The sequence below is a fragment of the Vanessa cardui genome, chromosome 15 (genome assembly GCF_905220365.1).
Source record: "Vanessa cardui chromosome 15, ilVanCard2.1, whole genome shotgun sequence".
Classification (NCBI taxonomy): domain Eukaryota; kingdom Metazoa; phylum Arthropoda; class Insecta; order Lepidoptera; family Nymphalidae; genus Vanessa; species Vanessa cardui.
In genome coordinates this window covers 2,823,511-2,895,599 of record NC_061137.1, presented here as the reverse complement: position 1 = coordinate 2,895,599, position 72,089 = coordinate 2,823,511, and the positions used below count along the sequence as shown (strand labels likewise).

Below are 72,089 nucleotides of genomic sequence, written 5' to 3'. Positions count from 1 at the left end.
GGTGATTCTGTATAAATTTTCTCAATTTATCATCATCGTTTGCCATTAAAGTGTCAGGTTGGCCTTGGTTTGTTCTAGGCATGATTCGATTAAGATCTTCTCTGAGAAGAGCAAATTCTGTACTAAGATGAGCACAGATTGTTATGATAACAAACTCTGTGCCAATATAGTTAAAAACCATTGACACCACTTGAAAAAAAAAACTCTAGTCATTATTTCTATCAACCATTTAATTCCATTCTAGTATTTAACATCGGTATTGAATAATCAAATTTCATTTTTAGAATGGATCAAATAAAAACAAATGGAAATCTTGTCGATTGTGAAGCATTTTGATTTTCTTTATGGATTCTATTTCAATTTTTGAACTAGGAAAATTTCATTAGCAAGTAGCAAAAATATATACATATCTGTTATGGACCATGATTACACAGTGAGAGTAAGAAAACCTTCGTCAGTTTACAAATTAATTCCTTTATCAAGTCTTAAGCTCTTAGTACCTTTTGAATCTAAACATCAATTCATTGCGACGCAATGTGTCATTCTTGGTCGGTAAAGCAGGTTTTCGCTCATACTGAGCATACGAAAAAAGATCTTAAGGTGACGAATCTTTTCTTACCACGAGTGTATATAATATTAGGAAATATTGAAAAAATACTTAAATCGATAACACTTTTGATGGAATGAAGTCGATCGAGTTTTATAAATAATTTCTATCATCTAATGGGTGGAGAAAAAACTATTCGTTATTTTTTTTTAAATATCAGACAACATCACATACATTACTCTGATCCCAATATAAGTAGCTAAAGCACTTGTGCTATGGAAAATCAGAAATAACGACGGTACCACAAACGCCCAGACCCAAGACAACATAGAAAACAAATGATAATCTGCATGACTCGGCTGGGAATCGAACTCAGGACCTCAGAGTGGCGTTACCCATGAAAACCGGTGTACACACCACTCGACCACGTAGGTCGTCAGTTATTATAATTATAATGTCCGGATATTATTAATAATGCCATCACTAGTCAATCGACCTACAAGATATAGTTTTATCAGTGAGTATAACATTAAATCCATACTAACTTGCAAATGATTGGAATATATACACTGCAATATATCGAAACCAATTCTTCAAAGGATCAAAGGGATATACATATGCAAAGGGCAATGACAATTTAGTGTCTTGTTGCAGGACGAATTGTTTAAGCAGCGTCAATAATAGAGGTGCCAAAATATTCTGGCTCGTAGCAATCAAACTGCCCCAGTAAAATACTGTAAAGAAAATTTATTATTAAGAAACTCGTACATAAGCCCGTAAATTATTAGGAAACCCACTCATCAGTTATTCTACCGCCAAAATAACATTTGTCAGTATTGTTGTGTTCCGGTTATAAGGATGAGTGAGCCAGTGTAACTACAGGCACAAGGGACATAACATTTTAATTCCCAAGGTTGGTGGCACATTGACGATGCAAGGAATAGTTAATATTTCTTACTGCTTCATTGTCTATGGGTGATGGTGACCACTTACTATCAGGTGGCCCATATGCTCGTCCGCCAACCTATACCATAAAAAATACATAACATAGAAATTAACGTGTGTAGGATGAAAAGTCAGTATATTCATTGTCTTAGATCATAATGTGGACGCAAGTTGCGTCTCGTGTAATCAGTTAATGGCCAATTGCATTCGAAGGATGAGAGGCAGTAGACAAGACTGTTTGTTAACAATAGTCTTGAAATTAACATCACATTCCTATCGAGATTACACTTTACACTCCATATACTTACACTCCACATTTAATGAAGAAAATATATTGCGTACATTTAAATTCATTAATTTGCCCATTTGAAACAGTTACGCATTGCATGTGTCATTGTTTGATTTTAGTTTCCTACATTTTCCTTCAGTCTTTGTAACCTTATAATTTCATCTTATATTATTTATTTACTTTGTCAATATTCAATACCTGCATGAGAAAAGTTCAGTCTTCTTAGCAGTTGGGTTTTCTTCTTCAGCTGGATATCACTTAGATTTTCGGTCTTCCACATCTTTCCAAGATTTATTACCAAGCTAGCAACTTTATCCCTCTTCGGTATTATAACAGCTGCTTTTAAGAATCCTTAAAAAAATATTGAAATATCTAGTAGGAATTATTATTTAAAGAAACATTATATGTCGTATCCATTATAGCATTTGGTCATGAAAATATCATGATAATATAAAGAGTAAATAGTTATAGTTTCCATAAAATGAAACGAACATAATCTTTTATTTGAAAGGGACATTCAAATAAAGATGATATTTGCATGAGAGGCACGACGTAAGCCTTGTTAAGTCATTAGATGTAACAGCCGGATAAATTCTTTGGCAGAGTGCCACTGAAAAGAGCATACCTTGAGTTAAAATCAAGAAAACAGGAACCATGAAAGCCAGTTCAGATATTTTTATCTGACTTGTAAACACACGGCTAACATATATAGTTGTTGATACGTAATGTATTATAACGCACGGAACTATAAAGAAAGAACGCCAGTATTTTTGCAAAAATGGAACATTGTCATCGAAAAATCCGATATTGCATCTCTTTAGTAAATTGAAACATAGGAGTAGAGGTTTTGTGAATTCATACGGAAAATCTTCCATTTCACCCATTTTAGGACGCAGTCTCCGTTTGTATATGGAATAATACGCAGAGGAAACAATGCTTTCTTTTATTTGGGATTTCACGTTTTACATAATACATTTCAGAGATCCGTAACTATTTCGCTTGAATGAATTTGTGACCTGTATATATCTTTACTAATATTGTAAGTGCGAAAGTAACTGTGTTTGTCCGTCTACGTTCGGCCAAATTACTAAACTGAATTTGATTAAATTTAGTTTATATATTAGGTTTTATATATATAAAACGCTGCAATTACGCTAAAATTAGCGTTATGCTTTCTGTCCTATAGAACCTAAAAAAAAATTTATACGTGCCAAAATACCCAATAAGATCGTGTAAAGATCAAATTTGACAGGAAATTAAGAGAATTTCTCCTATGAATCGTAATTCTTAAATCTTTGGAGGCCTTTCTGTGTGATATTTATTCATTATAATTGAAAATATTTGGGTTTGGGTTTATAGACATTTATTTTCAAAAAAGACAAAAAGTCGCTTACATGAGAATACACATAATGAGTAAAGTAACAGTTGTTCTCGTCTTAAAATAACTACCCATTCAACGCATTAGCTTATTATTGTTTATATGATCATTTTTTCTTAATTATTTATTTCTTAATTATTCCCCTAAATAATTTTAAAAAAGCGTTTGATTATTCATTGGTTTTTACATGAACTTGCTTTGTTATATATATAGTATGGCTTCGCTCGTGTTTTAGTTTGTCAGGCAAAAAAGTAGCCTATATCCTTTCTTGAAGTTAAGTTTGCTTCATACCAAATTTCATTAAATTCGGTCCAGAAAGAGCGACGGACAGACAAACAGACAGAGTTACTTTCACATTTAGAATATTTGTCTACATTTATAATTAGTTTGTAAAAGCAATTATTCGAAAATATTTCGAAAAAAATCTATAAGCGAGTTCTTTATGAACGTTATATAAATTAAATAATGAGTACATAATATGGTATGACATGCAGAACCACAACGATAGACAACACACATTTGCTAATAAATAATACAAGGTAATTTGCATAAATCTGTCTGTTACTAGAATTTTGTGGGTGTATTTTCATTCAATATTTTTTACCTTTGCGCTAAATTACAAACCGATGGAGTCTTTGTGAATAACGAATGAAGAGATTAACGAGAGCCATCCTATAATAAAATGTATTGTGAAAATATTGCGAATATAAAAAATATTGAAGTATTAATCAAACTATAAGCTGTTACGTTGATTGTGGTTCGTTATAATATTCTATTCGAATTTTCTTTTATAAATACTTGAGTATTATGTTATTTTTTCATTATATAAAATTATTGTTGTATGAACTATTACATTTAATTTTTATGGTTGAGGTTTGTCCCTTCTGCACTGGTAAAATTGGCCTACCAGTTATTCATAAAGAATATTTGTTCCGTAGTAAGCGAATTATAGGCTCATCTTATCCCTCATGGTAAGAATATAGTAACAATATATATGGGATAGGTAGGATAGGATGATAGGTAGGCGGACGAGCATTTGGGCATCTGATTGTAAGTGGTCACCACCGCCTATAGGCAATCGCGCTGTCAGTCAATATGCCTATAACTATTACTAACATTTTATGTCCCTTGTGGCTGTTACTCTGGTTTAGTATGAGATCCACCCTTCAAACCGGAACACAACACTACTGGGTATTGCTAATTGGCAGTAGAAAATATTATGATAGCATAAATCTCTACCACCAAGGGTCTGTATCTAAGGATGAGGTGAACATAAGCTGTCATCTTTTCTCGTAAGCATGTTAAAATATAAAACTGTCGACCTTGTTTAATTATTATATATACAATTCACAATCTTAAACTCTTATAGTTCTACTAACCACAATAAAGGCATTTAAATAGAATATCTATAGTATTATTTAAAGGTCTGTAAAATGAATAATTTAGGACGATTTTAGTATTCAATGTAAAGCTGTGATAATGATTTTACGATTACGCGAATACAAAACGATGAGAATTGTAATCTTGATATCCGTGGATTTGAGCCGTTAAGATAGCAATGTCATTTTTAGGGATCCATAATTATTGTTAAACCATTTTTTGGTTTTAACATATGATATTTGAGTCATTATTTTTTCATGTTATGACACTTACCAATCATATGATCATAGGTTATGATGATCTAATGATGTAACAAAAACAAAGCCTCTTTCACTTATTAACGACATACATGTTAATTAATTATAACAACAACAACAGGCTGTAAATTTCCTACTGCTGGGCTACGGCCGCCTCTCCCTTTGAAGAGCAGGTTTGGAACATATTCCACTACGCTGTTCCAATGAGGTTTGTTGAATACACACTTAGCAGAATTTCTAAGAAACACATACAGGCCTCCTCAGGATTTCCTTCACCGCCGAGAACGAGATGAATCATAAAGAAAAATGAAACACATGAGTATTCAGTGGTGTTTGCCAGGGTTTGAACGCGCAATCATCGGTTAAAATGCACGCGTTATAACTGGGCCACCTCGCCTCATTAGTTTTAACCTAATTATAAAAAAATAACTGCACATTACAGTGTAACATTTTGTTGGATAATAAATTAAATCTATTTGAACCAAATGGCATTTACATCGAGAAAATAAACCAGAAGTTTCAATCTGTGATTTCAAAATGATAGAACCTTTTAAAGTTGATATGACAATTTGCATGTCACCAAAACAAGAGCAAACATATTATTATATTTATCTTTTTTTTGCTTTATTTAAGTGATATCCAAAAAGGGTTTAAATAATACAAATGTAAATATTTAACGTTAGTAATAAAACATACATATATAAATAAAGATGTGTATAGTAAAGTAAAGTAAAGTAACAGCCTGTAAATCACCCACTGCTGGGATAAGGCCTCCTCTTCCATTAAGGATGGTGGAATGCACATGTGCGAAATTTCAATGAAATTAGACACATGCAGGTTTCCTCACGATGTTTTCCTTCACCGCCGAGCACGAGATGAATTATGTATTCCACCAACCGGCATTGGAACATCGTGGTGAAATATGTTCCAAAACTTCTCCTCAAAGGGAGAGGAAGCCTTTAGCCCTGCAGTGGGAATTTACAGACTGTTGTTGTTGATATAGTGGTGCTTGCCTGGTTTTGAACCCGAAATTATCGGTTAAGATGCACGCGTTCTAACCACTGGTCCATCTCAGCTCTATTGAAAATACTATATACGTACACTATATAAGTATTTCGAATTTTCTTAAATCGCGATCATATTGTGTTCATAATATAAATAAAGCTATATACAGGATGTGAATATTTTCTTGATACATTTTTTTTTGTTACTTAGTAAACGAGGAATGAGTGTAAACTTGGTTTTACGACATACTTTACATTCTACTTGTGATAGGATACGACATTCTACGTTCTAGAGAACGTGATGTTTCAACGAAAATTGCTAAAAGGAGCCTCGAAAATATTTTTTGGTGTGCTTCGAATATAATTTTATTCTTTTGACAAACTTTTTATTGTAATATGTGAATATCAGGAATCTTTTTTGGCGAATGGACCACTTTGTGTTAAGTGACCAACCATAAAAGCTTAGTTGTTACTGTCTGTTTTACACTGGCTCACTCACCCTTGAAACCGGGACACAATCATAATAAATATTGCCGTTTGGTGGAAGAATATTTAATAATTGGGTATCCATGCAGACGGATGCATAAATACGTACAAGTTTGTTTATTTTACATCTTCGCCGATAATAATCATTGGAACTGTAATACCTAAACGTAAAACATGTCTTTAACTATGGAACCTAATGTTGCTTCACGGTTTGCCTGCACAGTCAAGTTAAGAAAATTTAGTACTGTTCGTCTGAAATTGAACCTAAAGATTCAATGGGCCAAATCAAATTTATATACAGAAATATTTTTACTCGTATATCAGATGATTAAATACTTTTGTAATTACTTAGATATGAGATTCTGTATAGCGCTAGTGAGATCATCCGCTGTTTTTTATGTTAAAGATTTAATAATTATGGGTCAAACTAAGAACTTATTTTTTTCGAGTCAGTTTTCCAAACGGGAAATAGCTTTAGCCAAACGGAAGATAATCGCGGACAATCATACCTACATATATACAAACAATCGAACTGAGAACCTCCTTTTTTTGAAGTCGGTTAAAAATGTGAGCTATCGAGAATGAGATTTCAGTTGGTGTTGTGTGTGTGTGTGTGTTGTATGAAAGTTTGTATATTGATTTTAACCTACCGTATATTGTTTTTTATCCAGCCATCGATTGTATATTCGTATCGTTGTATTATTTCGTAAATATGTATGGTGATCCCGAACCAAACAATCTAGCCGGCTCCCCGTTATATATAATGAGAAATACTTGCACAGTCATGACCGATATATGGATTGGAAGATTTTTATCAAATAATCGTAATTGTCTGCTAGTAGTATTTAATGGTCGTTAAGATCTGTTAACGTCCCTTTAATGGACAATGACTCTCATTCCAGTTACGTAATCAAATAATGGAATGTGTTCCAATCACAGAATAGGCATATGTACATACAAGTTTGTATTATACATTCACCATTGTGATGGATTACATTTTGAATTTTGGAAGATTTGTATTCGGTATTTGTTATTATGTACATTACCTTTACCTAGTAGCTTACCTTTACTTCTCTAAGGGGGAAAGATTTATAATCCATTTACGTAATAAGACAATGGAATGTATTTCAAAACAATTTTAACTGAGGGACGACGTTTTGGAAATTAAAATATTTTAAGCTGATTCGCCTCTCCGTATAAAGTTTACATTAATTAAAATTCGTATTACAAATATAACTTATTCAACGTTTGTAATTTATATAACTAATCTTTAAATACTTATTTGAGTTGTCTTTTTACTAACTGAAACCGAGATGTCTCAGTGGATAGAACGTGCGCATCTTAACACATGATTACGGATTCAAACCCAGACAAGAAATTCTGAAATTCGCATTTGTATCAGCCCACATTGGAGTAGCGAGCACCTAACCTTCTCCTCAAAGGGAGAGGAGGCCTTAGCCCAGTAGAGGGCGATTTACAGATTGCTACTGTGTTCACAAAACTATTTTATTTTCTATCTTGATGGTTTCGGAAAAATGGATAAATGAGAATTTGGTGTTATTTCTTTTAGATTTATTCCTTGATAGATTCCCCAAAATTGAATTAATTTAGATGATATATTTTTTATTTCACAGTTTTAAAACGAGAGTTAAATAAGATAAGTAAACATGTGTTTTTTATACTTTTATACAGTAAAAATATTTTAATAACTATTTCTTTTCGGGCTATAGATGACGGATGTATAGCCCCGAGGATGATGATGATGGACGTATAAAAATGCCATTAAAGGCAAAAGGATTCAAGGAAAGTATAATTGTTTTCAAGCCGTTTGTTAGACATTTTCGTCAATTGTAAATTGAATTGTGAAATTAGTTTTATTATATGATATGATATAGGTAAGCATAGGGGTCACCTGTTGGTAAGTGACAATTGTCCATACATATTGGCCCTGTAAAAATATTTACCATTCCTTGCATCCAATGTTTCACCAACATTAGAAACTAAAATATTATGTTCAATGGATCATTATAAAACTGACTTTAAAAACTAAGTAATAATAGCCCCCAATTGGGGGTGATCTTTGACCGGGACGGAATACCAGTTATTTAGTTTTAATTGTCTTATCTCAGGTGCGAGAAAAAAATCGCTTCATTTTATGACATACATATATAGTATATTTTTGGCTGGTGATGACTACTACCATCAGACCATCAGATGGCCTTAATTTCCGCTCCACCTATATATTTATCTTCTTCTTTTTATTTACTTTATTGCCAATTAACATAAGGAAGCGTTATACTACCTTTAGGCGAACTTTTTTTTTCTGTGGGTTTAATATTTTTTTGTTATTCTTGAAATTCAAATGGGATTTTTAATTACATTGTCATTTAATTTTAAATTTTCTTTTTATAATTCATTTCAAATATATGTCTCATAAAATGTTCCGTTTTTGTATTTGTAAGGCATTATCATGCACTCATGACATTAGTTTTATTTCCACGTTTTGTATTCCAATTGTTTCAAACATTATTGTCATTCGTTATGACGTTACCAATTAAATATATATAGTTTAGGAAATATTCGTCTATCACTACGCCATATGTTAGACGTGAGTGTATTCATTTATACGGAACTCAATCAGTGGAAGTCCGCTCGTATATCAATATATCCTCCGTAAGCCATAGCATATGCAAGCCGTGTATTAAATACATTTGCACACTCCGACGACTTTCTTGGTGACACAGATTATTAATATGATAGATAAAACAATTTTTGTACATAAAAAACTCTTTGGTTGTTAGTGTTTTCAACTTACGTTGCATAAATATTTAAACTATTTTGATACTAAATTTTCGTTTAAATTTTTTATCATTTTCACAAATAAATGGTAAGAAAACAGGTTTTTATTATCTGTTCGATATTGAAATCCCTGATCGAAATTTAAATTCATGTTCTTAAAAAATATATTTTTATTTAAAAAAAAAAGTTTTTATATCATAGAAATGCATGCATTAAACACGAAAGCCACATAAATGACATTGCACTAAAAATGTTACTTACAAGCGATATACATACATAGCGAGATCTTCTCAGGAGATATTTCTAATAATAAAAATAAACAAAGAGAAAATGGAAATGTTTTGTTTTGAAAACCTTAAAAGAAAATTGTTCGAGGCGTTGAAATGCTTAAGTTACATGGCCCGGTAATAACAAGTCTCGCTTTTGTTTTCGTATAACATTCGCAAAAAATTGTGACATGAAGGTCTTGCTGAGGTATTTTTTCTCTGCCCTTTAACGCCTTGACCTCTTTCAGCGTTTACCCATTTTGTTTATATGTTAAGCCTTTCCCTACATGCCTTCAACTTTATCAAAACAAATAACAATTTTTCTCGTTTGTAGAGACAAAGAGGTTTTTTTCGGGGTCGAAATGGTAATGTTTTTATCAAAACAACGAGTGACCATTATTTGTTTTTATATATGATAGGAAGAGAAAATGGGGTACCTGAGGATAAATGTTTGCATAGGCAGTAGCTTCGTGGAAATTTTGAAGCCGTAATTATATGTATGAACGTCATCTTTTTCTATGAATATCGCGTATTCGCTTTCGTGTAAATTCCCAGTTTTATCTTAACTATACAAGTGTGGTTTCGAATATATAATCTTGAATTTTGTCGAACCATGTTGGCGCGTCTGGGTATTTTATTTTTTCTCAACTAAAGGTAACTTTTGCAGTCACGGAAGCCTCTTCAATTCAAGTTACAACTACCATCGTGACTATAATCACTTTCGTGAATAAATTTTTTATAGTATAGATTGTATTCCTGTCAACCAGAGCAACTGAAAACTAAGTAACTCTCTACCAGCACACGCGTTCCTCTTATAAGCTAGGTGCCAAACGAGACGAGGCGTGAACAGCTCATTATTTCTGACTGTACTGGTCGTCTTCGCGTTTGGACTCCACTTGACTCATATGCCTAGCCGGATGGTTAAAAAAAACTAACTATCTTACGACATTGTCTGCCATGTATTATATTCGACAACCTTCTTTAACCTTTAGAAACGCGCTGAAAATTTGGCTAAACTTTGGTTGTCTGTAATTGCTTAGATTTTTTTCCGTTATGTAATACAATAAACGTTCTCATTCATTAATATCGATTTTGTACATTATACATGATTTACACTTTTTATATAAGCATTAAATTTGTTACACAAATTCTGTTTAAATATTTCTCTGTTCATTCATTAATCTGTACTCGAACTTCATTGAGTTGTGAGAGTAAATTTTGTTCAGGTGGAAACATCTTGAGTTCCTTATCATTTGATTGTAATAATTTGAATAGCTTTGAATAGCTTTGACTCCATACATAAATGACGATAATAACTATTTTCATATAGTAAGGTAACAAATGTACGTCTCGGTATATTATATGATACAGAACTGGAAAAATAGAATGGTTGAGAAAACAATTGTCATTAGATTTTTTTTATAATTATAATTTTTTTTTGGCGGTGAAGGTAACACATATAAAGGAAAAAAGCCTCTAGTCCTGATAAGCTTCAAACCTAGTTTAAAAGTAGAATTGGCGTTCCTCTAACAGTGGGCAATTTCGCAATAATCTGTGAAAATAATAAAATAAAAAAAAAAAATAAAAAAATAAAAATAACAAAAAAAAAACTTCTTAAGGAGAAGCATAACGGCTTAATGTATAAACACGCGACGGTATTTCATTAGACACATGAAAGTTACTTTAGTATCCGTTCCTTCCTCCCTCTTCATAAAATTAATTATGAACACAAATTAAACAAGTTTGGAACCTTCTATTACGAACCGAGTATTCTAGTCTATTTTGTTCAGAACCCTTTTTGTTTGTATTAATATGTTTGATGTGTTTGAATTAAGAACAATCGATAACTGTTAAAGTAATATGTGGCTGCTATTTAAAATAGTACCATTATATTGTTTAAAGTTAGGTATAGCATTCTTATATATATAAAAAAAAAATTTAAACGAACACTACGAAATCATATTCATGACACGTGAATCTTAACACTATATAATTTTCATGGGCAGAATCTGTGTTCATCATCATGTGCTTGTAAGGACAATATCACGAGGAAGCTATCAAGCATTAGATGGAAATTTCCACAGTGCATTTATGGATATTGGAGTAGAACAATGGGACACGTTAATTACGATATCTACAGCCAGTGTATAAATAATAAAAAAAAAATGATTAATTTGATCAAGAGAAAAAATGATTAAGACAATACTGAACAATATTAAGTTATTTACCTATAATTAATTACGAAAACTAAACTAGTGGTAACTAGTGCAGGTCATTCTTGCTGTGCGTACTAGTCGTCTTCGCGTTTGGACTCCATTTCCACTTACCATCAGGTGGAGTGGAGTCATATGCCTAACCGGACAATATAAAAAAAAAAATATGCTGCTGATGAGGCTCGCAAAATCAGCGATTCTCGTAAAGTCGTTTCATGTAACACGTTACTTTATTTTTTTATTATTTATTTTTAGAATAGCATAATTTTTGACGATCATCATCATCAATTGTTTTGGCTTCGAGAAATTCGATTAGACTCCAGTCAGACCCATGTCGACTAATGCTACCCATTAGTCGAAATGGGCCTCAATGAGTCATGTCATCTAGTCCAGAGTTAGAATGATAAAAATGGGTACGGTCGGCTTCAAGACTCTTCAACCTTGCTTACGTTCTCGAACTCTATTGATTTTGAAACTTTCATCCATCCAACTTCGAATATTCGAAATGGCGTCGAATAAAACTATTCGACATTTATATATATTTGACTTTTGAACTTATGATCGTGTTGGAAGAAAATTTTACATTTTGCATTATAATACTTTTGAAGTAAAGTAAAGTCGTATAGGATTATGTTGAGAAGATTATCACATTTAATACGCAAAACGGACAAAGAATTAAGTGGTAAATTAAAGTCAAAAATATGTATTGAATATAGAAGTATAACACTAAAATGTTGATTCTTAAGAATAAAATGTCATAATTGTTCAGTAACGTATTCCTCATACCTAAGAAGAAACGGAAACAAGAAAATAGTCTATTGAATGCTAAAATCTTAAATACATAATTAATCGTTATACATTACGATAATAAATTGTGAACTTTATTATAAAAGAGGTTTTCATTCAATCTACCGTACTGGACTTCGCCTATACCGGCGCTTCTTTACATAAACTTTTTTACACAAATTTTTGTCTGTTTGTTCCGGCTAATCTCTGGAACGGCTGGACCGATTTTGACGTGACATTCACTGGCAGATAACTATTATAATAAGGAGTACCTGACTTAGGCTAAAATATTTTTTTTTGTTAAATTCAAACGCGTACAAGGTCGCGGGCACAGCTATAATATTGTGATATATTATGTATTATTTATATACAAAAAAAATAACACGACGTGGAACGAAAATTTGAACCAGACCATTCCCACCAATGGAGACAATAAGACGCGTGTCATAGAAAAATATTTGCACTATTACTCCAAGTCTATATAATTTGGGATTACATACATTTGAGTAGTTTGCAAGAAAGTTGATATAATTACAGTATTTTAGCATTCAGTGAACTCTTGACTTCGTCGAGCCAAGTCAAATGTGTCGCACTGAGAAGGTACTAATATATGGTTGAAATTTTCTGCATTAATAAAATGGTTGGTGGCTAGTAGCCAACGCCAATGTTCCAACGTTGGATGCTAAATTAACTAATTATTTAGATTCTTTGTTAGTATTTTGAAATGTCGAAGTGAGGACGTTTTTAATTCTTTATATCAATTTTTTTTATGCCTGTGCAGTAAGTCTTCTACTTACCAACTTCTCTGTATGTAGTCATCTTACAAATAAAATTCTTTCCAGCCATATTGTCTTTCACATAATATCATATCATTGTGTATATTACGTAAAATACAAATTAACTATATATAACATTATAGTTAATTCTAATGCGAATATTGGGCGATGACTGTTAAAAAAATACGTGAATTTATTTTATGTGCCTATGGTGGGTTACTTTATTCAAGAAACAAGTCGCTTCCTTTACGGATTACTTGCGAGGCGAAATTCAAGAGGGTATTTTGCATAATTTCATTAATTGGTTAATGCTTTGACACACACACTCCACTGTAAACTTCTATAAAAGCATTTAAGCGTAGCGGTTGTTACTTTTTATATTATGTAAAACTTGTTCATTACATTTTTTATTAAATAATTCAGTTTTATGGTTTCGCTTAGCCGATAATATTGTTATTATCGGCTAAGCGAAACCGGGTTGTGAGGTTTATACCGCCAATGACATGATATGCTAATGAAAACACAGTATATCTTTAATTTAATTACATTACATACATATATAATTGTATTTAACTAATATGATTGTATTTTTTAAATGTTGAAAAAGAGTAACTACTGAATTTTTTGCCGGTCCTTCTCGGTAGAATCTACTTTCCGAACCGATGGTAGCTTCTTTTAATTGTTAAATGACGATTCAAAAGTGCTTGTAAAAGCCCACTTGAATAAAGTTTATTTTGATTTTGATTTTTTTTGGTGGTAGGGTTGCATGCAAGTTCGTTTGGGTGCAATCCACTCATTAGCTTTCTCATTAGCCGTCAAACAGCAAAACTTATTCATATTGTGTTCTAGTTTGAAGGAACTACAGGAAAAAAGTACATAGCTCTTAAGGTTCGTGGCATGTTGGTTTGAAATAAGGAATGGTTATTATTTCTTATAGCGCCAATCTTTATGGACAGAAGTGACGAATTACCTTCAGGAGGAACATTTGTATATTTGTCTGTCTATACTATAACAGAAATCCATACAAATTCTAAATTTGTCACATTTTTGAGAATTATATCATGTCCATCTTAGCCTCACTTTTCCTATCTTTCAGAACTTATCTTATCTTTCATCTAAAAATAATTGCAGTTCTTAACATTGGACGAACACTAGTATTTATTTACTTGCTTTGCGGAAAAATGTTTATGCAGGAGTATTAATACTTGTTTGAATTCAAACGCGTTGTAAATAAGAAAAGATCGCGGTGACTGATGCCTGTTTTCAAACCGTATTTCTCTTTATTTTATTACCAGCCTTTTAAGCATTCTGTATAGGAGAGAAAATTTTTAACCGGTATTTTATTACGGGTTGTGTACTTTACTTTTAACGTAATTAAAACGTTTTATTTTACTTTCGGATTGCACGATGAATCTTTAAAACGAGCTAGTTTTGGATTTATTTATATCGATACTTTATGTCCGATAGTCTTCACTACATAATATAAAACACAGTCTTTTACCGCTGTCTGTCCCTGTGTATGCTGAGGGCTTTGAAAATTACACAACTAATTTTAATGTTGTTTTTAATAGAAACATTGATTCAATAGGAAGGAAGGAGGAACCACAGTCAGTGTCTCTCTACTATATTTTAGAGGTTTCTAAAGGAATGGCCTTAATAAGCACGTTTTCTTGCGCTTACTTTGCAATACATTATACGTGTGAAGCCAGGCAGGTCACTAATTATAATAATTAAAATAAGATATAAACTTGGCGTATAAGAAGTAAAAAGTATAGTAATAGTTAAATCAGCCCAACGGCTGGGAAAAGGCCTCACAATTTTATCTCTTTGTATTCTTCGATCGCTGCGCACGAGATGAATTATAAATACAAATTCAACTCGATTCATTATGTGGTGCTTGCCTCGGGATTGAACTCAGAATCATCATTCAAAACCATACCCTTAAGATTCACGCCTTGTGACCATTGGGCCAAGTCTAGAGAAGTCGTGATACTTCATTTATTTTGTATAATAATATAAATATGTTCACGACAAAATTTGTTATTTTCGTGTCTTAGTAAATGTATGAAAGTAACAATTCAACAAAGGCAACTTTACCCTTTCCACTGGTGTTCAAATTATCCACTTGAACAGTTGTCTTATCCAATGGAACATTTGAATTTTAACATGTGACCGTCTTAAGTCGTATCCGGGCGAACGCCACTAACTTAATTGTAAGTTCACGCTGTGCTCGATTTTGTCTTTCACTGCATCTTTTAATAGAGGTTTCTCGGAGCCCTGTGCGAGATTTATTTATAGGATATAACGATAAAAGAAATAGTTTTGCTACGGCTATGAAGAAATATATTTTATTCTACGTTAAGATTCATAAAACGAATTAGTTTAAATTAAAAATATTAAATAAATATTGAACAACATCACATACATTATTCTGATCCCAATGTAAGCTTGTGCTATGGACCCAAAACAACATAGAAAATTAATAAATTTTCTACATCGATTCGGACGTGAATCGAACCCGGGACCTCGGAGTGGCATACCCATGAAAACCGACCCACGAACCGACTACACACTACTCGACCACGGAGGTCGTCAAAAAGAAAACTTGCTTGAGTAAATTTGTTTATAATGGATAGTTATTTAATTTGGTTAATTACTATTAATTATTAATAGTCAACACTGAAACTATCGTGATGTCTTCGTATTATTTCCTTGTATGTGTTTTACCGGTTATTATTATTATTTTTCTTATATTTTTTACATATACCATGTACAATAAATAAACATTTTACGCACAGTGTATTAGTGTGTTTCGATTTTTAATGTGAATGTGCCAAATTTCAATAAAAAGGATATGGAATCTTAGATTTTTTTCTTCCTTCTTGTGATTGCTTTTAATGGGATAATCTTCTTATCCATATAAAAATGAATTACTGTTCGTTAGTCTCGCTACACCTCGAAAACGGCTGGACCGATTTGGCTAATTTTGGTCTTGAATTATTTGTGGAAGTCCAGGGAAGGTTTAGAAAGTGAGTAAGTATGATGAAAATGCTAGGAATATAATAAAAACAACAACTTTGTTTTTCCTTAGAAATAAATTTATTAGAGAATAATCATTGATTTTATATGATTATCGAATGACAATAAAACATTGATGTTTAGAGCTCCATAAAGATCAAGTATCAATGTTCGGTATTGATATCATTATCAACACCATAATCATGTTTTTGCAACATGGGTAATCCCTACTTTGTCAAACATTTGATTAATAAATATTGCTTTACATTTAAATTTGAAACTATTGGACCAGATACATTACATGCATATGCGGCTGATCTCCCATTTAATCATGTTTAGCTTAAGCAGTTAAGATTTCGAGATTATAATAATAAGTAGCTAGTGCCCGAGACTCCGTTTGCGTGATATTAAGGCTCAAAAGTAGTAAAAAGTATAGACTACCATGACATTGTAGTTTAAGTAATTGACTAAGTGCGTAATGTGTATTACACGATATTACACGTACTACCGTCGGGGATTAATCATAGATTATTGTTATAAGCACCGTGTGTACATACATATGCATTTAGTAAAAAGCCGTAATTTTAATATAACAACAGACACTCCAATTTTATTATATGTTTAGATATACTTATGAGGAAATTATTGTTATAAATGAGTAGTAGAAAATCAGTGGATAATTTTGACCGTCAATCGTAGCTTGGGGCAATTTCTCTCATAACAGCAATTTGCATGTTGTCTAGAACTCAGAACGTAACTTAGATTACATCTCAGTTGGATATCTGACGAATCCTCGTGAGAGTTTATGATATGATCTCGGTTAAGAATAGGACTGTCTCTCTTATACATATACAAATATCGAGTTAATCACGCTATACCCAAAACATGCCAAGTATATGGATATGATATGAATGAATGAATAGATATGAATATGAGACAACATCACATACATTACTCTGATCCCAATGTAAGTAGCTAAAGCTCTTGTGTTATGGAAACCAGAAGTAACGACGGTACCACAAACACCCAGACCCAAGACAACATAGAAAACTAATGGTAATCTACATCGACTCGGCCGGGAATCGAACCCGGAACCTCAGAGTGGCGTACCCATGAAAACCGGTGTACCCACCACTCGACCACGGAGGTCGTAAATGTCAAATGGAAAAACTTTAGTAATAATAAACTGGTAAGAACCATAAATCAAAGTTAAAATTCAAGTTTTCATTGAATTATATGAGGAAAATTTTGTAATGCAGGTATAATCATCGACATATACCAACGCCTTGCAGGAGAAGTAGTACCACCACTAGTAGCAGTCTTTGACATGGATTGTAACAGTTTCAGAATAGTTATGCATTCACCCCATGCTGTAATCTCCTCCCCCTCTCTTCATCCACCTTGCTAAGAGATGAAGTTAAAGATCACCCCACCTGTCATTTTATTCAAAGCCATCTTTATTTGTAGCAAGGTACCCATCAAACGTCCACAAGTCTCGTCCTTTATTTTGATTACCCAATATCGTGGCTAACAAAATACATTTTGTTTAAATCCATGGCCTTGTTTGTGCATTCTTTGTTCTAATCGTAGAAATTCGATTTGCTGCAAAATGTTAGTCATTAGCCTTTGTGTCTGTATTGATACTGCATCACTTTAAATTCAGCGTAAAAATATCATATTATATATCCGAAAATAAAATTTCTAAAATGTTTACCCACTCAGGGTCATTCGATTTTTTGACTTTTTATGATCGTATTTCGTAGTGACTTTCAATATTTGGTCCTAAGGATAAATCTAACACTTTTTAAATTTTATACAAATAAATATAATCTCGAGCTGGTGAAAATCTTTTACCACATTTCTCCGATATATTCCAAACATTGGGACATTTACCGACTACTTCATATCGAGCCTTATTCTGTCTGAATATTTAAATTATCTATGCATAAAGTTTCAGCGTATACAGAATGTTATTCGAAACCGGTTAAAAATTCCACAACATACATTTTTGATTCGTACATATGTGGATATTGTGTCGGCTGAAGCTGTTATAAATTTACTCTTTCAACGTACGTTATAGAAAAGTTTTGAAGCATGAAATGGGTAACTGATTGGACGATCGATGTGATATTCAATATGTATGTTCGATAAGTTTGCTTTTAATTTTTACAATTCTCTCTACTTTTTATGTTTTCCTAGTACTTCAATGTATAAAATATATTTTTTGTTCCTTTCCTCTTGTTTCATTATATATATTCAAATATATAATGAAACAAGAGGGTCTAATTAGACAGAACTTAAGAATTTGTATAAATAGTTATTTATATATGTAGTTCGAGGAGATGGAAGAACGTGAAGGAATCTTGCCTTGCTGAGTACGCCAAGCATTTTAGATGACAGTTTGGCTTTCCCTTCCAAATGACCACAAAGCTGAACGAGGCTCGAAACATCAAAACCCAGCATCACCAAATCAGAGGCAGCAATAGAAAATTTTCGAGACGTGGCGACACGACAATGGTGACTTTTCAGCAGTTAGCTTGCGTCTTGTGTGGTTGAATTGGGCTAGGTATAGCCAGATCCAGTTCGAAACCTCACTTCTCCTAACAAGATTCGATTTCACACACTAGTTTGTTCCACTTTTCATCGACATATTCCTGGGGAATATTACCGCAGACAGTGTATAAGGTGCACAGTACTGTCGTATAGCTCGTCGCATAGCAGTGAATTTAATACAGCAGTGAACATAAAAACTCCTTACATGTAATGCTACTTTACGATTCTAATAAGTAGTCTAGGTTGTTCCATAATTCAACAAAAATACGTTTAACACAAGCCCAACCGTAAAAAGGCTCATAAATTTTCGGCTTATCGAAAAAAGCCGCTAAAGAGATAAATGACAATATCGCAATAAATTATCCACTTCATATTCCCTTTCAATTCTTTCAGAGGCATAAACCTCATTTTGTTGATCACACAAACAATTTTGCAAACTCAATTTATCACGAGCCTGTTCAACCGTGATATTTGTAAATGCCAATGTTTGCTTTTAATAAAAAGTTCCCTTTTAAAACAGTTTTTGTCTATTATGTGTGTATGTTTGATAGAGTTATTTTTAATTTATTTTCATATGAAATCGGTCAAGATTCACCGTTCGGATAGCACACGTTCTAATCTTGATTAAATTTTGCAGATTAATTTCGGATAAGTAAAAAATCTGAAATATTCATATGAGGATTCAATTTAGTAACAAAATTACTTTCAAAGAGATATATGAAAATTACTCAGATCAGATATGTATTACAGTAAATTTCATTAACTTATTTGCAAACTTCCATGTTGGATTACATAATGGAGCTTAGAAGTTGTTAACTTAGTTCGGTTATTGATGTGCGATCGAGTTATCAGTTTAACTTTAATATATTATGTTTATTTTGGTAATGGTTATCTGGCAGATGTAATTTAATGCGCGCCGTATAATCGTGTGTGTGTTTAATAAACAGTGAAAATTTAAATTGATAAATTGAAAATATTAAAATCAATATTATTTATTCGAGTACGCTCTTAAAAGCACTTTTGAGTTTTTCAATGTGCAGTGTTGAATTAAATAGCTATAGCTAAGCACTTGTGCTGTGGTAAATCAGAAGTAACGGCGGTACCGCAAACATCCAGACCCAAGACAACATAGAAAACTAATGAGCTTTTTTACATGGACTCGGCCGGGAATCAAACCCGTGTGACCCACGAACACCAGATAAATGTAAAGATACTACCGATTCTGAAAGTCGATTCTGCTAAGAAGACTCGGCAACTCACTCTCAGTTACTCTTTTCCGTCCAATTCAATTCAATCCAATTACAGAATCTATCAATAAAGTACAATTAAATTTAAAGACAGGTCCCTCTATCACAATAAGCCATTTTATGGTTTTTTTTTTTAACAAATAAAAGTACCAAAGTACACACTTTAAAAATTATGAGGGCCAAAGGCGTTTTGTTTAGACGTGGTCGCGCAGTTGACTACTCCAGATAAATGGCGGCGTTCAACATTTCCGCCAAACATCGATACTTTTCACCAGACTAGCTGTCAAATCTTGTTTCATGGTAATTGGAAAGATGGCGCTAGGGATGCGCCGTCTATGCTATATATAGCATTCCTAGAAATCCAAAAATATTAAATATACGTTTTTAATTAATGTTTAGAGTAATTTATATTGTTAACCAATGTTTTTTTGAGATCATTATTATCTTGCCTCTATCTAAATTTTATTTGGGGTCAGCGCAGCATATCTTCTTCTTCCATACTTCTTTGTTTGACGTCACCTCACAAGTAACATTATCTAGCTATATCGTCCTTCACACAAATTAATGTTTTTTTTTACATGAGCTTTAACTTTATTAATAGCCCAAGATAAAAATAACCGTGAAATCTTATTATAGAAAGGAATACCGTTCCCAAAAAAGAATCTACTAACTTTGGGAAGTCGGAAAAAAGTTTTCGAAGGAAAGTAGTATTTATATAATGATACTGACAATTTCAGTCATATAATAACTTTGTCATAATAGACGATGTGTTCGCTTGTATATGGAAAGAGAGATTAAAGGAGTGTGCGAAGCTACATACAAAGATATTGTCGAAGCCTTTTATTAACTAATCTCTTTTTCTATGGATAAAGTGTTGCTATTGTTACAGTTATTTTTTACACATTGTATAACTATAATTTAATTAATAATATGTTGATTGACTACTTTTAGAATATGTTGTAATGTAATATTTTAATTTTTCACGATTAAAGTTGGCCGAATGTTTGATACTGGCCGCTAAGAAAAAGAATGTCAAGAAATCGAACGCGACGACAGTGTTTTGTTATAAATCGAATTATTTTAATAATGAGAATTATAGGCCAGATTTGGATAAAAATATGGGATGTACTTATTTTCAAACACAGATTAATGGGTGAAATAATTGTGAAAATTAATGAATCTGGAATATCGTTGTTTAAACATGTGACCATCCCAAGACAATACATAATATTAAATAAATTAATTACTGTTCTTTTTCTCCGAGCAACATTTATCTTTACTGCCCAGGGCTGTTATTATGTGCTAAAATTTTCCCTAATTGTCTTTTTGTTGGTTTTCCTTCGTTAACTTTTAGTTTCACTTAGTTTTACTTTCGTTAACAAGTTCGTAAACTATATTTTTTGTTCATATTTCTGATCGAGTCTCGAAGTTATTTTGATACATATATGGTACAGCAGCCAACATAATAAAACGTTTCATTCGATTATGTACCTTATCCAAGGTTAAACATACAGAAAAAATATAAAATTTCCTTAAACGGATTTTCTTTCCTGTAAAGTACATCCGTGGTTTAAAAAAGGCTTTTTATTTAAAGTAACAGCCCGTAAATGTCCCATTGCGGTACAAAACCCTTCGTTCGCTTTAATGAAAAGGATTTCAGAACGCTCGAGTTTATTCCATCGCGATATTTTACAATCGGTTATCATATCTTCGTGATATTTTATGTTTTACAGACGAAATGAAATAACCAAATTTAAGATGTACTTGTACTTTAATTAAGTTCACTTTTGCAACCCATTTCACCTTCAGCCGCTATTTTAATGAAACTAACCGGTAATAAACCCGATAGTTGCTCTATAAGTTACCGCTTGAAGCAGAAAGAAGTTTTGTAATGTTTGTAATTATAAATTTAAATGTGTGTCTATAGCATTGTAGCTCCTAATTGATAACTTGGTGGTAGGGCTTTGTGCAAGCCCTGGGTAGGTACCACCCACTTATCGGATATTCTACCGCTAAACAACAGTACGCAGCATTGTTGTGTTCCGATTTGAATGAAGGGTGAGTGAGCCAGTGTAACTACAGGCTCAAAGGACATAGCATCATAATTTCCAAGGTTGGTGGCGCATTGATAATGAAAGGAATAGTTGAGTTTCTCACAGCGTCATTGTCTATGGGTGATGGTGACCACTCACCATCAGGTGGCCCATATGCTCGTCCGCCACCCTATTCCATAAAAAAAAAAGATAAACAGATTTGGATTTCGTTTTTATTTTTCTTTGACTTAACTTGATTGATAGTTTCATTAGCTATGATTTAGGCAATGTTTTTAGATGTCTGTTCTGATTTGTAACACTAAGTGAACTATCAGCGGGAACTGAAACAAGTGATATAAAAAATTGTGTTATAGTTATATAAGTGCATTTCTACTTTTTGGCGAATGTTGCGATGTTGCTTTTATAAATTTTATACATATTATTACTAGCTTAAATACTGCTATAACATAATCATCCGTAGTTACTCTTTGTACCAACGTACCTAGATAACCTACTTAGATACGTCTTCAGGTAGAAGTAGATAGGTATATAGCGGTAGGTACCTTCATATTCATATCAGATGTTGTATCGCCAAAAAGCACCAGGGACATAACATCTTAATTCCCAAGGTTGGTTGCGTATGGGTGATGTACTCGTACACGTAAGAAATAGATAATAGCGCCATTGTCAATGGACGGAGCTGTCCATTTGCTCGTCCGGAAAAAAAAACAAAATCAACACATTCTAAATTCAAAACAATACACAGACATATTGCATATCAAACTAGATTTTGTTTGACAGCTATTTTGAAGCGGACTACAATAAATTGTTATTCATGTCATGTCTGTATACGCATTTATAGAAATGGAATGTGAAAGTGATCAAAACTGTACTTATCAGTGATCATTTGTGTAAGATTTTTTAAAGGGGCTATTTGAACGTTTCGGAGGGATTTTAATTAAAAAAAACTTTGTATATACATTTAGTTCTGTAGGCATATGTATGTTTATATTGTGTGAGTATTCAGAATACGATCCTAGTGCTGATTATTTCCGAAGAAAGTGAGGAGAATAGTCGAAAGTACGGAAAAGGTACCGAAAATATAAAAAAAAAACCTTATCGTTGAAAGCATACAAAAAGAACGCAAGAAATACTTAGCATTTAAAAATTTTTTCAAAAGCATACAAACTCTTTATATCATCGCTATATTTTGTCATCTATAAATTTCATACTATTGAATTCGTACCTAAACATATAACCTAAAAAGAAGATCCTTATGTTGTAAAAATCTGTTTCTTTTTGCAAGAAGATCTTCTATTTAAACCTTAATATATTTATTTATAGTAAAATAAAGTCATAAGATATGAGTAGCCTTGTATGTATGACTTAAATAACACACAAAATTTTATAACGTCCTCTGTTAAGTATTAAAAGGAACCGACAACACACCATATAGAAACATTTAAATAAAAACTGACATGAAAATTAGGTCAGAATTCGAATATTCTAACGTCACGGTGATTTCTTGTACAGTCAGAGTAGGAAAACTGTCGTCAGTGTTCAAATTTATTCCTTTATCAAGTCCTAAACTTTTAGTACCTTTTGAATCTAAACATCAAATCATTGCGACGCAATATGTCATTGTCGATCGCTAATGCAGATTATCACTCATAATCGAGCACACGAAAATAGATCTTAAGGTGACGAACATTATCCTACCCCGACTGTACATTTGAATGATATCAAGTTGAAGACAAGTGTTATATGTCTTGTACTCCATGACACTTTAAAGTTACAAGTTTAATAGTTCTGTAACAGCTGTCGACAACACCGAATGCTCATAATTCACGAAACATTCTTGTTCGGAAATACAAACAAGTTGGATGATGGTGACATGTTGAATCGAATTATGGAAACTAGGAGTTAGTTTTGAAAATATGAACAAAGTTTATGCTAATTTTACGAACGTAAAGGTGTCGAAGATATTTTCAGGGTAATATTACGTTGGATATTTGAACACATTTCATATTATCGAATGATTTAATTGAAGACTGCTTCAGGCTAAAAATTTTCAATGATCATATTTTTTTAATTCGAAATAAGAATGCAGCCACTGCGATACTGTTATGAGTTATTAGAATATTCTTTCTATTAATTATACGTGGAATTCTGGGCCAGTTTTAGTCAACACATATGATTTTCCTTTTGATATTCCACCCCTATTTATCAATTGAATTCATAATATATTTTACATATAAAACATTGCATAACTCTCTTCAAATTAGTTATATTTGTCGTTTTAATATTTGCAAATGGATCAAGACTGATTTTCTTTAAATATGAATGGTTATATCATGGGTTATTAAAAGTCAAACAAACACACACCTATAATTTATTATAAAGGTAATAAAATAAAAGCTATTTACATTCATGCGCTAATAATGGCAATATATGAAGTCATTGTATCGTAACACGCAACGATTTCGCTCCTTTGCTTTCATTTGCTTGCTCTGGTCCAGCAATCACGACCCGAATGATTGCATTCCTGTCATGCATTTCACTATAAACACTATTCCTCACTCAAAATAATGCTAATAGATTTTCATTCATAGAAGAGGTAACACTTTTTTATTTTATATTAGAAAATCGTTTATTTTTTAATTGCTTCTCGAAGTGTGTTCGAAGATCTTTTAAATATTCTTCCCTCTTATTTTTACTAAATTTCACTAGACTAGAACACTACTCATGGTATTTGAATATTTACATTTTTACGGGACGTTTACAGGTAAGAACATTTGTGGATCCCCTAATTTAGGCTCAAATCGAATATTAACCTTAGTGTCTCCATCACCAACTTCTAGAAAACTATTCCAGTCTACCATCCAATAAAAACCATTTTTCTTTGGAGGAGGGAGCTCTGAATCCCCGGGTTCTACAGGTGCTGCTCCTCCAAAAGAATCTTCTAGATCTGCGAATGATGCACCTGTATCTGAATCAGATGGAATAGCATCTGGTGCACTGATTTCTGCATTCTTTGTATCGGTATCAACACTGGATAGTTCAGTAGTAGAAGTGGTTGTTGTAATTGATTCATCAGTTTCATTCGTTTGTCTTTTACTTTGATCAATGCCAACAACAACATCATCTTCTACTGGACTAGGGCCTTGATTTAGAGGAATAACTTTAAAAGCATCGTAATCTATTGGTTCATAATTGGGTTTGGGAGTATTTGACACTGCTTTGGTCTTTCTTGGTTTTGGTAAATCAAGTGGGAGAACAGTATGTTTTGTTTCAGATGACGAAGTGTCTAGTTCGAATGGATATTGTGGACGCAAGGGTTCATATAAAAAGTTTGTTTGACCAAATTTATGGTCATTATTGTTTAAATTAGATAAATCTGATGGTGAAATTAAATCATAAGTAAGAAGTAAATTCTCTGGTAATTGCACAGTTCCATCTACAATTTTTGGTGGCGGTAGAGGCTTAAATCCTTCCAAAGGCAACAAAAAGTTATCTTGGCCAGGAGTGCCTTTCAATCCATGAGAATCTAAAAATGCTTGCAACTCAGCTGGGAGGTCAAAATCGAGCGTGTTCTTAGGTTTCGCTGTTTTGAGTGCTTGAGAACTTTGATCTTTTGTTTTTGTTTTTATAGGTTTCGGAGTTACTTCCTCTGGTACTACTTGAAGCCGTGGAGGTTTCGTATATAATTCTTGTAATGAAGATCCATCTCGAGGTGTATAAGGCAAAACGACTGTTAAAGTAGCCCCACTTGATTTAGTTGTCGATTCCACCAAACTTCTTAATGAAGATGTTGATACTGCGTTTTCATTATTTACAGCATTGCTTGATAATAAATTCGTTGATTGAGTTGCGGTGTTGATTTCATTTTCATGTATATTTTTATACGACGCTGTTGTTGATGTTGTTGTTGCAAGTCTTTTATTTGTCGATTTTGTGGTGGTAGTTTTGCTCGCACTTGATTTTACTTTTGACGTTGACTTTGTTTTTGCATCTTCAGCTCTTATATCATTCAGCAAATCTATTATTTCTTGTCTCGTAAGTCTAGGCAGTAATGTATTTGCTTTGAGTATACTTTGAACTTGTTGCACTGTTTTTTCTACGTCCACAGCAGCGTTGGTTAGATTAAATAACGCTGCTGCAAAACAGCACCAGAACAGCTTCATGGTCTGAAAAGAAAATAAAAAATATGTTACAATAAATCACAAAATAAACTAATATTATTTTAAATTTCGGAGGATATAACATCCTTACAATTATTATTATTGAGAAATTTAGTTAATCTATTACAATCAATATTGGATTCAATAATTGGTTTAACATGCTCCTGAAAAATTACAATTTGTCTTGTTTTAGAGCTCAGACAATGTTGCCTTTGTTAGTGTTAGTTTCTCTATTAGATATATCAATTTTATATTCAATAACGGAAAGTCTTCATATATATACGCTTTTTAATATTATTTTGATTGATAGTGGTCATTAACTGTTATTATGCTGTAGAGGCCTTAGAAAAACTAAGGAATTTCATATTTAACCATTCAAATTTCAACTACGTTCTGTCAGTAATAAATTGTTGATCAGCCTATAAATTAGAACTATGCAGAATATTGTTGTTTGAAACTAACAGATATTAGGATGGTATTTATCGACATTGGTTAAATGTTAATTACTCTTGAAAAAATATATTCTGTATATTTTATGATGTAATAATGCTAAACAACGACAATTATCATTACGAGGTTAATGGTTACAGTCAGTATCATATTTAATGATGTGCTTAGCATTTGAGGACATGGGAATTTTTTTTTTTTAAATAACTATACAATTTGTACGTTACAATCACTTAAGAGGCGTGAGACCCATTGGTAAGAATATGTAAAACTTAGCTTATGATTCTGAGTTCAAACCCGTACAAGCATTGAGATTTAATGTGATAACGTGAAACATCCCGAGGAAACCTGCGTGAGCCGAATGAACTTGCTACGTTTATTTATCTAACTGAATCTCAGAGCACCGTAGTGAATTGTAAACCCTAAACCTTTACCTCAAAAAAAGGTAAGGTTGTTACTAACACTTATGCTGTTTTAAGTGTTTAAGTTTCTCTAATACATAAGATAATATGAAAAACAAATGACACTGAAAAATGGGTAGATACTACCTACCTTGGTAGATACTATTTTATTTTAAATCATGAGTGTGTAAGTAATGCTTATTACAAACAGATACAATGGTACACGGTGAATGGATTTTAGCAAGACCTTATCTTTTGATAATTAATTATCAATTATTGTCCCTTTAAGCAACAAACCTTAGTGACACGAAAAAAAAATCGATGCTTTCCATTTAATTTCCGTGATATTTAAGAAAATAAACATTTGTCCGTAAATTAAAAAAAATAAATAAGAATTTATGATGTAAAGATAGCAGGTATATATGACGCATCTCTTTGCATACACGTATTCACTTTCTATGGTAGTAAAACGGTGGCTCATTTAAATTCCTCATGCAATGAAGCAATGTAGTGTTACTCACTTCTTAAGTGGCCTTTGACATGTTATGGCGAGTCCTATAGATTTAAATTATTTATTTTTTATTTATTTATTTATTTAATCAATTTTAATTTTAAAAGAAATATGGATGTGTATATATAACCTCTTTTTGTTGAAAACCTTCTTTTAAGTGCGCAGTATTATTTAAAAAAAATATTTCGCTTAAACATTTGAGGAGCACGAGTATTTTAATCTTACATTGGTATTATAGACGAACTTAAAATGAGATAATTAGGCACTTTTAATATACATCAACTGCAAATAAGCTATGAATACTTATTTGTACTGCTCATTTACAAGAACTTATTTACTAAAAAGTAAAAGCCAGTAAAGTTCTCGCTGCAGAGAATTTATCCTCTGTTCTTGCGTCATTATATAGTTTCCGAACATATTACAGCACTCTGCTTTATGGGCTGTGCCAGAAATTTATTCGAAACGTCCGGGTTACCTCACGATGTTTGTTAACTATCATTTTTTCTCCGAATATTAAGTCACTAAACTAAAGTCCGATGGTGAGATACGTATGAGATAATAAAAAATTACTTCACACAAAATTTGTATAAACGTCTTGTTTACGTAACTTTGTTTAATATAATATTATTACGTTAGGGGTTAATTATATTTCAATATGAGCCCTTATAAAACACAAAGTAAAATAAAACGTTTTTATATAAAAATATAATCAATTTACCATATGTAAATAATACTTTTTAGAAAAAAATCTCTATTTCTGGATTAAGGCTCAGGTTTCATCACCGGATACGAATATGAAAAACAGCATTGTAAATCTGTTTATTTGAAAAGAGTGCATATACATGTATAGATTCAGTGACCTCACCATCAGGTGTCCAATATGGAAGTCTGTCTGTAGTGATAAAAGTTAATTTCTATAACTAATTCCATCTTTATAATTAAACTTAGTTCTGGCAGCAAGTTCAACCAATGTATTCGTTTTCATGCCAGTACTTTGGGCACTCGACTTCGCTTTAACGACTTCGAGAAATTTTTGTGAATCTTTTTTAAAAATATAAACCTCGAATAGTTTTTTAATATTTATTTTTTTAATTATTATGTAGGATGTATTATTATTTTTTTTATTTTTAAGGTATAAGTCGGCGGACGAGCATATAGGTCACCTGATGGAAAGTGGTCACCATCGCCCATGGACAATAACGCTGTAAGAAATATTAACTATTCCTTGCATCGTCAATGTGCCACCAACCTTGGGAACTAAGATGTTATGTCCCTTGTGCCTGTAGTTACACTGGCTCACTCACCCTTCAAACCGGAACACAACAATACTGCGCACTGTAGTTTTGCGGTAGAATATCTGATGAGTGGGTGGTACCTCCCAGGCGTGCTTCCACAAAGCCCTACCATCAAGTAAATATTATATTATAATTATGTTTTATTATAATTAAAGTGTTACAACTAAACTAATAACATACTGATTGATTCTTTCTCGATATAGTACATTTTATAATTATATTATTTGGTATAACTGATTCGTTATAGTGTTAAGGTGATAAGGCTGCTAATTTCAAAAACTTAGGTACTGATTCCCGTTGGTGCTTATTAAAGTTATATCATCTGTCAAGGATTTGCTTCCCGAGTTAGTTGACAGTTAACGTTAAAAGCAAGTCTTAAGCCTTTGGTCGTCTGACGTCTTTATAGTCATATTAAATAGCCATCCTATTAAACCTATAAAATTAAAAATGCATCTGTGTGAGTGCACACATGCACACTTTTACATTTTAATTTTCCACGTGCCATCGTGTCGAAAATCGGTCAGGAAAACATCATAAACAAAATAAGAACTGCAAGTCTTAAGCCTTTGGTCGTCTGACGTCTTTATAGTCATATTAAAAAGCCATCCTATTAAACCTATAAAATTAAAAATGCATCTGTGTGAGTGCACACATGCACACTTTTACATTTTAATTTTCCACGTGCCATCGTGTCGAAAATCGGTCAGGAAAACATCATAAACAAAATAAGAACTGGGAGAGCTCGTTCCGCAAATTATTTTGGATTGGAATTTTCTTAACATAAGTTCATTGACCTCTTAACACTATAAATAATGTTTACGTGAACATAAAAGGTATTTATTATGATAGAAGAAAAATATTTATCGTTTGCGAGTACCCTCGTTAAGATCCTACACATAAAACTGTCGAGGTTATACTGTAACAAGTTCTTACTTAATAACTTTAACTTGTATTTTTTTTTAATAATCTTAATACTGGCAACTTACTCCTACTTCGCATGGGTGCAATTGTGTAATAAGTAATACTAAATATATTACAGAATTTGTTTTTTTTTATTGCATTACATTAGATACCTCTAACTATATTGTTCATGTATAATATTCAAAAAACCTTCATTTCGAAACACTATCCATTAAAAAAATTGCATCAAAATCCGTTGGGTCATTATAAAGATCTAAGCATACATTGGGACAGACAGTTGTATAAGACTTTATTTTATACTATGTAATGATTTGTATTTTGATTTTTAAATATAGGTCAACTAAGCTAATAACTATTTCTGTTATAAAGAGACAATATATTTGGCTGGTATCCAAAATCATTCCATTTCTGTATTCTAACGTAATCCAACTGAATTTAAAATAAAAACAGAAACATATATTATTGTTTACAGAACAATATCAAAGGAATAACAACAATTACTTAAAAGGGCTGAGATGGCCCAGTGGTTGGAACGCGTGCATCTTAACCGATGATTTCGGGTTCAAACCCAGGCAAGCACCATTATATATATGTCTTAATTTGTGTTTATAATAAAAACATCTCGTGCTCGGCGGTGAAGGATGGATTTATTATGAAAAAACATTAAATACACCGGAAAAATTAAAGTAATAATTATAGCATATTGGTATAGTAAGAACCACTATAAGTTATGAAAGTGCCAGTCCGTTTTAAAAAGTAGGTATATGAATACAAGAAAGAAAACTTGTTATAAGGATCGTGTCTGAATTTTTCAAGAATTTTTTTGATCTTTAGTCAGTCAGTACTTATAAATAATTAATATGATTTCTATTTTTGTTGTTTTTCTTTTTTTTCCTAATAAATATTTCTTTCTTTTTTTCTAACAACAGAGAAATATTGATTTAATACCTATTTCCTTTCCTATTTTTTATTTACTCGAAAACGACTTTACTGATTTTATCAATTTTTATTTAAAGTTTTCTAATACTTTGTTAAGATACGATAAGAAAATAATATAAATAATATATATACATATAGTATACGCAGATTTTCAAATAGGGAGGGACTATGGGCTAATAATATATATAAAATTGCTCTCGCAAAACCCGCGGGCTGTTCGCTGGTGACAAATAATTATAGAAAAATTAAATTCAGGAAAGATGAAAATTGTTTTTTTATAGTATATTTCATATAGAGATATAACATTTCGTAATTATAGGAAGTGGTTACGAACAATGAATCTCACGCTTATTCTTATTTAACGTTGATAACTTGACAATAAACAAAAGCCTTTGTAATTCCTGTTACAAGAAACACATAACATGTCGATTCAAAAACGAGTAATAACTATAAAATAAGTGGCAATGTACCGTCATCATTCATTGAAAGTGAAAGGCGGCAAAACCAGCTGTTTAACTAAAATTAAATCAACTCTTTAGCCTCATTATACATTACTGTCTCGCCAAGACGTGATGAGATAAATTTAAAGCAAAATCGACAATGAACGATAAATTATGAGATATTATCGCGTGATGTAGGCTATAATCTGCTATTTAATACGAGTACACATGGTCACGTGTGCAGAACTGCTTGTTTAAATAAACGATGGAGCGAAAATTGTATTAATATTAATTTATTCGTATCGAGTTATATAACACGAATGATTTTGTTTAAATTTGAATTAATTGTACGAGTAAAATTACTAAATATACATTTTAATTTATTTGTTATTAAGTGATTAATGCGTACATTTTTAATTTCGAAAACTGAATACATTTTTCTGAGCCCGACATGAATTTAAAAACTAATTAAATAACAGCTTACATAAAAAACATCATCACAGAAATGAATAAACGAAAAATGTATTTGGTATATAATTTCGACAGCGTTCAAAAGCATAAAAAGTGCTTTACAGCGCTCTCGGTGGCTATAAGTGTTAATGATAAATTTCGATATCGAAATATAAGCTAGGGCTGTTAAAATGTTTCTACATGTGTAGCAGCCAAGGTGAGCTAACAAGTTGGATTGATGCACTTGACCGCTTTCGCATTTTATCGATGACTGTGGAAATACGGAATTTAAGCCTGCATTTCATATTTTTTAAATTACGAACTGCTAGTTTCTTTCCACATGGGGCTTCGATTTATAAAATTTGTAATACAAAAAGTCTTCGTCAAAAAATTCAATAGATTTTTATTTTTAATCATATCGTTAGCTAAGCTTATGCTGTAACACATTTTGTTCGCCTGATTGATTGAAGGGATTTATTTCTATGCTTGACGCTTTTTTAATCTTTGGAATTACTTTTCATTTGCTAGCTTAATCCTTAAGGAAGGTTTTCGGTTTAACGTCGAAAATAAATCAGGCGCAAGACCAACGATTTCACATTATCTTCGAGGCTTGAGATTGTACACACTTACTTTTAAACTCCGGGATGCTTCTGTGAATGTTAGACAGAACACAAACTATTTATCGACCCGACCTGAGGTTCGGAGTTAGACCTACCTGGCCTTATCTAGTCTCTAGGCCAACGCAGTTGCCATGTAATTACGCTATTTCATAACGACTTTAAACGTCATTGGTTGCAAATATAGTAAGTTTTATTAACTCATTATATTTTAGCACGTCTTTAGTAAGCCATTGACTCATTGGTTTCAAAATAAACGCTCAACACAATCTTGCACCATCTTCTCAATATTTGTCAATATCTGAATAAATCGTGTGAAATTGTTACTTAGCATTCTGAATGACAAAGTATACATAGTGTATTGTTTTAAAAGTTATCGTTATTTTGTGGTTGGTATATGATGTGGAGATAGGTGGACGGCTAACTGTACTGTCTGATGGTATGTGGTCACTGATCAGAGATATTGAGATACATTAACATTGTAAGAAATATTAACCACTAGCTGTTATCCGCGGCTTCATTCGTATAGAATATTTACAACATAACTTAAAATATTACGTTGATGATTGGTATACAAAGAGGTCTTACCTTTAAAAAAAAGTAGCCTATATCCTATCTGAAACTCTAGACTTTTTGTGTACCAAATTTTATTTAAATCAGTCCAGTGATTTTGGTGTGGAAGCGAGACAGACAAACAGACAGACAGAGTTACTTTCGAATTTATAATATTAAGATTTCACTAATAGTCCACCGAACTTGGGAATATAATTTGTGAATGTCATTTGTGTCTGTAGTTATATTGGTACACTCATCTTTCAAAACGGAACACAACAAGACTAAGTATTGTTGCTTCACGGTAGAATATAATTATGATGAGTGGAAGGTACATACCTGAACACCTAACTTAAAGTCCTATCAGGTAGGAAATAACTAATGACTTATCCTACTAAAACTATAAATGCAATGCGGATTCTGATGAAAATTTACAGTAATATTGGCTTTACATCAGAATAACACAGAGGCTACAATTTATCGCGATTTTAAGGAATTTGGTCATTTGGATATCAAGTACCCGTGTGAATGTCGCTAGTTATATATATTTGTTACAGAATATTTTATAACCAAATATAAGCGAGGAGTACAGTACTGCACCCAACTGATTGAAATAAGATAAATTTGTACAAAACAACTAGATAAAACTAAACGGCTCCGTTCAATCCTTCAATGAATAAAGATTTATTATTATTATATATAATATTAAAGTGACTGTAAATTTTATAGAAAATTACAAAGATTTATAAAAACACGCAAAGACCTCAATCGAACAAAAATAACATTTGTGAAAGTATAATTTCGACTCCAAACTGAACCGCCTTTGTTATTGAAATCATTATAATTGGGCCGCAGGTTAATTACCATCCCCTCAATTAGGGGCTGTAAAAATAAGATGTTCTATTGCTTTTAATTCAGGAAACCCCCATTTCATTATACCGTCAAAAATTTGCTGACCACTTAAATTACCTGAAGTTTTTCAACGTTCTATTAATTTAAGTATTTGCTAAATATACCTGATTATTAAAGCGAATTCAAAATTTTAAATAGATTGAGCTGTGTTTATTATCTTTAAGGGTAATTTTTTAATCATCTCTCATCATTTTTTAAATTAAAAATGATTTAATTAGTTAGTACGATTTATAAGTTCTTATAAAATATGTAGTTCATATAATATATGTAGTTCATAGCTTTTTTACTATTTTTTATGTGTATTGTAAAAAAGTAAAGTAATACCAGAAGACATAGTACGTTACGGAGGAGGTTTTATTTTCCTATAATTCCTATTATTATTAAAAAGGTGTATCTTCGGTAATTTCAATTGTTTTAAATTTGGAATATTGACGTGGAAAGTGAGTTCTTGTATGCAATATTCTGTATGCAGCTTTACGATTCTTTATGAATAGTCTTCGTGTAACACTCGTGAAATATAGACAACCGACTAATCGTGATACGCAATTTTGTCTGGTATCCTTTTAATTATAATAGTCAATGTCACATATTACGGTCTGATAAAACCCCTCGTAGTCTGTGATGAGTTTCTTCTTTCAGAATTAATACTAGAACTAAACTGTGGGAGGTAATTTACTTAATTTGTAACAAATTCGTTCTAATATGATGCACCTGTCTTCGTTGACAGTCTGTGAAAGTGTCTAGCCTAACAAAGAACAAATAATGGCAAGTGACAAGTATAGTGTAAATACTAACAATTACATTTACATAAGAAATGCATGCTGAAAATTACTACCTTTTAAGTCAAAATAATGAATAAAATATTAGTGAATCGTATCTGAAGTGACATGACAGATATTTAAAAAGATTTGTAACACATTATCACGAATCTAACATAATACCTATTTACATAATACATCACACTTGGTGGCCCGGCTTCGTGCAAGCCCGTCTGGGTAGGTGTAGTACCCAGTTATAATATTCTTCCGATAAACAGCCTGTTTGAAGGGTGACTAAGACAGTAAGATTACAGGTACAGGCGTTATGACATCTTAGTTCCAATGCACATTTGTTTTTGGTGGCTTTTATTTGTGCCAAAAAGGCACATATTATTTCGCCAATGTGATGTTCAATCAATGCGATGGAGAAGACACGATGGAGATTGATCGGTTCGGCCCATGCACATTAGCAATGTCTAAAGGCTATGGTGACAGTTTACCGTCATACCATACCATGGCCCGTAAGAACAACACATATCTTCTTGATATAATATGTGTCAAATATTCTCGGTTGCAAAGATGAAACACAATACAGTTATATTAACTGCGAAGGTGTGGTGTGTGGTGTGTGCGACTAATATGATTAAAATTCTACAGGAATTTAAAATTATGTTCTTAGTTTAAAATGATAATATATTAAAGGTAAGCTTGGTTCAGATGGTAGATAATACAAGTGTTAAAAAAAGCTGAATATTAATATTATTGTAATAATATTTCATTAACATAAGTGATAGTCACTTGTGAAGGGCATACTCAATAACGTTTTAAAACCATTCATTGCGTTTATGACACAAAAAAACCTGCAAGTTTAAATTCGAAAATCATATTGGTTTTCAAGCCGGTCCTTCACAGTAATTTGTAATATATACTGTTACCGCGTTCTAACATTTAAACTACTTTTTGAGTACTAAATGTCTATTTTAATTTAAAAAAATATATTGATATATGTTTATTTACTAAGATATTATGTCCTTTGTACCTAAAGTTACACAACTCATATTTCACACCGTAACATAACAATACTTAGTATTGCTGTTTGGCGGTAATATGTTTGATCAGTACTAAGTAGCATCCCACTTATTAACATCCCGGAATATAAATAAGTATGGTTTGTTTTGGACAAAACCTCGATTGACATGTATAATATATGTTTATGTTCCAAGGTTTTCAAGTTATATAACACTTCGACCGCAAATGTCGTGTCATAGAACGTATAGTTCCTACCACAGATTTAGAATGAACACTGCGTTTTTATTAAAAATTATAAAAAAACGAGCATGCTATTTATTTGTTCCAAAAAAATGTCATCCGTCTTTTCAAGCAGTACGTTTTAATATTAATAACAGATATTGAGAAACACAATAGCGGCGGTAGGTCACTATATCATTCGATTTACTAATAGTAGAGTTTTTAAAGTCTATAACGGCATTTGTGCTGTGCACAATGCACACTAAGACCTATAGAAAAAGAGTCTAGGTTTTGATCGTAGCACAAATTTAGGGTACGCTTGGTTGAATACCTTGCTGACACTAAATCTCTGGTTACAATTTTTAATAAATACCAACTACTACTAATAATAATGAAATAACAAAAAAACCAGTAAAATGTTTAAATTTACATTTTTATTTATTTACTACCATAATGTGTAAATTAATATATTACTGTGCACTAACAAAAATCGAATTTCAACCCTAGTAGTTGGTCATTTTATTGGTTAAAGTTCAACCTCAATACAGTACAGTTTTATCTAAGTAATATAAAATAATTTGTTTTTTTTTTTTTTCAAATATCTCGTAAAAGCATATAATTTGATATATCAAATAAATTATATTCCTATGTAAAACGTCGGCTTTATTACGAAAAAAATTAACTTTATGTTAAGGTCGAATGTATAGTGAAACTTAACAAGGTAAACCTGTAGATTATTTAATAAGAAAGTAATAAAAGTGTTAAAATCACAAGAAATCTACATTGAATTGAATACAACCAATTACACTATACGGCGTGAGAGTCCTGCATTTGTTACAAGAACAGTTGACCAGGTTCATTTCAAAGAAGCATTCCTGCTTTTGAGGTGATTTGATCCTACGCTAGGAATACTAGTGCTGTGAAGGCATATATCTGACTCAACATGAGTTGTCTTAAGACTGGAGAATTGTCGGAATCTCGCTCTTAGAGTTAGACAAATGCCTAATTTACAAAAGGCGATATAGAAACTATTTAGGAGAATAGCATCCACAAATATCGTATGATCAATAATTTGTTCAAGGATCTCTTCACAAATGCTTCACGTTCCAAATATGGTGAATGTTTGAGTTAAATTTATATTATTTTTTGGTTTAATCTAAATAAATAATTATACAATCAATTATTTATCAATTGATATTTTATGAAATGAAAATTTGTTTAGTTATAATTATTTGTAAATTGAATTATTAATAGGACAACTAATTTGTACGCAGATTAAATTGTGATTCATAATTTTGGCAAAATATATTTGTAAAATGTTAATTTATGATCTGTTTTATTGTCACATTGAATTTCCTAAAATCAAAATTAGTGTTTTGTCCCATTTGCTATCAAAACACTTGACGCTTGGAGTAGTGGTGCAAAAAGTGAGGGCTGGTTCGTTTTTGATCCAGAGGATCGGAATTGCAATTCAATAGGGAACTGCTGCTAGCATTCTTACCAGCATTCCACGCGGTCAAGATTTATACAGTTACTATTTTTAATTCATATTTGTCCATATTTAAGGACCTAATGAATAATTCTTATATAGATCAATATATTTTACAGTAGATTCTTAAAAACATACGAAGATAATTATAATTAGCTTTGGAATATAGATTCGAAAAATTGGCAATGCACTCGATATTTACTTTTTTTATCAGTCAAAAAATACAGACATAATAATCGCGAGTTCCTTTTTTCAAATTCTGTATCATCTAATAACTCCAAGTATTTTTATCATTTACAAATGCTATCAGTGTTAATAAGCTTTATTTATTAATATTGTATTTACATTAGCAGTTATATTATATTATCCGTATTAATTACCTAATTAGCTATGGTATCGTTTGAATAAAAATCGCTAGCAATTAACTAATTCACTGTAATTCGCTCAACTAATATAATTGATAATTGTGTCGATAATATTCTAACAACGTTCCATTAATCATATCTGATGTAACTTTCACTTGTATCTCGTGTACATAAATTAAATTTATATGTTCATCTTACATAATTATTACAAGAATTTATATATTTTTTGTGTAATATAATTTTCTCGTTAGTCCAGTAAAACACGGTAAAGGCCCGACCGAAAATTAGAACTATTTTTATTTTTTAATCTAGCTTTACTACTGATTTCTTGTCGGTTCTTCTCGGGAGACCCTCCTTTCCGAACCGGTGCTAGCTTCACTTAAAATTGTTGTCAAATGACGATTCAAAAGTGCTTATTGCCTACTTGTTACAAACTTTGGGGTGTGTGTCCTATGTAGGACGTATGTAATACCCATTTATTTTAGTTTATGTATTTTTGTTCTTATATTTTGGGTACAATTTTTAAGATCCGTTAGACGGACTGTCTAGATTGTTATAAGTTTATATACAGGATTGGCTTTTGTACCACCTACTTAATTTCAGCTTCAATAGTACTTAGGAAAAGGGCTTGAAATCCCATCTAGCTGATAGACTAACTTGGCACTTAACAGCTGAACAGGTGTCATCCTTCTACAAACATTTCACAGGGTAATATTTATTGACAAAAGACAAATTATATCTCTGTTTAATATTTTTTGTGTAAAATAAATAAAAAAATAGTAATGAACGTAAAAATAATACAACACTTTATTAATATTCAGATTGCGTTTCGTTTTGCTTTAAGTCTTTTTAATACAATCTAATTTATAATCTGTTCTAAGAATATTCAAGGTTTTTATTATAAGCCGCAATTATATTTGATTTTTAATTCTAGTTTCAATGAATATACGTTATATTTTGTTATGGCAAGTTTTGTTAAAAAAAAAAAAACGAAATAATTATAAAATATGCGACAGTAAATCATTCTATTTTTAAAATAAAACGAAAAAAATAACGATATATTACAAATAACGTTGATCGTTACCTGGTTTTACACAAATCACAACACTAACACAGTCCGTTAAACCGTACAGTAACACAGAACCTACCGTGAAAGTATTGTCGACCACCGCACCGCCGGAGACCACTCACACTACTGTTACCACTACCAGTTGCGCCATGACCTGTGAAGTAACACCGATTACTAAATGATCTGTGACGTTTAAATTGTTACTACTTGTTTTGATTTAATACATTTAATTGAAATATTTATTCTAAATAGTTTTTACTTTGAAATAAAAACTTATTTGTATTAATAATGTAAATTAAAAAGAATGTATATTTGTTATTCCTCCTTTCTTGTTTGGGTGTTTTTCGTTATATAGCTTGGATGTTGTGTTGAATAGTTTCCTTAGCTAGAAAAGATTCCGCCGCGTAGCAATCGATCCCGTGACGTCATCTAAATTTCTTTAGAAGAGGAACCGTTGGTTTTTTTGATCAGCATTGAGTAAGTTAACATCTGGTGAGAGATTTACTCTCTTTGCCCTTATATTTCATTATTACACGTTCTATACAATCTTCACTTGTTAACAAAGTCATATATAAACAAGTAAATCTAAGTACATACGTCGTTTTAATATAATTCTAATTGTCAAATCTATTTCAAACATTGCTAGTGTAATGTAATTCAGATAAGTTTTAATATCCATACTACCGGTAAGCAATAAGTATAGTGTCATTGTGTTCCCGTTAAAAGGATGAGTAGGCTGGTGTAAGTAAAAGTACAAGAGACATAACATCTTAGTTCTCAAGATTGGCTCATTGGCGAAATAAGGTATGGTTGATACTTCTAACAGCGCCAATATCTATCTAATCCAAAAGCAGTGGTGTCCACTTACAATCAAGTGGCTCATTGGCTCGTCTATCAATATATAAATAAAATAATCCAGAATATGGAAACGTTATATAGGCTAATGGAGACAAGATAGGTTTAGTGTAACTCTACTTAATTTATTATTATTAATTGGTTTTAAACCTATACACGTACAATCGCACATGCATAAGGTTTTTTTGTTTTTTAATTTATTCATTTTGATTTTATATAGGAAGCAATATCGTAGTATAATTATTCATAAGCAGTAATACTAAAAAAACAGATCATGTTTTTGTAACATTAGTATAAAGTAAATTAGTCTTTGAAATTACTAAAACGACGATCAAAGTCATATTTTAATTAAACATAAAAATATTGTCAAATATTTATGTCCCATATAAAGATTTACTTACATACTCACTTACTCTTACTTACTCTTTTAAATACGTACTAAATATCTTAGTAAGTTTAAAATTTGTGTTTCATTAAATATATTGATGATATAATTATTCCTTATTATTAGCGTAAATGTTACATCGTAAAGTTGCGTCAGAAAGAGATGGAATTATAGCTGTGCACACGAGACGGAGTGAAAGTCGCAATGTCAGACGGAAGTGACGTAACATTATGTAATTTAACCTTAGTTCGACGCTTTGCTGATGGTCAATGTGTGTGTTCATGTTTATTTCGGAGTATCGTGGATTTAATTTCGCTTATGTACTGCATAACATGCAGATGATTTTGTTCCTAATTACTTTTGATTTAAGGACGATTTTTGTTAGTCGTTTCATTTCCGGATATAGGTAATAAGTATTTATTTGTTTTATATGCTTTATTATACAATAAAAACAAAGCTACGCCACTCAAAGGTGTTTAAGAGAGAGGGATTGTATATGTAGAACAAATTGATAGAAGATGGATCTTGCGGGCCGGCATGGCGAGGTTGACTAGCGCAGCTCATTCTTGCTGTGCGTACTAGTCGTCTTCGCGTTTGGACTCCATTTCCACTTGCCATCAGGTGGAGTGGACTTATATGCGTACCCGGATGTTATAAAAAAATAACCTATTTTTTATTATGGCATAATTACCCTGACGGATGGCCCATATGGTAAGTGGTGACCACGATTTATGACAGCATAGAATTTAATCATTTCAATGTAATAACATTTCATTCGATTTAAAATTCCTTTTCAAGTTAAACGATATCTAGTTGAAATTAAGATCATATATCCAAAACATATTTTATATTGTTAAATACCAGACTGCGGGCAAAATCATATGAAATATATCTAGATAGCTAGAATGTTTATAGAGACTTGAAGACTTTCGAAATGTTTATTACGTAACAGTGTAACGTTTATATGTATATTTATGTCTAGATACGTTCCAGCCCGAAAAATAATACGAATCTAGCTTTATTTTCTTGTCAAACATTATTATTACGTTTGGAAATAAATGTTCGACATTGTTTTCTTAGCAATATGGATCAAATATTTTGAAAATATTACCAGAATTTTTAAAGGTTGAAAGGTTGATCCCTCCACCGGGCTGAGAGTGTACGTTACAGGTGCGGTTGAGTAGGTCAGTCAACGCAAGAGTTTTAGTGGACAAGAATCTGACATAACCCGGAACTTTAGGACGATCTTGCGAGATTGCCTATGTAGATATTCTTGTAATAAATTACAAAGTATTTTTATTCCAAAATAAAAGATAGGTACATACTTATCTTTTATTTTGGAACCGATATTTAAAAATATTATTAATGCATAAAGTAAAAAATAATAACATGAAATGCTTAAATATATGAACTAAAACTAATTACTGTATAAATCTTGACCGCGTGGAATGGTGGTAAGTATGCTAGCAGCATTTCCCCTTTGAATCGCAATTCCAATCCTCTGGTCAAAAAACGAACCAGCCCTCCTGTCACGGTGTTATACTTTTGATGAAGCTTTTTGCACCACTACTCCAAGGGCCAATAATTTCGACAGCAAATTAAGTTGATAATTGATTTTACACTAATCTATCCTGTCGTTTAAAAAAGTATGGAAGCATATTCCATCACAATGGCAGACTTTCATCGGTCAAATTTCTAACGATATTTTCCTTTACTGCTGAGCATAAAGCAAATTAAGCAAACTATTCACTGGCGCGTTATCAGATCAAAACCCACGATCTTCGATTAAATAAGTCATGCGATCCAATCTCTGGTCCAGCGAAGATCTGCTGATATCAGTACTATTTTAGATGTTCAACGCCAAAACGTATTGAAGTAGAAAGTAAACGAGTCATGAGCAATTGTGTTATTGATAAATTAAGCAAATAAATATTGAACAACATTACATACTTTACTTAGATCCCAATGTAAGTAGCTAATAGTTAGGGAGGCGAATAGGGGAATTTTCGGTAATACTAGAGCGTGGCAGTTTAAGATATAGGAGATACCTTAGACCTAATAGAACAACCTTGTAAAGTATTAGCTCTATATGTAGTGATGCGCGCCTATGATAGACGATCAGATTAGTAAAAAAAAAAACGATAGTTTGAAATACTCGAGCGCGTCAGATTAAGATATTGGGGGTTGATTTTAGTGTTTTAAGACTAAATTTAACTAATCTGACGATAAGTCCTTGACGCCGCCGAGTTATAGGGTCGCGAACTCGTAAAAAATCACGTTAACCCGGCATTCTTCGGCGATTTTTATTTTTTTATTTTGAAGAATATAATCTAAAACTTACTAAAAATACAAAATCTGCCGGTTTTCGCATGACCGGAAGTGTGGAGGAGCCATTTCGTCTTCCGAAAAACGCGTTGCGGCATATAAGTCGCAATGAACGATACATTTTGCAAAAAAAAAGTTTAAATAAACAAAAAAGGTAATTTTATTTTACACAAAAAAGCTCTCTTTACATTTTTGCCCAAAGTTAAAACTTTTTGACTTGAAGCATCATAAAAACTCAAACTCCCGGTATTTTGAGTATATCTCGAAAACTGAGAGTGTGTTAAAAAAATCGATATGAAATAACGATGATTAAATTATGTGACTTTTATTATATCACAATTTTTTTTTTTTTCTAAAGCTTCTCGACAATTTTCGTGGACTCAAAAAGTTACGCGTATCTGTATACAAAAGTATTATTAAAATGTCCATTTTCATGTATGTATATTATTCAATAGCCTGTTGATCCTTAAATTGTTTTTCGGACGTACCGTAAGCAAAACGAAGTGAAGAATTGAAGCAAAAAAGAGGGAATTAAGGGGACTACATGAGCTAAATGCAAGTTTTAAAATGCCAAAAAGTATATAATCCAATGCAATAAACCAAATGAAAAAAATATATGTTAATCTTCAGGATAGATGCTAGTTATTAATTGTGTTGAAAACATGATGTAATTAATTTGGTACGATAGAAAAAAATCGCAAATTTACCTCTAAAAAAGTCTTTTTTTGTTTTTTAACTACACTTATATACCTTCAATAATTTTGGTCTTTTGTCAGATTATTCTACAAACAATATACTAAAAATTTATTATCTTAATTATTTAGTAAAATCAATAGATTTTTTTTAAATCAGATTTTCTTATTTTCGACCAAAATGCGTAAGCATGTGTGCGTGAGCGCCTCGTACAGACACTGCCGGCCGAGGCCTGTTGCTATACAGACGTGTCGCTCTTTTCACCGCATCGTTGCGAATAAAATCTCGTAGATTTTATTTTTGTGTAATTTTAATTGTAAATTAATTGTCGAACATTATTCTTTTATTTTAATAAATATATTAAGTTAAAATAGTCTAGTTGTAGTTAGCCATTTATTTTTTTGTTAAGTTATTTTTTTTAAAGTTTAATTTTGTAAACATGGGAAATAAAGTACAATCTGTGAAGAAAACTAAAAAACGTTCATATAAATTAAAAAGCCGAACATATGAAATATAATATGAAAAGGTAAGAGTATTTAATTAGTAAACATATATATATATATATATATATATATATATATATTATAAATAATGATTATTGGAAACATTTATTAAAAACAATGCAATTAGTTCGCATAGAATCAGATATTTCGACAAATTACTTACAATCACCATGGAGTATTTGGTCAATGCAAGCAGGTCCAAGAAGATTGTGCGGGTTCGATCCCCGCACTCTGAACTAAAATTTTATTATTTTTAAAGGACTATATTTAAATATATATATATATATTTTATAATTATTAAAATTTAATTCCTAACAACTATGCATTTATTTTTTCAGAATTAAGAAAATCGAAAAAAAATAACACGGAAGCTATTTCTATTACGTTAGAGTTTAATTTTATCAATTTTGTTTATAATAGGAAATATAGTTATGTATGGATGAAATTTAATAATAAAAAAAATAAATAAATACAAATTAGCACATCACATGAATATGTAGTGGTGATTGCCTGGGTTTGAACCCGCAATAAGATGCGCACGTTCTACCAACTGGGCCATCTTGAAATATGTAATTGTTGTGAACCAAAGAACTAAAATATTTAGAAGTGTCATATACGTAATTCAATATTTTTTAAAGATTGGAAATAGTATCAATTGAAAAATTTTAGCTCGTAGCTTCAGTGAAAGTGGGTGAAATATTGATTGCAAGTATCCAAGATATTTTAATAACGAACGACGACGAACGAATAATTAAAAAAAAAATATTTTAATAAAAAAATTGAAACGAAATTTATTTGTTTTTTTGTTAAACCAAAAATAAATAAAAATATTTGAATTTAATTAAATCAGTTTTATTTCAAATATCAGTCAAAAACAATACAAATAATTCTAATATCCAAACTATTTTTATGAGATTTATGACTAAACCCACTGTGATTGACCGAGTTAACCAATAATTCTACTAAACCGACTTGACGATATTATTTTTATAGTAACTTTTTGATGCTGACTTTTTTAACTTAATTTTTTTTCTTTGTGTACCGATATTAGTATAACGAACAAACTCTACGCTTTTTGTCAGTGTACAAATTACGAACAGTTCCAATTTTATTTAATAAATCGCTTAACAAACTTACAAAATTTAAAAATAGGTACGATTTAATATTTAGTATTACAACTAATTGAATTGATACAGTATATACAAAATATTAAAAATTAAAGAAAAAAATGTTTAAATTAACTATTTTTTGTACATAAAATAATAATAATTTAAGTTTAATTAATTCAGTTTAATTTTATCATAATTTTTTAAATGACACAAAGAAATTAAAATAATTCTGTTGTCCTGTCTATTTTTATGAAATCTATGATTGATAGAATTGATAGAATTGACTTCGCTTCGCTTTCGCTCGGCGCGGCGCGCGGCGGTTCGGCGCCATCTATTGGAATATTCAGGCGTAACCTCGCCGCCTCGCTAAGCGTAGCGCGCGGGGGGACATGCCGTTTTTGTCGTTAGTGTAAGTGTGTGCGCGTGATTCTCAAGGGCAATTAGCTCCTGTAGTCCCCTTAAGAGAAAAGAGGAGAAAGAAAGGAAATAAAAGAAACCACAAAACCTTTTTCGGTCAGATTAAGAGAACTCGCCAACATTTTTGTCAGATTAAGAAAATATGCTTTTAGGATACCGAGATAAACCTCCCCTATGAAAATCTGATGCGCTCGAGTATTTCATAAAAACTTTGTTTTTTTGCATTTTCAAAAATTCATCGTAACTTATCGTCACGCCGAAATCGTCAGTTTTTTTAAAGGGAGCTTCCTTTGGGCCTACTTAACACCCCTTCCGAAAATCTGACGCGCTCGAGTAAATTTTTTTTTTTTGCATTTTTGACTACTTTATATGCCTACCCCCACCACGCAAACCGGCAGATTAGTGTACCGTTGTTATCAGAGGCACTTGGGGCATACGTAGTATAAATATCTGACGCGCTCGAGAATGCCCAAGTAACTATTTTTTTTAACATTTTTGAAAAACCGTACACGCCAAACCCACCGCTAAAATGGTTTTTACCATACGAGCTTTTCTTTTCGAAATTATTTTATCTTTCGATTTTGATAGGTCTCGACGGCGCCGTTGAATTACGCCATTTAGCTACCTCGCCTCCCTAACTATAAAGCATTTGTGTTATGGAAAATCAGAAGTAACGACGGTACCACAAACACCCAGAACCTTTTTTTTGTTTTACGAGGAGGAAAGGCATTTACGCCTCCGACCCGCCGGGATGGGTATGTGGGACTCAACCGGGGCCATAAGGGCCCTTTGCCAGGGCTGAAGAACCTGTCCTACCCACTAAAATCATCCTCGGATTTCCACCATGCCACTGAGTGGTGAGGCAACGGGATCGCCCAGGGCATGCAACCGCGAGAAAGAAAGAAGAAAGAAAAAAGAAAGACGTTAGGCTCCGCCGCTGACCGCCAGTGTAAAACACCTTGGAGGTTCGAGTAGTGAGGCCTCCCACTCCCTTCTAGCCAACGAGGCCACTCACATGGTCCGACCTGAGTCCAACCAGGAACGTACCAGGCGCAGCCACGCGGCATCCCTCCCGCCAGTCTTAGGCGTGGCCAACGAGCAAGCTCAAGCCGTCCCCGTTGCCCAGGGTGCACCACGAGGAGGTGACTGACATGCACCTCAAACACTCAGACCCAAGACAACATAGAACACTCATGAACATTTTCTACATCAACTCGGCTGGAATTGAATCCGGGATCTCGGAGTGGCGTATCCATGACTCAAAACACGTACACACTGACACATATCGTACACACTTCTCATAGGTCGTCAAAATAATAATATAATAGAATAAAACGGACTCTGGTCAATTGGCTGTTGGTTCGTTGTAACATTTACTGAAACATTTAATCTAGATACAAAACATCAACATTGCGAAGCGTAACATGTCGTTGAACGGATTAGAGTCAGGTGCAATTCCGTCGATTAAACATGTTCAATAATTAAACGTGTCTCGTAGGGACAGCCATTATTAGTTCATGGTTGCATCACGTGACAAGAATAGCTACCTGTATCACCCATTTGCAAGGATTTATGTTTGTTTGTATCGGAATTTCTACGTCTCAATCGTTTGGTTGGGAATTCTAGTATGATTTGTTTATGTTACCATCTGAATATATGATTAAGAATAGGTATTTAATTCGATGTTGTGATGTTTTTTCAACCGACTTCAAAAAGGAGGAGGTTATCAATTCGTCTGTATTTTTTTTTTTTTTTTATGTTTGTTACCTCATAACTTTTTACTGGGTGGACCGATTTTGATAATTTTTTTTTGTTTGAAAGGTAGTGCTTCCCGTGGGGTCCCATTTTTTTTTATTATTTTCTGATGATGGTATCCGTATGAAAACGACATAAGTCTTAAATTTGCATTATATATATGCGCGACAAATAGGTGAATAACTCAAAATCACGTTAACCAATTTTGATGATTCTTTTTTTATTATAAAGGATATACTTTAAGGGTAGTTTGGTGAAAGTTTGGTAAGGTTCTGAGCACAGGATCCATGACAAATTAAGGGAACGGGAGGGAACGGAACAATTCTGAGGAGCACGTTAGCAATACTCGGTCGAATCTTTTATTTATGGGTTACTTGGATATTTGAATCACCTTCCGGAACGTGGTTATGTTCGTGTAATTGTCATAATCGAATATTATAATCAATTAGCAACCCGCCCCGACTTCTCACGGGTGCAATACTGATACTAAATATACTAAAGAATTTGTTTATTTACGACATCACATTGCAAACTTCTAAAATTGTCAGTGTTTCTTTACTATATTGTTCATTTATTATATACACAAACCTTCCCCTTGAATTACACTATCTATTAAAAAAAAACCGCATCAAAATCCGTTGCGTAGTTTTAAAGATATAGGGACAGAGAAAGCGACTTTGTTTTATACTATGTAGTGATGGAACTCCTAAACGGCTTACAGTTACGGTGCGATTTGGGGCAGAATTTCTTTCTGTCTTTAATCAAATTTTGTGTATATGATGTGATGTCATATGATGTACGACATAGCATACGAATAGCTCTTTTGCAAAGTTTTTTTACTGAGGTCGATTACAGCTCAATCGAGGGTGGTACCTTGTAGTTTATGCCGCATGACGTATTAAAGCCGCATTTTCGAAAGTCTATTTTTGCTTTATTCGAAAGTTTCTTTTGAAATTGTCCCCGAAGTAGTTTCTGATTCATATAAACGCTACGCTTAATCTATCCATATTAAGAAAAAAATGTTAGTCTACATCAGCTTCACTTAAAATCAAAAAATAAATAAAATTTTAACAAAAAGAAAAACCGACTTCAAACAAAACAGTATTTTAAAACAAATTGAAATGCACTAAAAAGTAATAAAAATAATTGCATATTTAACACATTTTTGACAGTCCTCCTAGGTAAAATGAAATGAAAAATATTAGACTACTTAAAAGTCGATTTACGATTATATAATGTAGTTATAATTATTGCTATATTTGGAGTCGGTGTCAGCCAACCCTATACTAAACCTATCAAAAAACAATACGAGAATACTTTAAGAAATGTTTCTTACAAATTACCTTTTATACGATATTATACTGGGTCAATCAAGAGGCTCGTATCGCTTCTTTCTTTTGATTGTTGAAGCGTGTGCCTGTGGCTGATACCGGCTCCAAATATAACAATAACTATAACTACATTATATAATCGTAAATCGACTTTTAAGTAGTCTAATATTTTTCATTTCATTTTACCTAGGAGGACTCTCAAAAATGTGTTAAATATGCAATTATTTTTATTACTTTTTAGTGCATTTCAATTTGTTTTAAAATACTGTTTTGTTTGAAGTCGGTTTTTCTTTTTGTTAAAATTTTATTTATTAATAATAACTGTTGTTTTTGAGACTTATGTATATACTTTATTTTGTAATCATTTTATGCACCCGTATATTCTTTATCAATATGTTAATAATAAATGTTTGTATTTTACACTATGTTCATTGTGCTCACGACATGAACATGATAATAAATGAAATTTGGTTTGGTGCACGCTTGAACACATAATACTACTATTTTTGCCTAGAATTTGATGACTAACCTTCCTACAACGCGATCGAAATCAAAAACAACATCCAGTATATAACTTGTCAATGCGAAATATAGCTTTAAGGGATACGAATTCACTACTTTCATCTATTTTGTATAAAAAATAGATTGATTATAAAAGTTTTAATTAGTAGAGAGTTTGACGACCTCCGTGGTTGAATGGTGTGTACCCCGGTTGTCATGGGTACGCTACTTCGAGGTTCAGGGTTCGATTCCCGGCCGAGTCGATGAAGAAAATTAATAAGTCTTGTATGTTGTCTTGGGTCTGGGTGTTTTTGGTACCGTCGTCGTTACTTCTGATTTTCCATAACACAAGTGCTTTAGCTACCTACTAACATTGGGATCAGAGTAATGTACTTGATGTTGTCCAATATTTATAATATATATTTATATAGTGACGACTGACCATTAATCCGGACAAATTCATTTATATATATTTATATATGTAACTTATTTTTTGCAGGAAGTCGAACGGGGCGGTATAATCGGGGATGGACAAAGTGATGACTTTGTACCGTCTAAACGATGCTTTCAAGTAAATTGATTGTATAATAAAGTACTTAATCATCCATTTAAGTCTAACTTCGTCATCTCTTTGCTTATACAGAACCAAGCTTTTTACATTTACCGCATTCACGATTCGGGAAGACGTTCGTGTTATGAGTCCAATCAGACATCTTTTGATATATCTAGAGTAAAAGAACTGGTTCGAATTTGAAATCTGAAAAGAATTTGGTAGTAACGTAAAATTTTATCAATTCCTTATAGATATATTTTCAGAGTTAAGATACTGACTTTTACTTATTTGGAACACTTGTTCTCTTGTTTTTATTTTGTATATTAAGGAATATTAGTAATCTTGACATGGATTTTACTGTAGGGTATTGTTGTGTTTAATGCTAAGCTTTCGTTATTTTTGTTTGTGGTGTACAATAAAGTATATTTCCTTCATTTATTCATTAATAAATCTTATCTACAAACTAGGTGCTGTTGGAGCGAATATATGATTATATAAAATATATTATATCCTATTCATTATGTAACTATATTATCTATAGCTGAAATTGTGTAATACTTGGGATATTTTTATATTATATGGACCTTTGCAATTGATCATCATTAAATATTGTAACATAAGGTAAGCTGTAAAATATTTGACATAATATAGCTTAATAATAATTCTTAGTAGTGAGCTTATCTGCATATTTGTTTAGCTAGAATTTATAGAAAGATAATGTAAGCAAAACCCCTAACAGGGTCACTAATTAATTGAGCCATTCATCAACTTATCTCTCGAATAGGGAAGCATAATCATAAAATTTGGTAGACTGTTTTATCTTAAGCCCCAAGCAAGGGATAAGCAAATTTGCAAGGCTTAAGATGCGAAATGGTCACGAATTTCTCAAGATCTAAACAAGAAAATACCTACTACGAGATTAAGATTGCTAAACAAATATTTTTGTTTACAATTAATCTGCGAATGAAAGCATTTATTCTTTTTCAAATGTAATAATTAAAAGCTATTGTTAAAGTAATCGTAAAGCGCCTGTCGTAAAAATGTAGCAAATATTTATTTATACGTGATAATTGTGATTTTATTTTCTAGAAAATTTAGATGTTTTTATTTCGTTGATATATTTATTCAATCATTTCTAGAAATCTATATTATATTAATAAGAGTATTTGGATTTATTATTGTAGTGAAACTTATAAAGATTTGAGTAGATTATCGTACTATTATTAATATATTTAGAAGAATAGATACATTCTGACTTATTAATTATTATCTGTTTTCGTAATAGTCGTGTTTTAATGTAAAAACAGATAAATATTTTCATGAAATGTTTAAAGTAGATATAAAATATATCTATACTAATATTATAAATGTGAAAGTAACTCTGTCTGTCTGTCACTCTTTCACTACCAAACCGCTGAACCGAGTTTGATGAAATTTGGTATGCAGCAAATTTGAACTCCAAGCTTTAGCAACATAGGCTTTTTTTGTTTATGTTATAGGTTAGCGGACGAGCATATGGGCCACCTGATGGTAAGTAGTCACCATTACCCATAGACTACGCTGTAATATATTAACTATTCCTTACATCGTCAATGCGCCACTAACCTTGGGAACTAAGATATTATGTCCCTTGTGCCTGTAGTTACACTGTTAAACTCACCCTTCAAACCGGAATACAACAATAGATGAGTGGGTGATACCTACCCAGACGGGCTTGTACAAAGCCCTACCACCTAAGGACATTAAGGACCTAACATTTTTGCCTAACATGTGACAACCAAACTAGTATAATATATGTTTACACCTACAGTTATCCCGAAACAGGCAATAGGCAAGTTCGAAGGCAACAAGACGATAGCGGTAAACATTTCATCTCGGATGTTACGTAAAGTTAATTTCCTTCACAAGATATGTGGGAAAAGTTTGATTTTCGAATACAAACTGACACCCTCAGATAAAGCTTTTACAATATGCTTATGAAACTAATAACATAGTTTGTGGTGTACTTTATAAAACGAGATTAAATAACTTGTACATAATATACGTTGGAGGATTCCAAGAGAAGTTTAGTATAGTATATTATTATATAACATTACGCCTTTGATGGTAAACCTATACAAATAAGTAATAACTATTAATAGCATATGTACTGTCAGTCAGAATTTGATTATTTAATTATTTTATACTGCTAAGTAAGGCTAGTCATTCTCAAGCTGTCATTGTTATTATGTAATAATATAATTTGTAATTAGTTAATCGTTATTACCTTTCATTATTAATATATTAAGTTATTGCTACGTGCAACCTTGTAGATACAATCGTATCGATATTCTCCCTTAATATTTTATGACACCTGATTAAGTTATTGTTAACATTATATCAACTTAGTAAATAAGTAATTACTTTAAAATATTTTTAATGGTTTGGAGATTATATTATATCCCAGTAAGCTGAGATGGTCTTGTTGTTAGAACGCGTGCATCTTAACTGATGATTGCGGGTTCAAAACCAGGCTAGCTCAACTAAATTTTCATGTGCTTAATTTGTTTTTATAATTCATCACGCGCTCGGAGGTGAAGGAAAACATCGTGAGGAAACCTGCACATATATTATATGGCTAATTTCAAAATTGGCCACATGATCTAATTTCAGTATATACAAAACAAAAAAAAACCAATAACACCAAGGTCCTTAATTTAATTAACCTTATATTGTATTCAGAAATAATATTGATTAAATCATTTGATTAACACCTTCCTCCTCGAAAATAATTTGTATGATGCGCCTAAATAAAGGACTAATTAATTATGTAAGCTTGATAATTAGATACCTTCGAATTCAATCACTTTCCAGTAATAAAACGTAAAGATAAATTATCTTCGAGGAAATATTAAAAGCCTATTACACTTACAAAATGAGTTGATGTTTTGTAATGAAATTTTATTAAAAGCATCTTTACTTTATAATAAATGGGTATAGCATTAGTTTGATATTCCATTTAAAATGGCCAAGACTGTAACTTATATTTAATATTGAGAATCTAGATTATGTAATAAAATAGATATGGCATATTATCATATAAAAAAAGTATTTATATATTTTTGACATTCGATCAAAGTTCGTCTCGATCGAAAAAAACGACTCGTTTTGGTTATGTTGGTAGCATTGTTACGAAATGGTTCCCATAAAAAACGTTTCATGTGTTTCATAGTTCCATGTATAGGATAATAGAATTGACTTAAACTCTTAATTCGGTACCGTAAATATACAATTTAGACATTATAGTTCACTTTTGCCATTTAACATGGTACTTCAATACAACAACAACAACGACCTGTAAATTTCCCACTGCTGGGCTAAGGCCTCCTCGCCCTTTGAGGAGTGGGTTTGGAACATATTCCACAACGCTGTTCCAATGTGGGTCGGTGGAATACACATGTGGCAGAATTTCTTTGAAAGTAGACACATGATGTGCATGTGTCTACTTTCAAAGATGTTTTCACGATGTTTTCCTTCACCACGCACTTAGTATATTATAAACAGCCGCAAGTATCAGTGCCGATTTATTTCGGTCGGTAAACGAAAATCAGTGGGCGAATAGATATTAAAAATTTAACTAGGTAAGTCAGTCAGTATAAGTAATTTAAATATTTGTAACATACTATTACTATCTCGATAGTCTTGATATTACCTAGTATAACAGGTATTAGGTTCAAACCCATGTAGACGCACTACACACACACTTAAGGCCGTTAGTCCTGAGTCCGATCTCTGTCTAGTCGTATCGGATAGGGAATAGACAGCTTTTGTGAGTGAGCATACACTTGAACACTGGAATATCTCGCCATAAAAAGTAACAGCCTGTTAATTCCCACTGCTGGGTTAAGGCCTCCTCTTCCTTTGAGGAGAAGGTCAGCATATTCCACGCTGCTCCAATACGGGTTGGTGGATTCACGTGTGGCAGAATTTCCATGAAATTAGACAAAAGCAGGTTCCTTACAATGTTTTCCCTGATCACCGAGGTCGAGATGAATTATAAGCATATAAAAATTTTGTGATACTTTCCCGGGTTGAACTCGCAATAACGCTCATTGTTCTCCATTGTAAATTATAAATTAGATATATAATTATTACGACAATGCCAAAATGTCATAAGATCACTCATTACATTGTTCAAAACGTAACCATTGCATCGCGGAGGTCAGATATCTATCTTCTTGTAATAATTTAAGGCATTTACTGACAGGCTAAGGTTAACTTAATTACCATTTTTGTTTCAAACTGATACAAGGTCGGATAATGCGCGTGAATGTCATCATTGTACTTATATTATAGATGGCATTTCCATAGTGTAAATTGTTCTAATAGGTAATGGATGAAATTTTTAAGTACCCATCGAGATCGTGTTCTCTAACCAAACTCCTTTGTAGCCTTTCGATTAGAACTTTGTAATTTTAAACCGAAAGGTAATCGATCTACAATAGCCTTTATTACAATGCAATAAGGGATCCTGATTCATGCGTACAAACCAGCCACTTTGACCCATATCGTTTTTATATAATGCGATCGAATTTAGATATAATATAAATCAAGTGAAATTTTTACTTATTCTTTTATTGATTAATCTGTGATTCATAAGCTCTTGATCATCTGAATTTTAAGTAAAAGTAATTAAAAAAATATATATATATATTATCTATGACCTTCTTAATTTTGTCGTTTAATATGTTGAAGTAACTTTTATTCCACATGGAAAGGGACAGTCGGGTACATTTTCATCAACGATTAATCGTACCTATTAAACAAAGAGCTCTGAAACTTAATTCGGTAGTGCAACACTTAAGTACTCGGTAAACATGCCACGGCTATGTACCTTGCAATTGTAACCTAGATGTCTGTTTACAATTAAACATTGACCGATTGAATCGTCGCTGAATTAAATCAATGACTGTACTGATCTTGGCTTAGAACATGAAGGCATTAATCATCATCATTAGGTACATAATATAAAACAAAGTCGCTTACCACTGCACCGAATTTCGATGCAGTATTTTTTAATAAATAGAGTAATTCGAGTGGAAGGTTTATGTGTGTAATACATGGACAAATTAGAGATGTTTCTAATTTGTTGCCGTAAATAAACGAATTCTTTAGTATACTTAGTGTCAGTATTGCAAGTATTAGCTAGTTATTGAGTGTCGTGACTCCCTTTTAATTTAACAATATTATTTTTGACTTTGTGGAATAATGGATTATTAAAGGGCGTAACATTTCCGAAAGATAAAATAGTAATTTTTCTTTTTTTCAGGAAAAAAAATACGTAACGATTCCTTGAAACACAGAAATGCTCCTACATTATACTTTAAAATATATACAAATAAATATAATCCGATCAAGTTTTGATAAGTTGTTAGAAATTATTTGACATGGTATTTTTGTTTGCACAAGTTTAAGCGAAAGAGTTACGCAACTTAAACACCCTAAGCTCAGAAAATTGAAGTTCGGTCAACAAACTGATTTAACGTAACTCCTTACCCACATAATACAAATTTATGCAATCATATCTTATATCTCTTCGCCTGATTAATACAGTCGATCCCTTTGACTATGTGCTGTGGCATACAACAAGAAACAACAACAGCAGCCTGTAAATTTCCCACTGCTGGCTAAAGACCTCCTCTCCCTTTGAGGAGAAGATTTTGGAAAATATTCCTCCATCCTGTTCAATTCGGGTTGGTGGAATACACATGAGGTAGAATTTCTATGAAATTAGACACATGCAGGTTTCCACATGATGTTTTCATTCACCGCCGAGCACGAGATGAATTATTGATGAATTAAGATGAACGAGTTCTAACCACTGGGCCATCTCGGCTTCTGTGGCATATGTGATTTTAATTATATTTATCACACACAATTATCTTTTTTTTACTGTTTTAGTTTCGGTATTATACTATCTGTTAGAAGTCACAAATAAGATATTTAAATACGATTAAGCGGGTAACATATGCCTTTTATTGCGCCTTTTTATGATAACTTTTACGAGTGATGCTTTAATTTCCGTTCCACATTAAAATATTATCCTTGACGCCTCAAAGATGTGTAACTTTAAAAACCTTTATTTAAAAAAGTATCGTTCCTATATTTCAGTAATCGTACATCAAAAATCAACTCTTATTGAATAAATAGCCGTAAAAGACATCCCTATACGTCACATATATGTGACTTTGAATATTATGAAGCATTATTTACGACGCCTATGAATCATTTCTTGAACATCCTTACAGATATTATTCCACTCTACTATCTAGATATTGAAATATTTAAGATACCATTTTCATTTCAGCTGAGATGGCCCAGTGGTTAGAACGCGTGCATCTTAACCGATGATTTCGGGTTCAAACCCAGGCAAGCACCACTATATATATGTGCTTAATTTGTGTTTATAATTCATCTCGTGTCCGACGGTGAAGGAAAACATCGTGAGGGAACCTGGATTTGTCCAATTTCATCGAAATTCTGCCACATGTGCATTCCACCAACCCACATTGGAACAGCGTGGTGGAATATGTTTCAAACTCTCAAGATGAGGAGGCATTGGCCCAGCAGTGGGAAATTTATAGGCTGTTACTGTTTCATTTCATGCAAGATAACGAACATTTTTCCACTTTAAGCTTGCGTTGAAGAACAGTCACACCTGATGTTAAGTGCTAGTGCAATCTTGGAGAGATTGCCTCGACGCTAATTCTTGACGCTAATACCTGGATTACATCGCACACATCTTATCTTAATATGCAATATTTAAGTCATTTGCATTCAAATACTACTAATATTTCTAATCCCTTAGACATACTATTTCTATGGCTTCCACATAATTAATTATTTATAGTTCATAGAAAACTTACTTTAATTTATTTTTACAGTGTAGTGCAAATATATTCTGAGATGTTCTCTGACTTACGACAAGTGAGGGAAAGTCAAATGGACTGATGGACAGGATGAAATTACAGGAGATTTGGCAATAAATAAATCTCCTTCTATAAAGGCCGGCAACGCATCTGCAAGCCTCCCGGTGTTGCAGATGTCCATGGGTAGCGGTGATCACTTTGAATCAGGTGAGCCTCCTGCTCGTTTGCCCCTATAACATAAAATAAATAAATAAATAAATAAATATGAGACAACATCACATACATTACTCCGATCCTAATGTAAGTAGCTGAACCACTTGTGTTATGAAAATCAGAAGTAACGACGTTACCACAAACACCCAGACCCAAGACAACATAGAAAATTAATGGTAATCTACATCGACTCGGCCGGGAATCGAACCCGGGACCTCAGAGTGGCGTACCCACGAAAACCGGTGTACACACCATGGAGTCCATGGAGGTCGACGAAAAAATAAAACTAAATAATTTTAAATATTTTAAAAATATTAATAGTTTTAATATTTATGTTAACGTTATATTCTTGTTGGAAGAAATGTCAAATTGAAATTCATGAAAATTTATTAACGATACTCTATTTATAACCGGTAATAACCATTTCATCCACTCGTAATTATTTTAATTCTGTAAGCGAAATTGATTTTTACCGTACAATGTTTTATAAAAATTCTTTAACAAATAAAAAACAATAAAATTCACTATAGTAGGTTTACACGCTCGAATAAATAATACATTGAATTTTATAAATAACACACTTTTTAATAAAAGTATTATTTGCGTAAAGAAGCGATTTATGAAACTCTTCATAGAAATAGTATAACGTAGTAAATGGTATTGATTTACTTTATATAATCACACAAATATAATTATTTAATATATGAATTCACATTATATAAAATTGTAATCGTATTGGTATCATATCAATAGTGGAATTTAATTATTTTATTATGTCGTATTTGCCACCGTCTAGGCTTCGCGCGGTTGCAATGCTGATACTAAATAAACTGCAGAATATCTTAAAATGTTTACCGTTTTTCAGTCATTCTCTACTTTATCATTGACGACCTCCGTAGTCGAGTGGTGTGTACACCAGTTTTCATGAGTACGCCACTCTGAGGTCCCGGGCTCGATTCCCGGCCAAGTCGATGTAGATTATCTTTAGTTGTCTATGTTGTCTTGGGTCTGAGTGTTTGTGGTACCGTCGCTTTTTCTGATTTTCCATAACACGAGTGCTTTATCTACTTACATTGGGATCGGAGTAATGTATATAATGTTGTTTCATATTTATGTTTATTTAATGTTGTCTTAAATTTTCGCGATTATTACACATTTAAATAAAACTAATTATAACGGATGAATCGCGTATATTAATTATTTTTAAACATCCCGACGTTTCGAGCACTTTGCAGTGTTCGTGGTCACGGGTAGACACGGGTAGACAGTCTATAGTTTTATTTAAATATATTTATTTATTTATCATGCATGTTTTATACTTATGAAACTTCCTCTTGAATCAACATATCTATTAAAAGCCGTATTTTTATGGTATAGGTTAATGGATGAGCCTATGGGCCACCTGATGGTAAGTGGTGGTGACCACCAATAGACAATGACGCTGTAAGAAATATTAACTATTCTTTATATCGTCAATGTGCCACCAACCTTGGGAACTAAGATGTTTTGTCCCTTGTGCCTGTAGTTACACTGGCTCACTCACCCTTCAAACCAGAACACAACAATACTGAGGACTGTTATTTGGCGGAAGATTAACTGATGAGTGGCTGGTACCTACCCAGACGGGCTAGCACAAAGCCCTACCACCAACTATCCAAATCCGTTGCGTAATTTTAATGATCTAAGCATATGATGATGATTATTTCCGAGAAATTAAATCGTTGAAATAGTTATAAAATACTGGTAATCGTGTAACATAAAATATCATAGTCTAGTAATAGCCCATTAATGTCTAAGCGCCTTCATTCGACTGGAACATCTCTACTCTAAATAAAATATTATTAATAGTGTAATAACGATAATGTTGTTTTCTTTGTGCACTGATATCGCTTAACTTCTTGTATAGTAATTTGTGTTTGACTTGATTTTCTTCGCTAATGTGAATTCTCGAGTACTATCCGTCAAGTCCTTGTTTTGTTCGCAAGATTTCTGAATAATGGGAAAAGTTTCCTTCCTAAATATTATCAAGCAGCAATGTCGCTCGATTTTGTGTTTGCTATTTTTTTATCACAGGATATATTACTCACGTACTAAATGGAACGTTTATATTTTTATCATTAACCAGTAGTTACCCGCGGTTTCGCTCCTGTTTTAGAGCATTGTAAAAAAGTAGCTTATGACCTTTTTGAAGTTAAAGTTTGCATCACACACAGACAGACAGACACACATTTATAATATTAATATAGGTACATTTTACTGTTTTTATAAGATATTAAAATATATATTATTACAAGTAATAATACATATAAAGAAATAAAATCTTGTATCTCTATGTTAAGGCTTCATTTAATCATGATAATATATTTAACGTTTTTCTTAGATACTCTATGTCAATGTATAAAGTGTAACGGCTTTTCGTGTCGACTTTCATTCTCAAATACTCTTTGATGTCGATTATTTGCCTAAACATTTTTAAGGTTTCTTAATATAATATTATTAACTAGCGATCCGCCCCGGCTTCGTACGGGTGCAATACTTATATTAAATATAATACAGAATTTGTTTATTTACGACATCAATTTACAAACTTCTAACAACATCAGTGTTTCTTTACTATATTGTCCATATAATATACAAAAACCTTCCTCTCGAATCACTTTATATATTAAAAACCGCATCAAAATCCAATGCATACTTAGTTTTAAAGATTTAAGTATACATAGGGATATGGGGACAGAGAAAGCGAATTTGTTTTATACTATTCTATAAGAATATTGGTAATATTCTTGTATTGTTCGCAAAGCTAAGGAATAAGCGACCGTGATGACCAGGTTTGTAATCACTCGGTTCTACGTTTAAAAATACTCGAACCAATAAAATATCCTTTCAAAATGACGTAAACAGCGAAATAAATTCATTCACGGACGATTTAATTCCGAGTGACGTACAATTACGCTTTCCGCCAGATTGCACAGTGCTACTAAAACTATGGCAGTAGTTCAGGCTGTGATTCATTTGCTAAGTGATAGATCGCTATAACTGCACAAAGATAATTAGATAAGCTGCAAGCGCTGAAAAGCTGCTTTAAGTGATATATTAGATGCCATTATAAATTATACAAATTTATTTCTAAATTAAAATTGCTATAGCATTAATGCAACATCATCTACATAATTAAATAGTGGTGGAAATGCTTTAATAAATACATAGGCTTCAATTATAATGCAATTAGGATGCTGACCACAACGTAGAGCTTAGGTGGGTTAATTGATACGTATCAAAAAAGAACTTTGTATAACGATATATTAATTTTATTTGAATATGGTTGATCGCTTAATAAATGATTACTACACATAAAAAAGAATTTTATGTTATTTTAATAATAAATTATTTGAGTAACTAAAGTAAATGGTTTTCATTTTGTTTAATGGTAATTGTATTGGTTTGTGATTTATTGAATTAGTGTTTTAATTTGATATTTTATTAATACATATGTACTTTTTAAAACCTCGTACACATAGTATTTTACAGTGATCAGTTTCGACGACAACGCGTAAAAGCGTAACAATTTGACGACCTCCGTGCTCGAGTGGTGTGTACACCGGTGTTTATGGGTTTTACGCCACTCCGAGGTCCCGGGTTCGATTTCCGGTCGAGTCAATTTAGATTATCACTAGTTTTCTATGTTGTCTTGGGTGATGTTTCTGGTACCGTCGTTTTTTTCTGATTTTCCATAACACAAGTGCTTTAGCTACTTACGTTGGGATCAGAGTAATGTACCTATGTGATGTTGTTTCACATTTATATTTATTTATTTATAAAATAAAAATAAACTAGCTCACGTTCTATAATTTGTTATATAAACAAAGGTACACTTATTATATAAAAACAAATAAAATATTTAATTAAATTTTTAACATTAAAATTTAATATATTTTAAAGCATTGTCGCCGTGTCATGTCAAAAACTGGTTATTTTGATTTCAGGTCCCAAATGATCCAAACTCTAATTCGGATTTCGCTCTAGTTTGAATTCTGTCGACGGAAATTACGTGAACCGCGGCTTCAATGCTGCATCGAAAACAAACTGCTATTTCACATCGTAAAATTACTGTGTCATTTAGGTCACGTTCAAAGAGCATATTTAATGCAATTTGTTGGATTCTTTCACGAAAATTTTAAATTACACCGACATTTTATAGATTCGTGTACGTCTCCAAATATTCGTACATCTACGTTCATTTGTTTTTGATATAAATCCGAATTAACTAACCATCTCTACATATTCTTACACAAACTTAAGTTTTGATAATGCGTAGCAAATGTCAGAAGTGTCACTTTTTGTTTATATGTAGATGATATCTGTATAAATTGATTGATTCTTATATATAGTGTACGAGTTATATTTGAGTTATGTATATTATTGTTTTATAATAAAATTTAATTTCAATTTTAAAATGTTAAAGTTCATTGATTTTATACTCTACAAACTTCATTATTCATGTAAAATGCTAATTTATGTAGCTTTTATACTTAACAGTTATTTAGGATATTTATTATTTTTTGTTTGATAAATATAAGAATATCAATTAAGAATATTTAATTATTTTATAAATAGAAAATAATTAATAACATGGGTTATATGAACGCACCTTGTAGGTCAGATTAACATGTTTATGAATATTTTAAAACGGCTGCCCGCTGAACAAGTGAAATGGTTTATTTATCCTGCATTACAAAATGTTGCATTTAAAAGCGCAATTTATCCGATTACTTAATTCGCAACATCGTTATCATCTCGCATCCCTTTGACAGGCAAATTTATGTACATCTGAAAACGTTATTCATAGTGTTTTTATCGTATACGACAAAATATTTCTACCCTTATGAGCGATATAAGCAATAATTTTCAGTTATTCTTCAAATATCACAAGAAATTTATAAATTTATTAATCAGTGTCACTTATTTGTTGACGTTGATGAAATTAAGGTCTAGTTAGTGTTCGATAGCCCATATAACGAAATAGGCTTTCCAATACAAGCGGAATGTCAATAAAAATGTTTCAAAACTGTTTGAAAAATTATTCTTTTGAAAGCATCCGTTGTGTTAACCGAAAATTATGTATAACAAAATATAGGTTCTCGTTAGAATTTCTATAAATAAATCAATTATTATTACTATAATTCTAATCTCTCGTGAACGAAGTCGCGGGCGGAAGCTAGTTTTGTTGTGTTATGTTAGTGTTATATAACAATTATCATAGTGGATTAGGAAAATATGAAATTAACACTGTTAGTCTCAATCTGAGAATCATCACAACCTCTTTGGCGGTTCTTGGTGAATATCGAAGATGTCTTCGGACGTCGAGTCCCGTTTTGGACATATGCAGGCTACTAAGGATCACTTTTCTTAATAATCGATTTATCTGCAAGTGTTTGTAACTTTTATTGTTATCAAAATAAAACTTCTTGAAAAAATAAAACGATTTTTAAATATTTTTATTCTCATGCATCTTTGAATTGTGTTACGACTAATGCTAAATCAAATTTATTGTTAAAAAATCTCCAAATCAGCTTCCGCAATACCGAAACCGCATTACGATTTACAGAAAAGACATAATGTATTTTTTATGTTATAGTTTGGCGGACGAGCATATGGGCCACCTGATGGTAAGTGGTCACCATCACCTATAGACAATGAAGCTAACCATTCCTTACATCGTCAATGTGCCACCAACCTTGAGAACCAAGATGTTATGTCCCTTGTGCCTCTATTTACACTGGCTCATTCACCCTTCAAATCGGAACACAACAGTACTGTTATTTGGCGGTAGAATAACTGATGAGTGGGTGGTACCTACCCAGCCCTACCACCAAGTATTAAATTGTTTTATTTTAAATATTTACAGTGAGATAACACCACTGAAATGAAAAGTCAAAAACAGAAACGATATGCTTCTGTAAAGTTTCCGCAGTAATATATATAAATGGTCCCATGAGGAGTCTCGTATAGCGGTTTAGTCAGTAAAAACTTCTGGATACTGTTTTACTTTTGAAGATCACGATAACCGAGCCGCACTTTTGAAGTGTCATGGAACTTTTGAAACACTGAATTTTCAGTTCACCTGAGATTATTAGGGCTGTGAAAAGTGATATGCCATGGATATTTTAATCATATTAAAATTATTCTTAATTGGTATGAAAATAACTGTCTGAAAATTATAATATTTTGAGGTGAAAAAATATTAACAAAGTATAAAGTAAACGACAAATAAATGAATATTGTGGGTTATCTTTAAGAGATAGACATATACCATCGCGGACTTTTTTGTAGACATTTATGTGGTGTACAATTCTGTAGTACATTATTTTGATCTATGGGTTCAGCCAGCGTTTACAATGTAAGCACAAAAAAAAAATATAAATTTACGATATCACATTAGAAACTTTGGATTTATTAGAAGCTAAAGATAATCTTTAGTTCAAATTTATGTCAAAACTGATACGTTTATTTCGTTTTCTATGTGATTCGAAAAAACGTGTCGCCGATATAGACTGTATTTTTACAAAAAAAAAACTACAATTTTGAATTAGCAGAGTAATTCAAATTAAAAAATACCAAAGATGGGTAGTTAAAATAATTATTTAAACTACCGAGGAAAAGTTATCGAATACCTACGCAATTATTGTTACCATCAGTGCGTTATTATTGACCACAATTATATATTTTGACAACCCTACTTTAAGATGGAAATCAAAATGCCCAAGAGAGTTAAATAATAATTACAGTTAAAGAAAGTTTCAGGTTGTTTCTCAACAATGTAATACTTGCTTATTTGTTCTGGCTTATATATATATATACATATATACAAATATAGTTATATCTCTTCCTTATTTTGGCCACTTCAGTTATTTTGAAGAAATACTAGCGAATTGCGCAGAACATGTTAGATTATGTGGTCAGAGCGTGTGCAAGACAAGTGCCCTATCAAAATCCTCTGGAAAATCCAGATAACTCTTCAGATGCCCGAAAGTGTTAAGTGTGATGATTAGAAGATGATGTTAATTTGCTCGACCAGAAATCGAAACCAATGTTCATCTATACATACAATAAAATTGGAGTGACTGATTTATACGCGGTACATATATTCCAAAATAACATTTTTTTACAATTTTTGTCTGTCTCTCTATCTGTCTTTTTCTTCTGATTAATCTCTCGAACGACTGGACGGATTTTGCTTGACTATCACTGGCAGATATAATAAGGAGTAACTAAGGCTACAATATTTTTTTGTTAAATCAAACGCTTACTAGTTCGCGAACACAGCTAGTTAATAATAAGCTTTGAAATAATAATGAATAATGACAGATGTACACATAAAAATCACCAATAAAAATCACTTTTGATCGATCGAACAATGGCCTACAATAATGCCTATTGTTGACAATATGAACGATTAATGAATTGAGCTTGCCAATTGATCGGCTGAGTGGAAATATATTGCAATCCTATATTATTTTCAACGTTTCATTTTTTTCATTTGTTTAATATTTCGACCGATTTAGTCGATTGTTCTGGAACATTATTATTGTTATTACAGTTACAATATTGTTCGTTTCATAAATCGAAATATATTTAAAGCCATAGCGTAAACTTTGAAATAAATGTATCTATTATGTTCTTAAGGATCGCAAATGAAAGTAACTGAACGGTTGAACAATGGCCAGTTGAAATACCAGAAGCATTTCACCGATAACAAGGACGATTGATGCATTGCACTTGCCTTTTGATCGGTCGAGTGGAAACACAGTTGAATCAGACGCTATTATTTGCAACCTTTGACATTGTTTGATTTGAATCATTAGCCAGGATTGATGATGGAAAAGCCATGTTTACCCTATAAATAGAAACCGTGATCTCTTTGTTTTTATCTTATATGAAAATTAAAAGCGATTACGGATTAATTATTGTTTTTTTTTGTTCCAATTTCTAGAACGTAATTAGGGGAAAAAACATATTGGATTGGGATGGTTTTTGTTTCGGAATTTAATCGAAATAACATATTTATGCCTTATGGTGTTATATATTATGTATAAATGTATATTAAGTATAAACGGTTGGTGTGGTAACAGTAACAGTAACAGCCTGTAAATTTCTCAATGCTGGGCTAAGACCTCCTCTGCCATTAAGAAGAGGGCTTAGAAATATTTCATTACGCTGTTCCAATGCGGGTTGGTGGAATGCCCGTGTTGTAGATTTTGATGAAATTAGACACAAGGTTCCCTCACGATCACCGTCAAGCACGAGATGAATTATAAATACAAATTTAACACACAAATATAGAGGTGCTTGCCTGAATTTGAACCTGAAATCATCGGTTAAGATGCACGCGTTCTAACCACTGGACCGTCTCAGCTATGTTGGTGAGGAGAATTACTATAATAAATGTGACTATCGATTCGACTTTAAAATCTTCACCAAAAACTTAAATATTTACAAATGACATAAAAAAAATTATAGAAATGAATAAAAAAAAATCACTGAAACTTTGACTTATCGTAACTTGGCAAGTTACTTTTATTCCGTTTTTACGACGAAAGTTCACTTGGAACTTGGCAACTCTCATGAAAGACCGACATATTCACAGTATATTGAAAAGTTCGTGGCACTATAGATTACTGCGATGCATTTGAAAAATGAACTCTTAGTAGTTTTAAAGGCAGTTGTTTGTTTTGGTGTACACGTTGGAACATTTGATCCAATGTTTGCGTTTGTTGGATTGCAAATATGCACCAGTAATTCAAGTGGCAGATTTATTCCAATGAATCGTTTCCATAGTAAACGGTTGCTTACGATCTTGTTCGTCGTCAATAGGGAAACGAGAATACCTACTATTAAATAAAACTCGTCGTAATATTGTAGATTAGACTTCAAAAATAATTTAATAAAGTAAAATCAAATCAAATCAAACCCGTCGAGCATGAGATTGGTGCTTGGCCGGATTTGATCCGGCGAGCTTCTTTACGGTTGAAATCTATGTGTCGTATCTCCAAGGGATTCTTGGGTCTTGGTATTTTTGTACCAATGAATAAATAAATAAATAATTTCGGGTAAAGTGAGAAAAGTTGTTTCTCCTTTGAAGTAAAGGGCATGAGAATTTGTAATTAATTTTCCAAGGGTTAATCTTCTGCAGGTCGAGACGATTAATAATTAAAATAAAACGAGATACAAGGAAATGGGATAATTTGAAAAAAATCTCCCAAATAATCGGAGTTTCTATTCGTATTTCTCCGTTTAATTAGGAAGTCGCGTACTTCAAAAAAATAACAAGAATATAATAAGTGGTTGCTATTACAGTTTGAGCTGAAGAATATTTAAGCCTAGACAAAAACATTCATGGGTACATCAAAGCTACGATGCTTTATTTGGTGGTAGGATTGTGTGCAATACCGCCTGGTTAGGTACCATCAATTCATCAGATACTACCTACCGTCAAACAGCAAAAACAAGTATAGTCGTGTTTCGGTTTGAAGGGTGAGTGAGCTAGTGTAACTATATAATATCCATAGGCAGTGGTGATCATGTACTATTAGGGGGCTCAATTGCCCGTTCGCCTACCTCACATAAAATAAAAAGTAACAATAATATATTGATCACGTCAGGTTTGGTTAATGATTATTACAGCACTAATATCTATATGCAGTATCTCTCACATCGGCACTAGCCCTAGCAGGACTACTCCCCCTTGACCTCCGCGTCCGAGAGGCTGCCACCCTATTCAAGATAAAAAAAGGCTACTGCGTGGACCTCCTACCACCTGGACGCGAACTGGAGCGCAGGGTAGGTCCTTTGCAAAACCCCCACCCATCGTTACTCGAAACAACTGAGTATGTGCGCTTGGAGAGCCTGGACTCACAAGCCCTTGAAAAACATCATATAGTTGGCCCCCTTATCTTCACCGATGGCAGCAAGATAGACGGAAAAGTCGGTGCTGCTCTAACATGGTGGGATCAAGGAACAGAATCCAGATACTCCACGTTCCGTCTGGAACCGCACAACACAGTCTTCCAATCGGAAATGTATGCACTCCTCAGAGCTATCAAAATGGTCAAGAAATCGAAGTACCGCTCTACCAACATCTTGAGCGACTCAAGATCCTCGCTTGACCTACTAAGGTGTCCATCGGTAACACATCCCTTGGCCCTTGACATAAAGGAGTGCATACGAGAAATCCAAGAGGAGGGAAGAACTGTTCGGTTTTTCTGGTTAAGGGCCCACGTAGGAACGCCGGGCAATGAAAGAGCGGATGAGTTAGCCAAAAAAGCGGCTCTCACAAAAAAGACGGCACCTGACTACGATAAAGTCCCAATATCGTATGTCAGAAGGCAGATACGAGAGGAGACTGTCAAGAGGTGGCAGTTGCGATACGAATCCTCACAAACCGGAGCAGTCACTAAACTATTCTTACCAGACATAAAGAAAGCCAACAAATTGGTAAGAAAATCGGTACTAACACCAGTCGACACTCAAATTCTGACCGGTCATGGGGGATTCGCGGTGTACCTCCATCGATTTAAAATCAAAGATAGCCCTTCTTGCGTCTGCGACCCCGAATGCGAGGAAACCATCCTCCACATAATTTTAGAATGCCCAAGATTCGGTATAGAAAGACTGGAACTAGAAATTAAGATCCAAACCAGACTAGACCAGTCCTCTCTCCAAACCATCATGGAGAAGGAGACCACAAGAACACTGTTCCTCGCATTCGCCAGAAAAGCCGCCCAAGTAGCCGCAAAAAGAAATAGTTCGTCCGCTACATCATCTTTACCCCCCCACAACCACAAACTCAAAACACAACGCTCTCACCAGCACAGACCACGTCACAAAACACACAGCACAACACTATCACTACAAACTCATTGTTGACTTCCCAGCCAATCCAGACCCGGGCCACCATTAACACCCTTAGACAGAAGCTACAGGCTCTCCCAAATACTCTTCGGGGATTGCTCGTAAAGAGAGACCAGCCCACCACGTCCAACCAACCCACTCAATACACTGCGTTCACAGAACTGTTGCAAAACGTGGGTGAACGCGGTACACCGGGCATCAAAATTAAAGGAGTGGCTCTTTTTATGAGTTTAGATACAGAGATGGTGGGCATTGGATTCTGTCGCCCGGAAGGCTCAGATCGCTTGATAGTATCTCCTGGAGTAGCCTTACTCATTAAAGGGAGGACTTCAAAAGTGAGCATTAAGCGCACCACCATCGACGCGCTAACAATCCAAATGCCGGGTGCCTTGACCTGTCGAGTGATGCGACTACAAAACAAAGTGGTCGCACTCTTCGAACGGGAAGAGGAAGCCTCCTTTGTAATGGCGTGCGAAATGCTCTCGAGGTTGGGTGAGATGGACCATGGAGGGAACCCATGTACGATAAGCGTTGACGCCATGAGAATCGGCTTTCAAAAAGGTGACATTGCAGTCCGCTATGGCTGCCTGTTAGCCTCGAAACAACACGAGGTCATCGTATATGAGGATAGGGGAGAAAACCTGAGTTTCCTGAAACCAGAGGTCACAACACCTTTCCCTACCACAAAGCCGGCCACCATCGAGTCCCAATTAAGCGGATCTGAGCGCTTGCAGTTAAAAATAGCGGCGCAGAGAACAGCCCAGGCCCCGAAGAGCCCTCGGGACAGACGGCCGAGTCCTGTACCCACAGTGGCGGTGGTGACATGTTTAATCCGCGATCTGGTATCTCCAAAGAACAAGACGTCGCCCTCACCTCAATCAGACCCTGGCCCGTCGGGATCACCGAGTCGACAGGCGAAGGCAATGAGGGAATTCCTAATGGTCAAACATCCGGAAAAGCCCAAAACTACTCGCGCCCACCTAACAAGGGCCGATAAGGGTCAAGTAATACCACCAAAGCTGAAACCAGCGTCTAACCCTCGAGAACATGCAGTGAATGCTTTCCTAGAGTTCCGGGCTATTGTGACGGCCACCCGCGAGGTCCACTTAGCCACCTGTAAAAAGATCATGCTGACCTACCGACGCGGTAACGAAAAGCTGCTGGAGGTGGAGCTCGAAGAAGCCGGGGCGGCCATATACAACAACGACACATCCCAAGTTATCAAAGGGAAAATGTCGGGGCGGTACATAGCAGCCTACAGCGCTGTAGGTGGATTCGTTGGCCTGGTTGATGCGGAGGGGCGAAAAGACGCATTCCCTAGGTTCTTGATACAAACAGGAGACCCAGTGGTAGTAGTGGCCAGATGCACGAGAGTAATGCTAGACGACAGGATACTCGTGATGGCAAAGTCCGTCTCAGAAGGTCCGGGCGTCGACGCACCTCTCGTGGGTTGGGAGCTGCCACAGATATCGTGGATAAACAGGGTACCAGGATGCGGAAAGACGACTCACATTGTCAGGAATTTTGATGAGGATAACGAAGTGGTAATCACCTCAACAATCGAAGCCGCCAAAGATCTGAAAGAACAACTTACACGCCGATTTGGCGAAAAAGCTAAATCAAGGGTACGAACTATGGCATCCGTGCTAGTAAACGGGTTCAACGAGAGCACAAAGTGCAACCGACTGACGGTCGACGAAGCCCTCATGAACCACTTCGGAGCCATAGCAATGGCGGCACAGCTGTCTGGAGCTAGTGAGGTGGTCCTTATCGGAGACATCAACCAGTTGCCTTATATCGACAGAGAAAATTTGTTCGAAATGAGGCCGGCAGTACCTACTGCCGGCCAAGCCTGACAACAAACATCACCCGCGATTTATCCTGTACGCACCGAAACCCCCTGGACGTCGCATACGCCATTAGTGAGGTTTACCGTACCATCTACTCTGCAAGCTCTATAATCCACTCCCTCAAAATGAAGAGATTCACTGACGCCAACATACCATCCGACCAAACCGAAACCCTATATCTGGTCCATACGCAGGAGGAAAAGAAACTCCTGATGGACCAGGGATATGGAAAAGGAGGAGGATCAGGCGTCAAGACCATCCACGAATCTCAGGGACAGACCTACGGCGACGTTATCATAGTCCAGTCGAAAAATGTGAGGCTCCGTATTCACGAAAGTGTTCCTCACGCAGTTGTAGCAATTACTAGACACACTAACACCTGTGTCTACTACACGGACGATGGTGACGACGCTATCGGCAGATTCATCGGCCGAGCGGCGGGTGCTTCAGAAAGGACCATCCTAGAGCACAGCCTCAAGACATCTATACATAAACGCGACATCAGAGTCGCCGAGGCCGTGCTCTCTCTGATCAAACGCGGACCAGGACCCGCTGGATTGTAGTAATTCTAACACATATACTGTTATATATTATTTATATATTATTTATTATAGTTTATATATTATTTATTATACATTAGTATATATTATTTAATAATAAATAAAAAATAAAAAAAAATCAGTGTGGGCCACGTCTCCCAAGAAGACGACAAAAATGATTTCCAGCGAAGATCTGCTGATGTTTAGTATAAATATAAAACGCCAAAATGTAGGCACGGGCATCTGCGAGCCTGTGGATGTTGTATTTTAAATAAAATATATATATATATATATATATATATCTATATGCAGTGGTGACTCTTTTGCCCGAACGGAGTGACCGGAACGGAATGGAGCCCGAAAATGTCTAATTTTTGCAACAAAAAGTAAGGCATTTTTATTTATATTATACGTTTTAAATATTACATTTATATTACGCTGAACGAAGTGATTTTACACTTACATTTTACTTACAAATGAATGTTGAATGTTAGTATTTTTTTTTAACAAATTGGAAATGATGTGGTTCGAACTCGGGCATTTTTTAAAGTATTTTCATCTGGTTCATCTTATCTACAGTCAGAAATCTTTGTCAGCCAAAGAAAATTTTGACCAGGAAAAATAATAGAAGGTTTTGATCGAAGACTGAGTTATGTATTTTTTCAACGTGAACTTTAGATTTGCGGTATCTTATTATAGAGTCAAATACCAGGAAGTATTGACTTTGCGAAGTCGAAAACTTGGAGTTACAAGTTTATGTTTACTCTCCGTATTTATATAATGTTCGACACTGTTTCCATCAAAGTAGTCAATTTAACGTCGATATTATGATTTGGGAATATTATGCTTTTGTAAATATTCTTAGTTAATTATAAGCATTCCAAAAAGGTCTACATCAAAGACTTTGACTGAACTTCTTCTTAAATATATCTTAAGCAATGTCCTTAATTAACTAACTTTCCTGTGTCCTGAATGAGACGGATTTTTTTGCCGTGTGTGCTTTCGTTTACAGACCGGATTTGTTCAAAAATTTCGTGTGCATAAGTCGTTGTCACTGAAAACGCGCACTAAACGCTTATGCTGTTTACCTGAGTTTACTCGTAAGGTGATAATGCGAATTCCATTGATGTTTTGAATATGAAGAATTTTCTACTATCATTTACACTATATAGAAATATATCTGTCCGTTCAGGTAAGGATGAACATGCTACACAACAATTTTTGAAATTTTATCTATTCTTTGAAATCCGCCCGTGTTGAGTTAAAATTAACTAAAACATTGATTACCAATGATAGCCGAACTCGTATCTCATATCCAATATCACAAACAAAGGCAAGTTTAGGCAACTTATCTTACTTCTTTTTTTAAATTATATAATTATAAAATCTGAATAAAGAAAAGAATATGCTTAAGAATGTTCCTTTGGGAATATCTAGAAGAAGACGCTTTGTCATATAACGGTATTCCTTGAAACTTTTGAGGATTGCAATGGCCGGCGTGTCCGCTACTTGGGAACTGTCATGAAACTTTCAAAATGCTAACTTCACAGTCCACTTGGGATGATTAGGGTTGTCACTTCTAAATGTCATTACGCGATCGTATAACTTTTTTTGATGTATAACTACGCGCTATGGGAGTATGATCGACGCTTATGACCGTCCTTTATGCCTTTGTTGCTTTCTAACCCTTATGTGTGCATAAACGTTGTCGTATATGTATCATATATTAGTTTAAATTAATAAATAATATAAATGTAAAAGTAACTCTGTCTAATTCATTCTGAATTTAGTGTTTTAGTAGTATAATTTGTAAATATTTTGTATAAAATGTTTGAACTGTGTGTATCAAAAAAGTGTTCTAATATGGTATGTACCAAAACTTTACAACATACAAAAAAATATTGGTGAAAATATTAAGTCTTAAAAAAGTTAAGAGGAATATAGAAGTGTTCTTCGAAGAACTCGTATCTATTTTTATCAATTACCAATTAGTTCAAGATTATATTTTATTTAGTAATTTTCTCATATCCATCATCTGTATTCATATAAATATGACTAACGTATACTTTACCACGTTGTTTTTTTACAATTACGTACAGCAAAATATTTATTCTTGCGAAACAGGTGGTCGGTGGCTGTAAAAAGAAAACTTTGAACTTGTCAGTATAATTATCCAAATTTGTACCTTTATTTTTACCTTTGTTATGATCTTTTAAGAATAAAATGATATTCAAACTTTATAAACGGATAAATAAATAAACCTATATACTTGCTTAGCGCTCTTCTCATTTTCGTTATTAATACACCCTTGCGAAGCTGGTGCGGGTCGCTAGTGTTCTTTAAATTTACATTGGTGCTAATTTTGCGTGAACTGCTTTAAGTATTTAAAAATGTAGATTACCTTTTTTTAAGTGTTTTTTTTTATAATTGTCTAAGCTGTGAGAAAAATGTTTTAAGCAATTATTAGCCTTAATGTTTTAACAAGTTTTGATAGTAGTTGATGTATATGAGATATATAGTACTAGTATACAATCGATTATTTGTACCAAATAATCATTAACTAACATGTGACTGTGAATTAACGTCAGGTACATATAAAAGAGGAAATTTTGCTACGAAAAACTAAAAATATTATGTGCATTATACAATGCGTTTTCATCCTTTCACAA

At 33.0% G+C, this 72,089-nt stretch overlaps 2 protein-coding genes across 3 annotated transcripts in view; both read right to left on the bottom strand.

Moving 5' to 3' along the window:
* The window catches only part of LOC124535742 (odorant receptor 85c-like), a 7,588-nt gene extending 4,917 nt beyond the window's left edge, over positions 1-2,671 (bottom strand). The window contains exons 1-4 of the mRNA XM_047112054.1: positions 2,407-2,671; positions 1,980-2,132; positions 1,093-1,281; positions 1-189 (exon numbers count right to left, since the gene is read on the bottom strand). The exon at positions 1-189 is cut by the window's left edge and continues 13 nt beyond it. Coding sequence (XP_046968010.1) covers positions 1-189; positions 1,093-1,281; positions 1,980-2,132; positions 2,407-2,665 — 790 coding nt within the window. The 5' untranslated portion in view covers positions 2,666-2,671. The remainder of the gene's footprint in view (positions 190-1,092; positions 1,282-1,979; positions 2,133-2,406) is intronic.
* Positions 2,672-24,353: 21,682 nt separating this feature from the next.
* On the bottom strand, positions 24,354-38,748 carry LOC124535827. 2 transcript variants are annotated; one of them, XM_047112188.1, is made up of 2 exons: positions 38,652-38,748; positions 24,354-26,164 (listed from the first exon to the last, which is right to left on the bottom strand). In XM_047112188.1, exon 2 carries the CDS (start codon positions 26,159-26,161, stop codon positions 24,746-24,748), a length of 1,416 nt encoding a protein of 471 aa, XP_046968144.1. In that variant the 5' UTR covers positions 26,162-26,164; positions 38,652-38,748; the 3' UTR covers positions 24,354-24,745. The 2 variants fall into 2 exon arrangements, with proteins under 2 accessions (XP_046968144.1, XP_046968145.1); XM_047112189.1 differs by having other exon boundaries at positions 38,588-38,701.
* Positions 38,749-72,089: the final 33,341 nt, after the last annotated feature.

What these genes read in the sequence shown, in the direction of transcription:
- LOC124535827 (XM_047112188.1), bottom strand. Translation starts at nt 26,161, where the DNA reads ATGAAGCTGTTCTGGTGCTGTTTTGCAGCAGCGTTATTTAATCTAACC.